This window comes from Doryrhamphus excisus, linkage group LG10, assembly GCF_037039965.1.
Source record: "Doryrhamphus excisus strain RoL-2023G ecotype Guam linkage group LG10, RoL_Dexc_Guam_v1.1, whole genome shotgun sequence".
Classification (NCBI taxonomy): Eukaryota; Metazoa; Chordata; class Actinopteri; order Syngnathiformes; family Syngnathidae; genus Doryrhamphus; species Doryrhamphus excisus.
The window spans coordinates 17,289,746-17,361,834 of record NC_136366.1 but is presented as its reverse complement, the minus strand read 5'-3'; the positions used below and the strand labels follow the sequence as shown (position 1 = coordinate 17,361,834).

Below are 72,089 nucleotides of genomic sequence, written 5' to 3'. Positions count from 1 at the left end.
ACTAACTGCTGTCATTTGGCATACACTACATGACAGCTGCCATGCTGGATTCAATCCACTCGATGGCACATTTATCTCTGTTCGGCCCATTAGACTGCACTGATACTTTTTATTTTGAGAAGGTACTGACATGCCTCTCCACTGTTGGCAAAGTCATTATCACACAATTTCTGTCCACTAGTTGGCACTAACACGTCTCATTTGGTCCACTACATGGTGCAGATGCTTCTTTTGGTCAGCTAATGGCACTGAAAAAGTCACTTTCTATTCATATGATATATTTCTTCCCTTCCTTTTTGTCACTAGTACTCATTGCGAGACATACAGGAGATGCCCCACCGTTTTATGAAACGCCAGTCAACACTCATCCAATATGAAAAGGAATTCACTGGATTTTCTACGCTGAAAAAGTCCTGGAATATGAAGACAGGAGAAGATTGTCATTCCTTTCTTCTGTCTTCCCATGAAAGACATCTTCTTCCTGGATGAAAGCTGTGCTAGCAGGCTTCCAAATGGACACATTAACCTTGAGGTTGGTCCACAATTAAACACACACACACATTGACTTAGTGACACATTAAGAAATAAATGAGTAATCACAATGCTATGATGTAACAATGCCACCTTGTGGATGTGTATAGCACACAATTGCTTGTGTACAGTTGTCCCTCATTTATAACGTAGAATTGGTTCCAGACCAACAATAAATTAATTTCTATGATAATGTAAATAAATGGATAGACCATAGAAAAACATGTTTATGACTTTCTAAATATGTTATTTAAACATCATTGGAGACCTGTTGACATGAAATAACACCTCAATAGTCACCTAACCAGTTAGCCTTGAATTTATTTGTTCTTAACTTAACTTCATGCAGTGTTAAAGGGCACCTATTATGCTTGGCCCTTTGTATTGTATAGAGTGATGAAAAATTATTATAACATATTGAAAACTTCATTTAAGCTGTCTATTGTCTTGTATTTGGGTGAACCATGTAAACATGTATTATAGTTAATATTTTAAGGTATGAACATTTGTATGAATCAGTTGTCTGTACATTTAATCAAAATTGGATCAACCCAATCAATATGATGATATGCTAAGAAGTTCTCTATGTATTTATATATAAATATAAGTAGTATGGACTTTCGCCAAGGCTGCCCTTTGTCACCGATTCTGTTCACAATTTTCATGGACAGAATTTCTAGGCGCAGCCAAGGTGTTGAGGGAGTCCAGTTCGGGGGCCTTAGAATCTCATCTCTGCTATTTGCAGATGATGTGGTTCTTATGGTTTCTTCGGGCTGCGACCTTCAGCGTTTACTGGGACGGTTTGCATCTGAGTGTGAAGCTTCTGGGATGAGACTCGGTACCTCCAAATCAGAGGCCATGGTTCTCAGTCGGAAAAGGGTGGAGTGCTCCCTCCGGGTTGGGAATGAGGTCCTGCCCCAGGTGGAGGAGTTTAAGTATCTCGGGGTCTGGGTGGCGTGTGAGGATGGGGAGCATGCTCCTCGGAGTGGGGCCTGCTCGGGGGGGCGGTGCTCTTCCGGGCGTTTGGGTGTCTGCTGCCACTGGTCCTATGCTCTGCTGCATCGCTGTCCCTGTCTTTGCCCATCCCCAGTCTTGCCTTATGGCTCGTCGGGGATGATTCTCCGGTACGTGGGTGGAGCGCTGCTGGTTCTGGGGGGGGGGGGTTGGCCCTCCCGGTGGATGGTGGGGTCCGTCGGTGGCCTTGCGCTGGTCTTTACTCCTCGGCTCTGGTGCTTGGCCTCCCCATGACTTGGAGCTATGGCTCTCCCTCACGGGGGTGAGCTGCCCGGCGGGTGTCGTCCGGCGCGGTGGAGCGCCTCACCACTCGCCTGCTCGCCCCCTCCGCTTGCTCATGTGCGGGCCTCCTCCCCTCACCCGCTCCTTTGTCTGCCACACTGCCGTAGCCCTGATGCCGTAGTCGAGGGGAGTCTGGAGGTGCTATGCCTTGGCGGTTGTTGGAATAATTGTACATAAAGTTATTCTATTTTTACTATATTCTTATGACCTATTTTTCTTATGACCTACAAACATTTCGTATCACTCACATAACAAAGTAAGATTAACGCTGTACATGTGCTTCATATCACTCACATAACAATGTAAGATTAACGCTGTGACGCCTGCACTTGGTGTACATCATGATTAAGGGAAAACAGAACATGACAGAACATTCCTCAGCAGATAGTTTTAACACCCTCGTGGGACATAGGCACGGGTCAGAAGTAGATATGACCTCAAGGTGTATGTGTGTGTGTATATGTATCACCAGAGAATCACATGTCAAGGATGAGGTGTCCACACATTATGGATAACATGTTGTACAAAGAAACTGGTTTCAACTGGAATAATCAAACCCCCCTTCCCTCAGAAAACTGATTGTAACCAGGGCCTTCCTTCAATAAAAAGGCAAGAGGGCAGGAACTGCTTCAGAGTGAGGTGGCGAATTGTTACTGAACGGTTCCTGATCACTCTCCTTGCAAGTAAAAAGAAACTCATCTCTCTGTGTCTTCCTTTGTACAGGCAGTGTTTTTTACAAGTGTCGGGGTTTTAAACCTGACATTTTATTGGTCCTTCGAGCCGGATTCCAAGACACCTGACGATCCCAGCGGGCAAGCGAGATCCAGGCAAGACTGTGGCCACAGCATCAAGACCCTTTCCGGGACTGGTCCCTCACTTGCGGGCTGGGATCCGAAGGTTGAAGGAAATCCAGAGACGCAGAGACTGTGAGTACAAATTTTGTTTAAAAGAAATGAAAGTGAGAAAAAGTAAAATAGAAGAAGAGTAAAATAGAAGAAAAAGAGAAAAAGTAAAATAGAAGACAAACCCTGCAGGTCAGACAGTTAAAATCCGTTGGCGGAGTAGACCCCCCTAGTTGAAACAGACTAGTTAAATTCTACATAGGATATGCGGAGTCCTCTGGGAAAATAAAGACGCGCGAAGTGTGAATGTGAATGTATGAATGAAAATACAATTACCACTAGGTAACTGTGTTTTATACCAAACCAACAAGAAGCAAATGGTGAGCCTTTGTGGATGCTTGTAGGCAAGAAAATTCCACCTGAAAAGGTTGAAGAGAATTTTACCACAAAAGGTTGTTGATCACCATCTTGTTGAAAATAACCCCAGTGTTAGAACACGACAGGTGTTAAGAACCACTGGGTCCAAATTTAGTTCAAAATGGGGAAGGGACAAAGTACAGAAAAACAAAAAGTCCTTGAAGAACTCTCCTGCAAGGACTGGAAGGTAGTTGAAAAAGAGGATAGTCTAGCAGTAGACCCCCTATATTATTGGATAAAATAGCACAAATTCAACGGAAAATTATCCACAGCATGTATTAGGGAGTTACAACAAAACATAAAAAAGAAATGTAAACAAAACGAGAAGAGAATGAAAAAGAAAGTGAGTTGTTTGGTCTTGTGGAAGGTCAGGTTATGACTGGCTTGGTAAGACAGGATAAGAAAAGCGAGAGATATATAAGATAGTAAGAGAAGTTTTACTTCATGAGTATCAGAAAGATGAAGAAAAAGTAATGAAGGAATAAAACCAGCAATAGAAGATTTGTTAAAAACTTAAGTCTTAGTAGAATGCGATAACCCACCATGTAACATCCCTATTTTCCCAGTGAGAAAAGTGCCACTCTCTGTGGGATGGAGAATGATATAGGACAAGCTGTAAATCAAACTGTGGTGGCGAGAGCACCTTGTGTGCCTGACCCACACACATTGTTAAATTCTTTACCAACAGATGTCACATAGTTCACCATAGTAGACATCAGTAAGGCATTCTTCTCCATTCCAATAGAGAAAGGAAGTTCAGGTTCGCATTTACGTTTGCAGAAAAGAGAAAAAAAAATAAATAAATAAATACATAAATAAATAATATATATATACATATACACGCTTACCACAAGAATATTGTGAACGCCCGACAATTTATTCACAAGCAATGATGGCCAGTATGTCCACGTTTGAACCCCCAAATGGAAGCCAGAAATTATTACATGTAGATGACATCCTACTAGCATCACCAGATAGGAAGTCATGCTAGGAAGACACAATAGCCTTATTGCACCATTTAGCGAAAGAAGGCCATAAAGTGAGTAAAGACAAACTACAATTTTGTAAGCAATCAGTGAAGTATTTAGGCCATCAGTTGACAGGACAAGGGCGAACCATTCTAACAGACAGAAAACAAGCAATCTTAAATGAAGCTAAACCACATTTAACACTTGAGCGATGCACCACGCTCAACCCAGCTACCCTTCTACCATTCCCTGAGGAAGGCCAACCACGTGATTGTTATGAGCTAACAACACAAACTGCAAAGTGTAGACCAGACTTATTAGATCAGACACTAACAAAAAGGGGTGATTTTGTAGATGCTTCCTCAAAGGAAAAATTATTTGGGAAAAACAATAACAGGCTATGCAGTCATAGCGCTTACAGAAGCATGCAAATTAATGAAAGGTCAAAAGGTGACAATTTATACTGATAGCCAATATGTATATTCAACAGTACATATCTTTGCACAATATTGGCAAAACAGAGGTATGATAACATAAACGGGAAAACCAGTAACTCATGCAGGATTATTAACAACTTTACTAGAAGCAGTGCAATTACCAAAACAAATTGCTGTATGTAAATGCACGACGCATACTAATAATTCAGATCCAATATTTTTAGGAAATATGTTCGCTGATAAAATGGTAAAACAAGCGACACTAAAGGAACTGAACCTTCTTAACACAGAAAAAATTACAAGTACACTTTGAGATCCTGGCAGACATGCAACAACAGAGTCCAAAGCAAGAAATTGACCACTGGCTAAGGAATAAAGCAATCCTGGACAAAAATGTTAATATGTCGACAGATAATAAAACAATCTTGCCAAAAAATTGCATAAGTGGGACGCTATTTTGAGCCATGGTTTTACACATGTCTCAACAGGAGGGATGTGCTGTGGCACAATAGTGTGCTATTAACACCCACTTTACTACGTAGGGATTTAATTCTTATTCAAAAAAATTTTGTAGAGCGTGTTTAACGTGTGCAAAACACAATGCCCAGGGCAGCTTGCGACCTCGGCGTGGCCAATTTCAAAGAACCACAATACTTATTTCAAGAAATACACATGGACTTCATTGAACTCAACAACAGTGAAGGGAAAAAATTCTGTTTAGTGATAATAGACTCATTTTCAAAATGGATAGAACTGTTTCCTACAAAACATCCAGATGCACTAACAGTAGCTAAAGCTCTATGCAAAGACATAATTCCACGCTATGGTATTCCAGAAAAAATTTACAGTGATAAACTATGACTAAATTATCCATCTCCATCTTAGTATTTACCCTAACTGTACCTATTTGCGTCATGATAATAGCATTGTGGTATCTGCTGTAGATTTGTAGCTCCTCAACGACCTTCAGAGGAAGTCCGGCTACAAAGGGGGCTGTAATTCTAGTTTGCAGTCGTCTCAAACCGGTGAAGATTGTCCACAACTCTGTTGCGTTATTAGGAGGGGTTGCAAGCCTGCTGGTAAGATGATCACTCAGACGCATAAAAATAAAAAAATAAAAAATAAAAATAATTAATTAGCAGCAGTAGGAGGACTGATCGGAGCAATAATAGTGATGTCACTGCCACTATGGAAAAAATAAAAATAAAAAAAATCTTAACATGCAGAAAAGAAGGGTGGGGACCCTTAAAACACCTTGGATAATTAGGTGGGCATACAACAACTCCAGATGTATGACCATAGCCCCAAATTCGACTACCGAACTCCAAATACCCATATCATCATTGAAAGGATTTTCAAATAGACATCAGGTGTCAGGGGAGACATATGCTAGTTATTGGTGGTATGTTACTGGACACGTGTTAGATTTAAGTTGGGACACATTGATTACCACCCAGGAAGGTGATTACTGGGCACCTGGTACCACATTAGAAGCCAGGCATTTCCATAATAAAATTATGTTAAAGAAACATGGGGCCATATTAAGTATGACGTTTGCTTTTAGCTCAGCTAAGCTCAACCCATATGACCGACCATTGGGCACTACTTTAAATACCCCGTGTTGGGGTTTCCTTTTATGGGCCTACTCTTCTGGGGTAGATCCCTACTTTCCTATAATTATTTGCAAAAATCAAAGTATGACCCCTGTTGAACTGCCAATCACAAATAACTACACACGTCACGCTGGAGTTAAAATAGCCGTAATTCGAAATACAGATGATTGGTTTCATGCCACTACGGGCATCTCACGACAAAGCAATAACTGGCTGCTGCTAGTGGAACAGGCAGCAAAAATGTCAAATCAAGGAGATTGTGTAGTATGTATAGGAGCCAGACCACTGTTACAAGTAGTGCCTTCAACTATGGGAATAGATTGTTTGATCGAAGTAATGAATAAAACCATTGCATAAGAAAAAAAAAAAAAAAAAAATTGTTCACAATGGGATAAGCTCTATCCTCTTACTTCCACTGAAAAACAAAAACAGTATTTTCTAAAAGGTAGCTATAGGAACCTTCTCATGCATAAACAGAACAGGTGTTGGAATCAAATTAGGAAGATTGAATGATACTGAGTGTCAATCAGTAGAGATGGTAGACATAACATTCAAACCCAGAATCAAATAGATCAGTGTCAGGGTGGGATAAAATGATCCCACCTACATAGACAGTATTGGAGTTCCGAGAGGAGTCCCTGATGAATACAAATTAGTCAACCAGATAGCAGCAGGTTTCGAATCATCAATTTGCTGGTGGTGCACAATTAACAAAAATGTAGACAAATCAACTACATCCACTATAACGTGCAGAAATTAGGAAACAACACTGAAAGAGGGTTCTCCGCCATCCATGAACAACTGTCAGCTACCTCCCTCATGGCTTTCCAAAACAGAATTGCTGTTGACATGCTCCTGGCGGAGAAGGGCGGAGTATGTGCCATCTTTGGTGATCAGTGCTGCACGTTCATTCCGAACAACACAGCAGCAGACGGGAGTCTCACCAAGGCCTTGGAAGGTCTAAGGTCCCTTAACAGCAAGATGAAAGACCATTCTGGAGTTGACACGTCAATGTGGGATGGTTTTGGAGACGTATTTGGCAAATATAAACAACTGATAATGTCAGTTTTAATGTTAATCGCTGTATTTGCAGCTATTCTCACCTTATGTGGATGTTGTTGCATTCCCTGCATTAGAGTTTTTGTGCACCAGGCTAATCACCACTGCTATCCAACCAATTAAGCAAGAGGTGTCAGAAATATATGCGCTCCTTACTCCAAAAGGGGAGCCCCAAGAAGACAGCTACGATGGAGACACCGAAACTAAAGAGATAAATGATGAAACATCATGGCATTTTTCGGACTTGCCAGGACTGAAAATCTAAAAAGAAGAGGTCAACGGAGGATGGGAGAATATATTGCAAAATGAATAAACAGGAGGGAAATGTTGGAATAATTGTACATAAAGTTATTCTATTTTTACTATATTCTTATGACCTATATTTACTATATTCTTATGACCTATTTTTCTTATGACCTACAAACATTTCGTATCACTCACATAACAAAGTAAGATTAACGCTGTACATGTGCTTCATATCACTCACATAACAATGTAAGATTAACGCTGTGACGCCTGCACTTGTGGTGTACATCATGATTAAGGGAAAACAGAACATGACAGAACATTCCTCAGCAGATAGTTTTAACACCCTCGTGGGACATAGGCACGGGTCAGAAGTAGATATGACCTCAAGGTGTATGTGTGTGTGTATATGTATCACCAGAGAATCACATGTCAAGGATGAGGTGTCCACACATTATGGATAACATGTTGTACAAAGAAACTGGTTTCAACTGGAATAATCAAACCCCCCTTCCCTCAGAAAACTGATTGTAACCAGGGCCTTCCTTCAATAAAAAGGCAAGAGGGCAGGAACTGCTTCAGAGTGAGGTGGCGAATTGTTACTGAACGGTTCCTGATCACTCTCCTTGCAAGTAAAAGAAACTCATCTCTCTGTGTCTTCTTTTGTACAGGCAGTGTTTTTTACAAGTGTCGGGGTTTTAAACCTGACAGCGGTCCGTACCTCCCTGGGCTCGGGGCCTGGTTGTGGGTCTGGGACCCCTGGGTCCCCCGCCCTGTGATGCCCCGGACGCCCCACCCGGGGACGTCCACAGTGTGTGCTTGCGTGTGTGTGTATTGAGTGGATGGGGTGTGCGCGTGTGTCTGAGATTATTTTATGTATTTATTGTTTTAAATACTTAGATAAATAATGATTAGTTTTATTATAATTATATATATATATATATATATGCGGGGGCGCCCCTGTGCCCACGGGTGTGTGGCCTTCGATGCCCTTCTGCCCTAGTGGGGTATGGTCTCCCGCTGGTCTCGGGGGTGCGGCTCTCCTCTGGCCTGCTGGCGCCCTGTTGCCGGTTGGGATTGCTCCTCCATGGCCTCTTGCTGGTCTCTTCGGGGAGTTGCTTCGGGGGCGGGTCTTGGGGAGTCGGCCCTGGCTTTTCCCACACCCACGGGGCCGGAGGATCTCTGGCGGTGGGGGCTTGACCTGGCTGCGCGGGGCGGGGTTTGCTGGGTGGTAGAAGGCAGTCTCTCTCCTTTTGTCATTCTCTACACAATCTACACAATCTTCTTGATTTGACTTTTTTGCTGCCTGTTCCACTAGCAGCAGCCAGTTATTACTTTGTTGTGAGATGCCCGTAGTGACCTGAAACCAATCATCTGTATTTCGAATTACGGCTATTTTAACTCCAGCGTGACGTGTGTAGTTATTTGTGATTGGCAGTTCAACAGGGGTCATAGTTTGATTTTTGCAAATAATTATAGGAAAGTAGGGATCTGCCCCAGAAGAGTAGGCCCATAAAAGGAAACCCCAACACGAGGTATTTAAAGTAGTGCCCAATGGTTGGTCATATGGGTTGAGCTTAGGTGAGCTAAAAGCAAACGTCATACTTAATATGGCCCCATGTTTCTTTAACATAGTTTTATTATGGAAATGCCTTGCTTCTAATGTGGTACCAGGTGCCCAGTAATCACCTTCCTGTGTGGTAATCAATGTGTCCCAACTTAAATCTAACACGTGTCCAGTAACATACCACCAATAACTAGCATATGTCTCCCCTGACACCTGATGTCTATTTGAAAATCCTTTCAACGATGATATGGGTATTTGGTAGTCGAATTTGGGGCTATGGTCATACATATGGAGTTGTTGTATGCCCACCTAATTATCCAAGGTGTTTGTTCGATCTGCGTTTGTGATCGGTTAGGGTCCCCACCCTTCTTTTCTGCATGTTAAGATTTTTATTTTTATTTTATTATTTTATTTTTTATTTTTTTCCTTTCTACTTTTATTTTTATGCGTCTGAGTGATCATCTTACCTGCAGGCTTGCAACCCCTCCTAATAACACAACAGAGTTGTGGACAATCTTCACCGGTTTGAGACGACTGCAAACTAGAATTACAGCCCCCTTTGTAGCCGGACTTCCTCTGAAGGTCGTTGAGGAGCTACAAATCTACAGCAGATACCACAATGCTATTATCATGATGCAAATAGGTACAGTTAGGGTAAATACTAAGATGGAGATGGATAATTTAGTCATAGTTTATCACTGTAATTTTTTTCTGGAATACCATAGCGTGGAATTATGTCTTTGCATAGAGCTTTAGCTACTGTTAGTGCATCTGGATGTTTTGTAGGAAACAGTTCTATCCATTTTGAAAATGAGTCTATTATCACTAAACAGAATCTTTTCCCTTCACTGTTGTTGAGTTCAATGAAGTCCATGTGTATTTCTTGAAATAAGTATTGTGGTTCTTTGAAATTGGCCACGCCGAGGTCGCAAGCTGCCCTGGGCATTGTGTTTTGCACACGCTAAACACGCTCTACAAAAATTTTTTGAATAAGAATTAAATCCCTACGTAGTAAAGTGGGTGTTAATAGCACACTATTGTGCCACAGCACATCCCTCCTGTTGAGACATGTGTAAAACCATGGCTCAAAATAGCGTCCCACTTATGCAAATTTTTTTTTTTTTTTTCCAAGATTGTTTTATTATTTGTCGACATATTAACATTTTTGTCCAGGGTTGCTTCATTCCTTAGCCAGTGGTCAATTTCTTGCTTTGGACTCTGTTGTTACATGTCTGCCAGGATCTCAAAGTGTACTTGTAATCATTTTTTTTTTCTGTGTTAAGATGGTTCAGTTCTTTTAGTGCCGCTTGTTTTACCATTTTATCAGCAAACATATTTCCTAAACATATTGGATCCGAATTATTAGTATGTGCCGTGCATTTACATACAGCAATTTGTTTTGGTAATTGCACTGCTTCTAGTAAGGTTGTTAATAATCCTGCATGAGTTACTGGTTTTCCCGTTGATGTTATCATACCTCTGTTTTGCCAATATTGTGCAAAGATATGTACTGTTGAATATACATATTGGCTATCAGTATAAATTGTCACCTTTTGACCTTTCATTAATGTGCATGCTTCTGTAAGCGCTATGACTGCATAGCCTGTTATTGTTTTTCCCAAAAAAGTAGGATGTCATCTACATATAATAGTTTCTGGCTTCCATTTGGGGGTTCAAACGTGGACATACTGGCCATCATTGCTTGTGAATAAATTGTCGGGCTTTCACAATATTCTTTTGGTAAGCGTGTGTACGTATATATATATATATATATATTTTTTTTTTCTTTTTACTGCAAATGTAAATGCGAACGTGAACTTTCTTTCTCTATTTGAATGGAGAAGAATGCCTGATGTCTACTACGGTGAACCATGTGACATCTGTTGGTAAAGAATTTAACAATGTGTGTGGGTCAGGCACACAAGGTGCTCTCGCCACCACAGTTTGATTTACAGCTTGTCCTGTATCATTCTCCCTCCCACAGAGAGTGGCACTTTTTTTTTTCACTGGGAAAATAGGGATGTTACATGGTGGGTTATCGCATTCTACTAAGACTTAAGTTTTTAACAAATCTTCTATTGCTGGTTTTATTCCTTCATATGAATTTAGTTTTATTAGGTGTACTTGTACTTATACTACTGGTTCATCATTTGGTTCTGGTTGTATTTGTTAAGACAAGCCTAGTCATGCTGAATATAGCTTTTGGATTTAGCGAATTCAGCAGCGTGTGTGGATCTGCAACACACAGAGATGTTTGGATTACTGCGTTGTTTACTGCTATTAAGTCCTGAACCATCCTCCACCCTGTTGATGGAGGTGCCTTTTTCAAAGGAAATATTGGTGTGTTTACTGGGGAGTCAGCACATTCTATTAGTACACCTGCCTTCTTTAGATCTTCAATCACTGGCTCTATTCCTGCCATTGCATCTGGTTTTAGAGGGTATTGTTTTATCCTGGGACGATGCTCTGTTTTGGGTCTAACTATGACAGGTGCTGCTCCTTTCGCTAATCCTACGTCTGTCATTTGAGGTGTACACTGCGGGGGTTGCTCTCCTAATTCTTCATTTGGTGCTGATGCTCCCACTGGCTGTTCCAATTGTTGCCTCAACACGTTGTAAGGACCTGAATATTCATTATCTTCCCTCCGATGAAACGTTACGGGTTTTTCTTTCTCTTCACTTTCTTTTTCTTTCTGCTGTCTTTCCTTCCCCTGTTTATTTTTTATTTTTTTATCCAGACTTGTGTCTGCTCATAATCTTTTCCTCCTCCCGTCTAAACTTACTCTGAACCTTCACAATATTATCCCAACTCTGCCCTTCACACACTTCCCACGTACCATCTGTCTATCTTTATTCTTATCCTGACTTACCAAGCCACTCATAACCTGACCTTCCACAAGACCAAACAACTCACTTTCTTTTTCATTCTCTTCTCGTTTTGCTTACATTTCTTTTTTATGTTTTGTTGTAACTCCCTAATACATGCCGTAGATAATTTTCCGTTGAATTTGTGCTATTTTATCCAATAATATAGGGGGTCTACTGCTAGACTATCCTCTTTTTCAACTACCTTCCAGTCCTTGCAGGAGAGTTCTTCAAGGACTTTTTGTTTTTCTTTACTTTGTCCCTTCCCCATTTTGAACTAAATTTGGACCCAGTGGTTCTTAACACCTGTCGTGTTCTAACACTGGGGTTATTTTCAACAAGATGGTGATCAACAACCTTTTGTGGTAAAATTCTCTTCAACCTTTTCAGGTGGAATTTTCTTGCCTACAAGCATCCACAAAGGCTCACCATTTGCTTCTTGTTGGTTTGGTATAAAACACAGTTACCTAGTGGTAATTGTATTTTCATTCATACATTCACATTCACACTTCGCGCGTCTTTATTTTTCCAGCCCAGAGGACTCCGCCATCCTATAGAGTTTAACTAGTCTGTTTCAACTAGGGGAGTCTACCCTCCACGGAATTTAACTGTCTGACCTGCAGGGTTTGTCTCTTCTTCTTCTATTTTACTTTTTCTCACTTTCATTTCTTTTAAACAAAATTTGTACTCACAGTGTCTGCGTCTCTGGATTTCCTTCAACCTTCGGATCCCAGCCCGCAAGAGAGGGACCAGTCCCGGAAAGGGTCTGAATGATGTGGCCACAGTCTTGCCTGGATCTCACTTGCCCGCTGGGATCGTCAGGTGTCTTGGAATCCGGCTCGAAGGACCAATTAAAATGTCAGGTTTAAAAATCCTGATGCTTGTAAAAAACACTGCCTGTACAAAGGAAGACACAGAGAGGTGAGTTTCTTTTTACTTGCAAGGAGAGATGATGGAGACTGCACAGTTACAATCCTCCTACCAACTCTGAAACAGCCTCCATTCTCCTCGCTATTTATTGAATCAGGAACGCCCTAGTTACACATGGTTTCACCTGCTAAGGGAAGGGGGGTCTAACTATTCCAGTTGAAACCGGTTCTTTTGCACAACATGTTATCCATAGTCTGTGGGTATCTCCTCTTTGGCATGTGATCTTCCGGAGACACTCACACACACACACACACACACACTCTTTGAGGTCACATCTACTTCTGACCCGTGCAGCTACGTCATCTCGAGAGTGTGATAAAACTATCTGCTGAGAGAATGTTCTGTCACGTTCTGTTTTCTCTAATCATGATATACACCAAAATGTACAAGCGACACAACATTAATCTTACTTTTGCCCCGTGAGTGATATGAAATGCTTGTAGGTCATAAGAAAATAGGTCATAAGAATATAGTAAAAATAGGTCATAAGAATATAGTAAAAATAGGTCATAAGAATATAGTAAAAATAGAATAACTTTATGTACAATTCTTCCAACAGGCGGGTTTCTTCTTTGTTGAGAAAAAAGACAAATCCCTTCGGCCATGCATAGACTACAGAGGCCTTAACGACATCTCCATAAAGAACCGGTATCCCCTGCCCCTCATTGCCACCGCCACTGAGCTCCTGGAAGGAGCTAAGATTTTCACCAAGCTGGATTTGCGTAATGCCTATCATCTTGTCAGGGTACGAGAGGGGGACGAATGGAAATCAGCCTTCAACACCCCAACTGGACATTATGAGTACTTGGTGATGCCCTTTGGACTGACCAATGCCCCAGCAGTGTTTCAGGGCCTTGTCAACGACGTTTTGAGGGACATGTTGAACATTTTTGTGTTTGTGTATCTTGATGACATTCTTATTTTTTCTCGTGATGAACCTACCCATGTGCAGCATGTCAGGAAGGTGCTGCAAAGGCTCCTTGACAACCACCTATTTGTGAAGGCAGAAAATGTAACTTTCACCAGTCTTCTGTATCGTTCTTAGGGTTTATTCTGCCCGAGGGGGAGGTGAGGATGGACCCGGGAAAAGTCTCGGCGGTGGCAGAGTGGCCCACTCCCAAGTCTCGTAAAGATGTTCAAAGATTTCTGGGATTTGCTAATTTTTATCGTAAATATATCAGAAATTTTAGCTCGGTAGCCTCTCCTCTCCATGCCCTCACCTCTCCGCACAAACCATTTCACTGGACTTCTGAGTGTGAGAAAGCTTTTGTGAAGCTTAAGGAGAGCTTCACCACAGCCCCGGTGCTGGCCATCCCTGATCCCCGTCTGCAGTTCGTGGTTGAAGTAGATGCATCAGATATTGGAGTCGGAGCCGTCCTGTCCCAGATCGGTACAAAAGACGGTAAACTGCATCCATGTGCTTTTCTGTCTAAAAAATTGTCTTCGGCAGAGTGCAATTACGACATTGGGGATCGCGAGTTATTGGCAGTCAAGACGGCTCTTGAAGAATGGAGACACTGGCTGGAGGGGTCTACGCTGCCGTTCCAGGTATGGACTGACCACAAAAATTTGGAATATCTCAAATCTGCCAAGAGATTAAATTCTCGACAGGCTAGGTGGTCATTGTTCTTCAGCCGTTTCAATTTTACCTTGTCATACCGTCCGGGTTCCAAGAACACCAAGCCGGATGCTTTGTCCCGTATTTTTTTTCGCAACATCCTACCTAACTCGTGTTTTGTCTCAGCCTTGCAGTGGGTAATAGAAGACAAGGTTAGGGAGGCAGGACTTGAAGTGCCTCGGCCCCCGAACTGCCCTCCAGATAAATTATTTGTTGTGGAAGCCATGAGGGGTCCGGTCATTCATTGGGCTCACACCAATAAGACCTCCTGTCACCCTGGGGTTAAAAAGACCATATTCGTAACCCAGCAACGCTTTTGGTGGCCCAACATGGCAAAGGATGTTTCGGAGTATGTCTCTGCCTGTCCTGTTTGTGCTGCGAACAAATCTTCATCACAGAAACCCGTGGGAGAACTCAGGTCCTTGTCTATTCCCCACCGGCCCTGGACCCATATATCGTTGGACTTTGTTTGTGGATTGCCCCCGTCAGAGGAGAAGACAGCCTAGTGCATCCACTGGTATGTCTCCGCATCATGTGGTATTTGGTCACAACCCTCCTTGTTCCCCTCTCTCAGCAAAGATTCCGTGGTTCCCTCCGCCTTGGCCTTGGTGGGCCGCATCAAGAGAGTTTGGCAGAGGGCCCGCAAGAACCTTCAAAGGCAGTCTGATATTTACAAGGTGGCGGCGGACCGTAAAAGAATTCCTGCTCCTGCCTATACGGTGGGCCAAAAAGTTTGGCTGTCCTCCAAGACCCTTCCCCTGAGAGTGGAGTCTAAGAAGCTTGCTCCTAGGTTCGTCGGCCCATTTCCAATTTCCAAAGTTATTAATCCTGTCTCAGTCCGTCTGAAACTACCTAGGTCCATGCGAACCCACCCATCCTTTCATGTGAGCCAGATAAAGCCTGCGAAAACCAGCACCCTGGTCCCACCAGCCAGCCACCCACCACCCGCCCGAATCATGGATGGAGGTCCGGTTTACACAGTCAGGAAACTTCTGGCTGCTCGACGGCGGGGTCGAGGTTGGCAGTATCTCGTCGACTGGGAGGGATATGGACCTGAGGAACGCCAATGGGTACCCTCCCGGTTCATTTTGGATCCCTCCCTCATCAAAGACTTTCATGTAGCTCACCCTGAGGTTCCTGGGCCGTCAGGAGCCGGCCATTGAGGGAGGGGTTCTGTCATGCCTGCCATTGCCTACCCCGCCTTTTCCTTGGAGACCCCGCCTCCTGCCTGATTGTGCTCAGGTGTCCCTCATCACCCAATTTCCGGCTGCTATATATTGCCTCTGATTCCTCCTGTCTGGTGCAAGTTCGTTGTACTCTCATGTCTCGTTCTAGCATTCCTTGTCATCGCCTCGCCTGGTTCTCGACCCTCGCCTGCCTTTCGACCTCTCCTACTGCCTGCCGCTCTTGGATACCTTTGCCTTATTGGACTGACTTCCTGTGTACCGACCCTCACCCGCGTGTAGAACCTTACCTCGTGCAGTGCCTGCCAATTCTGCCTTTGGGTCCTCCTTCCCACGTCCTGCCTTGACAAAATGAAGTTTTTTAGATAGATAGATAGATAGATAGATAGATAGATAGATAGATAGATAGACTCCCTTTATTGTCATTGCACAAAAACACAGTAGTGAAATTGCCAACGAAATGTCGTTGCCTGGCTCCCATATAATAACAGACACAAAAGAAGATAAGTAATAATGAACAATAATAATAATAATAATGTGGAGAATATATAGATAGAATAGACACCAAATATGAACAACATAATGTAAAGTGCAGTGTGAACAGTAAATTGCCCAAATAATTTAAATAATTTAAATAAATAATAATAATGTAAGTAAAGGTAGAGGGGCTTATTTGGCATTGAGCAGTCTGATGGCCAGGGGGAAGTAGCTGTCTTTCAATATGTTATAATACATTTTCATCACTCTATACAATACAAAGGGCCAAGCATAATAGGTCCCCTTTAACACTGCATGAAGTTAAGTTAAGAACAAATAAATTCAAGGCTAACTGGTTAGGTGACTATTGAGGTGTTATGTCATGTCAACAGGTCTCCGATGATGTTTAAATAACATATTTAGAAAGTCATAAACATGTTTTTCAATGGTCTATCCATTTATTAACATTATCATAGAAATTAATTTATTGTCGGTCTGGAACCAATTCTACGTTACAAATGAGGGACAACTGTGGTGGCATTGTTACATCATAGTATTGTGATTACTCATTTATTTCCTAATGTGTCACTAAGTCAATGTGTGTGTGTGTTTAATTGTGGACCAACCTCAAGGTTAATGTGTCCATTTGGAAGCCTGCTAGCACAGCTTTCATCCAGGAAGAAGATGTCTTTCATGGGAAGACAGAAGAAAGGAATGACAATCTTCTCCTGTCTTTATATTCCAGGACTTTTTCAGCGTAGAAAATCCAGTGAATTCCTTTTCATATTGGATGAGTGTTGACTGGCGTTTCATAAAACGGTGGGGCATCTCCTGTATGTCTCGCAATGAGTACTAGTGACAAAAAGGAAGGGAAGAAATATATCATATGAATAGAAAGTGACTTTTTCAGTGCCATTAGCTGACCAAAAGAAGCATCTGCACCATGTAGTGGACCAAATGAGACGTGTTAGTGCCAACTAGTGGACAGAAATTGTGTGATAATGACTTTGCCAACTGTGGAGAGGCATGTCAGTACCTTCTCAAAATAAAAAGTATCAGTGCAGTCTAATGGGCCGAACAGAGATAAATGTGCCATCTAGTGGATTGAATCCAGCATGGCAGCTGTCATGTAGTGTATGCCAAATGACAGCAGTTAGTGCCATCTAGTGGATAGAAAGAGGTATGTTAGTACCATCTATTGGGCACAAAAAAAATCAATGTTTGCAATCGAAGATTAGCATGAAGGTGGAATGTTTAATTGGTGAAGATGTGTTTAAAAATGTTTGCACACAAAAGTGTCAACATGTCAGCAATATTATGCGTGTGTGTGTGTTTATAATCCACCTACCTGATAGCAGATGATCTCCAGAGCGCTGCTGCTCCAAGCACAGGTGACAAACTGGTGTCATTAGCTCGTACGGCTGCAAGAAGTGGCGTGAACTCAACAGGAAGTTGAAGATGTCTGACCTCTGATGATGTGAAGGACACAGAACAGGATGCTGAAGACAAGTGAGATTGCAAGTGCATAAAAAAAACAAAACAATGACTGCTTGGAACTCACATCAGGGAAGAAATCCAAGTGATGGATCATTTCCTCAAGGGATTTCTTCGTAACTGGAATGATCACCTGCAAAAAAACCCCACAATAAACACACACGCTAATTCAACACATATGAAATCTCAGCTCATAATCAAGAAAATTACTACTAATAATATGAATTTCAAAGTTTTAGGGGTTTTATTTCTTACAGTATACTAACGTTCCATTAGCCGTTACACAGCCGTTCGTTCGATGCACTTTCCACCTGAGCGACGTTAAGTACACTTAACGACAAATATGTAAAACTGTATCGGAAGTTAAAACTGGGACGTTATTTAACAGAACAATTTTTCAAATCACACCGACCTTTCGAGTGATATAGCTGAATTAAGTTCGGTGAACCGTCAGAAATTAAAACGGTCTATTTTTTTTTACTTCTGTCACTCACGAGCCACACAAAAGTGATTTCAGCAGGTTATCCGTTGCTAGCAAGCAACCCGCCACTTGACTTCCAGAGGCCCTGTAAACCTGACCAATCATAGCGCAGAAGTGGGACCACGTTGTACCAAGCGGACCAATCGCAGCAGGGCAAGGGGATCAGGACAAGTAAATGTCTGCATTGATCAAATATTAGCAATGACATTCATAGCATTGCATGACAACTGCTACATTTTGTTTAACACTTCTTAAAACCACCTTCTTTTTTAGTTCTTCGTGATTTTAAATCAATTCATAATTTATCATTAAAATTTTGCCGCCTGTAGTTTTAATGAATTATTTAATGTAGAAATATTTTTAAAAGAAATTCCCATGAATATATGGGTTATTTCTCCTCTATAATGCTATTAGATAATGTTAAAGTTTAAACATGTACACAAACAACCATTTGATTGATAGATAACTAGATAATAATTCAAATAATTATAGTCATCATTTTTTATTTTTTATTTTTTTTACAGGGTATAGAAATGGATGGATGGATGGATGGATGGATGGATGGATGGCAGCAACTGAACAGTTTACGTACTCTGCTGCGATTGGTGCCCTTGATCCCACGTGAGACTTTTCACCTGGCCCTGATTGGTCAGGTTTATCGGGCCTCCAGAAATCAAGTTTACTGTGCTTGAAATATCAGGAGGGTAAACACCCAAGGGATCTGACAGCATCACGAACAACCTGCTTGAAGATTGATTTGTTTTGTCTGGATTTTTTGTGAAAAAATACATCGACAGGATACTTTCTAACGTCGTTGAACTGCATCATTGCGATGGTAAGTGCGATTTTCTAATTGTCTAATTGCATAAAGTTCCAGTTGTAACACAGTTTTGTGTATTTATTGTAAAAAGATAAAGATAAAATAACGTCAATCGGATGGAAAGTACATCGAACGAACAATTAATAAATAATTTTCATCTAACGGCTAACGGAACGTTGAGCTGCATCATTGGACAGGTACGCTGGAAAAAATAAAACGCACGGCTTAAAAGAAATACATCGTAAAACAATTTGCTGATATTAGATGTTCTGCTTTGTTGATTAGTTTGGTCATTTTTACAGGCTGGTAACGTGTGATTTGTGTGTAGTAACGTGTTAATTATAATATGAAATATAACGACTAGCACTTGTTTACTTACACGTTGACTTCGAGAATGAAAATAATATTTTGTTGTTTATTGTCTTGTTTGCAGGTGAACATGTTCAATTACAGGCAAATGGCAAACAATTTGGTTTCAGCATCTCTTGAGGCGCTGATCCAACACATGGATTACTACCCTGATGTGAGTTCCATCTTTCTGTCAATGCACTTGTCAGCCTCACTTGTCCTCACCATCCCCTTCTGTGTCCTTCACATCATTAGAAGCCGTACGCCTTCAACTTCCTGTTGACTTCACGTCTCTTCCTGCAGCCCTATGATCTAATGACACGAGTTTGCCACTTGTGTTTGGAGCAGGGCTCTGGAGATGACCTGCTAGATCAGGTCTGTAGATTACAACTGACAACAAGTTGTAATAACTGACAAGGTATTTATGCTTACATTTGATGTTTCTTCAGATACGTCTCTACGAAGAGGCGAAGAAGCTGGTGCAGCTGATGACTGAGTGGACTGAGGCCTTTCCACACGACTTCAGCGATGAGCGGATGATGCGTTCTCTCAGAGATATAACACATCATGTAGCTGGCGTGGACGAGGTTAGTGTCACATTTCCTCCGTACATCAAACACTAGATCAGTGTTTCTCCACCTTTCCTGAGCCACCTTTTTTTGGGGGGGGGTGAATCTTGCGGCACATCACTAACCCAAAATGTTACAAAATGTCGCCACGACCTCTCACGTGCATCACTAGTCTATTGTAGGAACGATGCATCAGCTTCGTGTTCCCACACGGACGAATATTACATTGCTCGGGCAGTCGTTACACCACGGACACTAGACAATTACATAATATTTGCAGAAAATTATTAATAAATGTTAATTAAAAAAAGTGATAATTCCTCACTAGTGCACCACGGCACAGTGGTTGAAAATTACCACACTAGATGACACTAACTATATTATATACTATATTATAGAGCTGTAAATCCCCATTCAATTCCATTGGACTGCACTGATGCTACTTTTTGTTCTGTCCACTAGAGGGCGCTAAACTCATTTTGTTCACTAGATGGTGCATATGCGTCTTTTGGTCAGCTAATGGCACTGACACACAGTTCACTCGTCATCACTTTCTATTCATATGATATATTTTTTCCCTTTCTTTTTGTCACTAGTACTCACTACGAGACATACAGCAGGCGACTGACCGTCTTCTGAAAAGCAAGTCAACGCTCATCCAATATGAAGAGGAATTCGCTGTGCTAAACTCCATGCTAGCCGAGCATCCTGCCTCACCGGAACCGGAGGAAAGAAGCGGCATACTGAGCATGTGCGATGACCCCATCATCTTCGCCCAGCAGCTCACACACATTGAAATAGTAAGCACTTACTTGGGACTCCATAGTATGATATTGTACACTAACCACACCTTTAGTCATATAGTAGATATGTGGTTGTGGTGTACAAATACAACTTTGAAATATTTTTCTTCATCACCATTTCACTTTTATTGCTGATTCTTTTTCTTCCAGGACAGGATGAGTTTGATCGGGCCGGAGGAGTTCACCCAATCATTTGCAGTGAAGAACCCTCAGGTAGATGTGCAGTGACAGTTATTATGTCTGTGTGTGTCTGGACTTAAAACATGACATGACCAATTTTCCCTACTTACTGACTTACAGGTGTTTGTGTGTTGGTCTTTTTTGTCTCTCATGTGCATGTTTTCAGTGTCAGGGCAGCAACCTTGAGGCTTATGTGAGGTGGTTCAACAGACTGAGCTCCCTTGTGGCTACTGAGATCTGTATGGTATGTTCACTGGTGTTTGCATTTAGTCAGCTTGTAAAGATTTCATGGCGCTCCATACGGGTTGTTTAGGAGTCTGTGACTTATTCGTGTTCTGGCATTGCAGCCGACCAAGAAGAAACACAGAGATGGAGTGGTCAAGTTCTTCATCGATGTGGCTCAGCAGTGTTTGGATATTGGAAACTTCAACTCCCTAATGGCCATCATTGGTGAGTATTTTTTTACCATGAACTCTGCTGCCTTTTGTTCCAGCTTTCGAGTTTTTCTTTTTTCTTTTTCTAGACCTGATAGTGAAGTATTGTTGTCTTACAAAAAAAGCACAGATGGATTCTTTTTGTGTGTGTCACTAAATCTGTGATTCTACCTTTCAGCGGGGATGAACATGAACTGTATTTCCAAGCTGAAAAAGACCTGGAATAAAGACAACACTCACAGGTTTAAAACCTTAGAGGTGAGAAAAATCACATGACCAAATACTAAATACCATCATGGAGGACACAGTACACTATCATTGCCTTATTCTTGGTTGTCTCAGAACCTGATGGACCCATCCTATAACTTCAAGAACTATCGCACTGCGCTCCATGACGCCACTGAGATGTCCAACACTGCTGACAGCACCCAGGAGAAGATTGTCATTCCTTTCTTCTGTCTTCTCATGAAGGACATCTTCTTCCTGGATGAAAGCTGTGCTAGCAGGCTTCCTAATGGACACATCAACCTCGAGGTTGGTACACAATTAAACACACACCTCAGTTTTCATCATTAATCTGTACTTTAACCAAATAAACCACACAAATGTAATAAATAAAATATGGATGAGTATAGTGTATGTAAGTGTAGGTAGCTATGATTAGATTTGACTCAAATGTGTTTTCTTTTTTTTCAGAAACTGGAGGATATTACAAAGCCGATCAGCCAGTTTCTGCTCTGGCGTCAGGCCATATGCCCATTCCACAGAGATGAGACAATCCTTCAGTTTCTCATCACCATGCCGATCATCACCGAAGACGGTAAATCAACCCGCTGTTATATCTTGTCTTGTTTTATACTTTATCATGTACATTATATGGATAAAAATGACTGCATGTGGATTAGGGATGAATGTATTCTTTTTTTATGAGACAATTAGTTAAAGTTATGTGTGGTGTTTTGTTTCTGCAGAGCTCCATCTGATCTCTGAAGGCATCGTGAAGGACAGCCGTCCATCTTTTTGGGGGTTCCTCACACAAAAATTAAAAAAAAAGAAAAAACAATAAACCATTCAAAACCATTCTTATATTCCTTTCTTTCTCTGAAGATCCTCTGTCCCATCAGTCCAGCATCATTCAGGATGCTCACTCACTTTTGTTCTGCTCAGCCATTGGGGCAGATAATTTTATTCATCTAAATGCTTTGGGGATGAGACTCTGAGGCCATGGTTTCAGTCCAAAAGGTCTTACTCAAACCAAAACGGATGCTAACCAAATAGATTTTTCTCATAAGAAATCATTCATTCATTCATTCATTTTCTACCGCTTATCCTCACCAGGGTGCTGGAGCCTATCCCAGCTGTCTTCGGGCAAGAGGCGGGGTACACCCTGGACTGGTCACCAACCAATCACAGGGCACATATAGACAAACAACCATTCACACTCACATTCATACCTATGGACAATTTGGAGTGGCCAATTAACCTAGCATGTTTTTGGAATGTGGGAGGAAACCGGAGTACCCGGAGAAAACCCACGCATGCACGGGGAGAACATGCAAACTCCACACAGAGATGGCCGAGGGTGGAATTGAACTCGGGTCTCCTAGCTGTGAGGTGCTAACCATTTGTCCGCCGTGCAACATTATTAGAACCCTCTAAATATTAAATAACACCCATATAATCACCTTTACATTTGTATTATCCAATATAGTAGCCATATAAACATGATAACAAACATGTTAGCAGTTCCGCATTAATTTTTTTATTTATTTATTGTACTCAACATGAAATTCCACTCTAAATACGCTCTGCAATATGACTCTTGAATATACAGTGCATCCGGAAAGTATTCACAGCGCTTCACTTTTTCTACATTTTGTCATGTTACAGCCTCATTCCAAACTGAATTAAATTAATCTCTTACCTCAAAATACTCCATTATGACAATGTGAAAAAAGGTTTTTTTGACATGTTTTGAATTTATTAAAAATAGAAAACAAAAAAACCACAGCCTTTGCCATGAAGCTCAAAATTGAGCTCAGGTGCATCTTTTTTCCACTGATCATCCTTGAGATCTTTCTACAGCTTAATTGGAGTCCACCTGCAGTAAATTCAGTTGATTGGACATGATTTGGAAATATAATAACTGTCTATATAAGATCCCACAGTTGACTGTGCATGTCAGAGCACAAACACCAAGCATGAAGTCAAAAGAACTGTCTGTAGACCTGCGAGACAGGATTGTCTTGAGGCACAAATCTGGGGAAGGATACAGAAACATTTCTGCTGCTTTGAAGGTCCCAATGAGCACAGTGGCCTCCATTATTCGTAAATGGAAGACGTTTGGAACCACCAGGACTCTTCCTAGAGCTGGCCGGCCTTCTAAACTGAGCGATCGGGGAAGAAGGGCCTTAGTCAGGGAGGTGACCAAGGCCCCGATGGTCACTCTGTCAGAGCTCCAGCGTTCCTCTGTGGAGAGAGGAGAGCCTTCCAGAAGGACAACCATCTCTGCAGCAATCCACCAATCAGGCCTGTATGGTAGAGTGGCCAGACGAAAGCCACTCCTTAGTAAAAGGAACATGGCAGCCCGTCTGGAATTTGCCAAAAAGCACCTGAATGACTCTCAGACCATGAGAAACAAAATTCTCTGGTCTGATGAGACAAAGATTGAACTCTTTGGTGTGAATGCCAGGCGCCATGTTTGGAGGAAACCAGGCACTGCTCATCACCAGGCCAATACCATCCCTACAGTGAAGCATGGTGGTGGCAGCATCATGCTGTGGGGATGTTTTTCAGCAGCAGGAACTGGCAGACTAGTCAGGATAGAAGGAAAAATGAATGCAGCAATATATAGAGATATCCTGGATGAAAACCTGCTCCAGAGCGCTCTTGACCTCAGTAGACTGGTCATGTACCTTGACCATATAGACAGTAGACATTAGCACACAGCCAAGATCTCAAAAGATTGGCTTCAGAACCACTCCGTGAATGTCCTGGAGTGGCCCAGCCAGAGTCCAGACTTGAATCCGATCGAACATCTCTGGAGAGATCTGAAAATGGCTGTGCACAGACGTCTCCCATCCAACCTGATGGAGCTTGAGACTTATTGCAAAGAAGAATGGGCAAAACTGCCTAAAGATAGGTGTGCTAAACTTGTGGGATCATATTCAAAAAGACTTGAGGCTGTAATTGCTGCCAAAGGTGGATCAACAAAGTATTAAGCAAAGGCTGTGAATACTTATGTAAATGTCATTTTTTTGTTTTCTATTTTTAATAAATTCAAAACATGTCAAAAAAAACCTTTTTTCACATTGTCATAATGGAGTATTTTGTGTAGAATTTTGAGGTAAGAGATCAATTTAATACAGTTTGGAATGAGGCTGTAACATGACAAAATGTAGAAAAAGTGAAGCGTTGTGAATACTTTCCGGATGCACTGTATCCCAGCTGTCTTCGGGCGAGAGGCGGGGTACACCCTGGACTGGTCGCCAGCCAATCACAGGGCACATATAGACAAACAACCATTCACACTCACATTCATACCTATGGACAATTTGGAGTTGCCAATTAACCTAGCATGTTTTTGGAATGTGCACGGGAGGAAACCAGAGTACCCAGAGAAAACCCACGCATGCACGGGGAGAACATGCAAACTCCACACAGAGATGGCCGAGGGTGGAATTGAACTCTCCTGCTCTTAGTAATATTTTTTCACCAAATCCCTTTTTGAACGATTTCCACGGCGTATATGTGCAGAATGTTCACTCAAATGTTACCTAACTTACACCAGGAGTGTCCAAACCTTTTCTAGAGAGGGCCACACACTGAAAAATGAAAAGATGCAAGGTCCACTTTAATACTAATGTAGATTTGCTATGAAGTGTTTTTTTTGCTTTTTCAAACTAACATCTCAGCTTTGATATATGTAGATAGTGTATTATTAGCATAAACTTTGGTCTTTGCTCTTTTTTTAATTTTCCAAATACTTTGTTCTCTTTGTCTATTTTATTGACTTTATTCCCATATAAGTCCCCCCCCACCTAATTTTCCTAAAATTACAACGTGTTTGTTTTTCATGATAATGCAATGTTTTTTTTAATCTGCATTTTTTTTCTTGTTAGAATATATTTTTTAATATTTTGACCTTAAAGCTGTTTTTTCCGTTTCTCAACTTTCTGCTTGTTTATTATTTTCAGTATTTGTTTTTTTTTTAATTGTTAAATTATATTTTCAGAATGTGCTGTGCATATGCTGTGCGTACTTTTGACACCCCTGATTTACGCTATAGTGATGGGTCGTTCGCGAACGAAACGGCTCTTGGAAACAATTCTTTGAAGTGAACGAGCTGTCTTCTTTTTTCTGTTAAAGTGGCAGGGAATTGTCCGAAATGTCTGGCTCTCTGTGGGTCGACACTAAGCACAAGTGGGAGGGAGGGGTTACCCACGCACAAGCAAGATGGAAAGGTGAGGGAAACGAGCAGGGGGAAACAAACCTTAACACACTTTGTGTTTCTGAATGCTAATCTTAACTAAAGACTGGCAGAAATCGGTTACCTGTAATGTATATTTAGCTGTGTGTTTTTTTGTTGCTTTTGTGTTATAAAATAGTTGTAAATACACACATAATACAATCAGATTGAATATTAGGAGCTTTGAACCGACTCCTTTACAAGACATGAAATTCCCATAAATGATAAGACCTGGGATCGCAACTGGATGTGACGTCACATGCAACCAGCCAATCGACTCCGCCTTTCGATAAATGTTACGACAGAAAGAAACTATTGCGTTGAGCGCTCATATTGGCCGTTTCTACCTAACGTAAACTTTTCATAGAAGCGTCCATATTGTAGAACTCCGCCCACCACCCCCACGCCCACCCAGTTTCATCCCTGTATGCTTCAAATACTTTAGTTTCCTTTACAAGTATCTGACGTTGAATGGTTTCCATAGGAAGCAGTACATCCACGCATGCGACATTCTCAAACTCCTGTATACATTTGTAAACTACAAATATGGCGAGCGTGGCGGCAAATCCGACCGGCCAATTGAGCACGTGCGGCGGCGACTCCCAGCTCAGCCCTGCCAGAATGAGCCGACTTCAGGAGAAGCAGGAGCTCAGGAACCTCAACGACCGTCTGGCCACCTACATCGACAAAGTCCGAAAACTCGAGTCTGAAAACGACACCCTTAATCTGATCATTAGCGAGAACGCAGAGGTGAGAAGCCGGGATTTCAGTGGACTGAGAGCCGTGTACGACACGGAGCTTGAAGATGTCAGGAAGAGTTTGGATGATTCCTCCCAACAACGCGCTTGGCTACAGATTGAGCTGGGACGACTCAAATCCGAGCAAGATCAGCTTTCACAGAGGTAAGACATAACAAGTTGTTTATATCTGAGGCACTACTCACAAAATAATCACATGTTATCATTTTATATTCATTTTAGACCGGTGTTTTCTTAGACAAATGGGCCAACGGTTTTACCAACTTAACCTGTGATGGGGGGAAACATGGCAGACGTGACGTGTGTTGGCAAAGTTAAAAGGTTTTCGTATGGGTACATTGTGCCTTCATGCCATGTCACAATAGACTCAAAGGTAAATATAAAGTTGTCTTTGAACTATTTGGAAGAGAGGCATGGCTTTGAAAACTAACAAGCTGTTTTTGTGTTATTCTGTTATTAATACACAGTGTGAGTACAACTGTGCTCACACAACTTTGTTTGGCACCATTTTGGGTTATTTTACAAATATGATCCATAACAATAGTGGAGACTTGACTCAGTGTACATCTTAAAATGTCTGTTCACTACTTAATTTTATCCGGGGGGGCACCACTGAATCAGGAGGGGCGCTTAATGTCAGGTGACTGATATCATATGGCATGATGTTGATAAGGTTGACCCAAACTCTCTTGGCGATTGACTGGAAGTCCACCATGGACGTAATGGGCACCCCTGCCTGCAACTGTGGTCAGGTTGGATTTATCTCCATGCTTATTGGCTGATCACTAATTGTGTTGCAGAGCTGTGTGCCTGTGAGGCATATCCGTAGTCTTTGTCGCTATCTGGTGGGCTGAAGATGTAACTACAGTTTTCAGTGTTTGTTTTTCTGGCATATTCAACTTGCTGCATATTTTCCAATGCATCCTCATCCCCTGAGGTGAGGTGGATGTGCATCACACTTTGCAAAAACCCTGCATGAAGCAATCAGGACATCTGACCAACCAAAGTTTGACTCCTCAAATAAACCTGTGACTTGTGTTTTGCGCAAAGATTTCCCCTGTTGCCAACAGATGACCATGAACTGCCTACTGGTGGCCGCCTGCAGCTTGAAATGTGCCGTCTGTGATCTTATGCCGTCTGTGATCTTACTTAGTCATGCACTGTGGCCTGTTTTCCCCCAGCTACCATAAGAGGGACTGTGAGGCAGCAGAAGCTCAGGCCCGGCTCAAAGACCTGGAAGCCCATTGTAATGCCCAAGATGCCATACTTGCTACAGCCTTGTCTGCCAAGAATGGCCTGGAGGCCACCATGTCTGGGCTGCAAGAAAAAATGCATCAGGTTAAAAACATTTATTCTTTCTTTCTTTATCATTTACCTCGACTAAATATCAATGATACAATGGTCCAGATATGTTTTGTCTAAATTGAGCTTGGGACAATGTGTGGGAACTTTTCTGTCAGTTGGATTTGGCTCTCAACCAGTCCAAGGATCGCCTTCATGAGGAGATGCTCCTTCGCGTCGATTTGGAAAACAGATACCAGAGTGTGACAGAGGAGATGGACTTTTGTAAGCGCATACACAAGGAGGTGAGGGTTTGTTTGACATACAGTGGTGTGACCCCTTCCTGATTTCTGTTCCATGTTTGTCACACTTAAACAAATTTAAATATTGGTTGATAACAACACTAAAGCTTTAGGGCGAACCACGGCGTTCTACTGGCGAACCACGAGCTCCAACCTTCAACAAGAAGATGAAACTAAGTGATGATGATGAGACTCCAGCAAACCACAGTGAGAGCCATTGTACACAAATTCCCAAGAGTAGCCGGCCAACTGACAGCCAACAACTGACACCAAGAGCACAGCAACAACTCATCCAAGAGGTCACAAAAGACCCCACAGCGTCATCCAAAGAACGGCTTGCATGGCAGAGTTCCAAGACAAAAAACACTGCTGAACAAAACAAAGATTAAGGCTCATCTCAATTTTGCCAGAAAACGTCTTGATGATCCCCAAGACCTCTGGGAAAATACTCTGAGGTCTGACGAGAAAAAAGTAGAACTTTTTGGGAGGTATGTGTCCCATTACATTTGACATAAAAGTAACACCACATTTCAGAAAAAGAACATTGTACCAACAGTAAAATATGGTGGTGGTAGTGTGATGGTAAGGGACTGTTTTGCTGCGTCAGGACCTGGAAGATGTGCTGTGATAAATGGAACCATTAGTTCTGCTGTCTACCAAAGAAAATCCTCAAGCTGAATTAACTTATGTTCTTCAGCAGGACAATGATCCAAAACACACCAGCAAGTCCACCTCAAATAAACCAAAATGACTTTGGAGTGGCCTAGTCAAAGTCCAGACCTGAATCCTATTGAGATGCTGTGGCATGACCTTAAAAAGGCGGAATGGTGGGAAAGCCTCCAATGTGGCTGAATGACAACATTCCTCCACAGCGCTGGAAGAGACTCATTGCAAGTTATCACAAACACTTGATAGCAGTTGTTGCTGCTAAGGGTGGCCCAAGCATTTCTTAGGTTTAGGGTGCAATTACTTTTTCACACAGGGCCATGTAGGTTTGCATTTTTTCTCCATTAATAAGTTTCATTTAAAAACTGCATTTTTTTGTTCAGTTGTGTTGTCATTGAGGAACATTTAAATTTGTTTGATGCTCTGAAACATATAATTGTGACAAACATGCATGCATAAAATATAAAAAATGTCACTTAACCATTTAGTTGACATTAGTAACTTAACAATTTCAACCACAAAAGACAACTGGCAACTTAACTGAAGACACTTTGTTGTTACAGGAAGTGAAGGAGGTACAACAGCGCTACGAGGCACGTATAGTGGAGGTGGATTCTGGGCGGAAGGAGGAGTACGAGTATAAACTGACTCAGGCCCTGGCGGACATGAGAGCTCAGAATGAGGAGCGGTTCAAGAGCTACAAAGACGACGTGGCGAGCACTTACATTGCCCAAGTATGGACACACTGCAGGGTCCCACTTGTGATACACATTGAGTCGTAGTGTGACATGTTCACTAAATAGATAATGTGTGATGTTTATTGAAATACCGTAAATCCACCCCATACACCGTGGAAGCGATTATTTTTCACCATGCTTGAAATATGTGAGTGCATGGAGTGTTTATACGAAACAAGTGCTGCATCTTACCGAGCTAACAACCCCAGGCAAAGAAATGACCTGCCGTTACAAACCATGCATACAGATAAAAAGCAACACTCACGATTAGCAAACCAGCAACTTCCTGCCTGTCAGGAAGAAACCACCCCTTTGTAGTTCCTCTTTCAGCATGAAAATAAGAACCAAACCGATTTGATGAGATTCTTTGTATGTCTAAAGATGGATGACTTGCGTTGTCAGTCTGAGATGAGCGGCACCTCAGCCAGGATGGCCCGAGAGGAACTGAGAGAGTCCACACAAAGGATTGAGAGCCTTACTTCCCAGTTGGCAGGGCTGCAGAAGGAGGTGGAGTAACATTCTCATATTTGACCAGTTTGTTCTTGAAGGTTGATTGTGAGGAAGGTGTGGTATGTTAAAAGGATGATGTGTTAAGACAGCGTCATTTGGACCACAACAATTCTGCGTCCATATATTTGTAGTTCATGCTAATATTTTGATTCCCCCCCCCCCTACTTTGCCACCACTGTCTGACCCCCACTCCTTCAGAGTCGCGGCTTGCGTGATCGCATCTTAGACCTTGAAGCAGCGCTGGTTCAGGAGAAAAACACAAGCCGCAAACTCCTGGCCGCAAAAGACAGCGAAGTGGCAGAGATCCAGGCGAAGATGCAGCAACAGTTGGATGAATACGAACAGCTCCTGGATGTTAAATTTGCCCTGGACATGGAGATCAATGCATACCGCAAACTTCTCGAGGGAGAAGAACAAAGGTGACAATCTGAAGACCAGCAAAAGCAATGGCTTAGCTTCTGTTGTGACCCCCCCCCATACCCCCAACCACCACCGCTTTGTATTGCAGATTGAAGCTCTCCCCCAGCCCTTCCTCTCGTGTCTCCGTGTCTCGAGTCTCTTCCAACAGTCGCAGTGTTCAGACAACCCAGGCAAAGAGGAAGCGCGTTGATGTTGAGGAGCAGGAAGCTAGCAGCTCTGTGTCGGTCGATCACTCCTCCTCAGCCACAGGGCCCGTAATTATTGACGAAATTGACACTGATGGCAAGTTTATAAGCTTCCATAACTCTGGTCATGAGGTGAGAGTCAGTGTTAAGAGAAATTGAGTATCCATGTTCATCATAGAATAGATTGATAGACTGTCGACTAAGGGTCTTTTTATGTCTTAGGACCAGGCCATGGTAGGCTACGAAATGATTAAAACCATTGGAAGTGTAGCAGCCACCTACAAGTTCACACCCAGATATATTATGAAGGCTGGGCAGAAAGTCACGGTAAGAAGGGTTGGCTGTATTTACTCGAGGAGCGTACTATCCTATAGGAGCGTACTATCCTATAGGACAGGACTATCCTATAGGAGCGTACTATCCTATAGGACAGGACTATCCTATAGGACAGGACTATCCTATAGGACAGGACTATCCTATAGGAGCGTATTATCTTATAGGACAGGACTATCCTATAGGAGCGTACTATCCTATAGGACAGGACTATCCTATAGGAGCGTACTATCCTATAGGAGCGTATTATCTTATAGGACAGGACTATCCTATAGGAGCGTATTATCTTATAGGACAGGACTATCCTATAGGAGCGTACTATCCTATAGGACAGGACTATCCTATAGGAGCGTACTATCCTATAGGAGCGTATTATCCTATAGGACAGGACTATCCTATAGGAGCGTATTATCCTATAGGACAGGACTATCCTATAGGAGCGTATTATCTTATAGGACAGGACTATCCTATAGGAGCGTACTATCCTATAGGACAGGACTATCCTATAGGACAGGACTATCCAATAGGAGTGTACTATCCTATAGGACGGGACTATCCTCTTTTACAGGTTTGGGCTTCTGATGCTGGTGTGAGCTCCAAACCTCCGACCGATCTGGTTTGGAAAAAACATTGCTCCTGGGGTTCAGGCGAGGATGTCCATGTGGTTTTGATCAACTCAAAGGGCGAGGTGAGTCCATCTTATTTCACAAACAGAACTGAAGTGACGATACCACAAGATGAAATTGCTAGTTTACAGTTAAGCCTTTGTCACAAACCAGCGTGCATCTTTTTAGTCTGTTTGTTTTTCTTCATGGGGAGGACGGACGGACGTCAAAGCACATCACTTGCACGGTTGTTCAGGTGTAGCAGAGTCGCTCTGTATTGCTCGTGTATTTGTCTTTAGATGTCAAACCCAAACATATCCAGTCTACAGCAAAAAAAAGATGTATGAACTGAATTCAGTGTTGCAGGATGGCACATCAGACAATGTCCTGATTGAATTTGTGTGTTTCTAGGAGGTGGCTAGGAGAAGCACGACATACAAGACAGCAATGGATAAAGGGAATAATGGTAAGGAAGATAGTAATGAAGGCGTTAAGGAACACTTGGACCACCAGCAAGTGAGTACGCAACATACGCTTTTGTTAGACTAGACCAGGGGTCGGCAACCTTTACTATTTTACCCCCTTGCTCACTAAAGAAAAATAGACTGGAGCCGCAAAACACAATTTAAAAACATCTTATAAATCTATCTAGATAAAAATATATTTTTGTTATTATTTAACAAGTTTTAACGGCGGAATACAATAAATAGAGGTGCAGTGTGAATGTGTGATGGATGCCAACACATACTGTAATGATAGTATCATCTTGGTTAAACCTCAATACCTGACGCCTGAAGAAAAGTGCAGAGAATTGCTAGTCTCCAAAGATTTTGACTGCCAGATTTAGAGGGAATTTTGGGGTATCAAAGTAGTTGAGAGGAGAAAAAGCAGAGTTGATCAAGTATCAAGTACAGGCTTTCGAAACTCATTACAAAGATGCGTATTTTCCACATTCAGGTGTTAAAGAAATAACTTGAGCATTGCAAAGGGAGCCACAACAAAGAGCCACATGCGGCTCTGGGGCCGTGGGTTGTTGACCCCTGGGCTAGACAATTTTATCTTTATCTTTATCTTCACAGCAGTTGTAACGGCCATTCTTGAGTGCCAAAAAATGAGCCTCTTTTTAAAGCTTCAGCTGTCACCCTCACAAACCTGTTTTTCTTTTATTTATTTTTTAACACATGATAAAGCATTTGGATCAAAACGTTTTTAAAACAGTAGTATAAATGCCTGACCTGGTTTTGTGCAGGCTGACCCCCTGAGTGCCAAGCGAGGCTGCTCCATTATGTGAGCCCTCTCAGCCAATCAGCTTCTGGGATCGACCACCAGTCGTCTGCCAACGGAAACTCTGTTTCTATTACGACGCAATACTGTTTGAATCTTTTACTTACACATGCAAAATTACTTCTTATTCAGTTGCCCAAATATATTTGAGGATTGGAGCTTTTGTCTTATTTTTTTTGTGTATTTTTAAATTAAATATAATAATAATAATATAATATTTTAAAAACAACTATTTGCTTTAGGGCAGTGGTTCCCAAACTTTTTAATGGGTTGATTTTTCTCTTTCTGCTCCATTCTCGTAATTGAGGGTTGGGCGCTAATTGTTTTTTATTTGCGTACCCCTCATGACAATTGGCGTGCCCCCCACCACATTTAGTTCAAATTACTTGTAGGTATCCAAAAAATAAATTAATGTTATCAGTCGTAAACACGATCATATTTTAAGGAAGTCAGGGTCCTGCGTAAGTTTGTCTCTTAATTCATTAAAAATTGTGTGTATTATGTAACCTTATAATACCTGCCACTAGATGGCACTAGAAGTCAAAGCAAATGGCCTCCAGGATCAGCAGTCCCCCAAATTTTTCAGCCAAATGTCCCTTTTGGACTTTACAATTTGGAGGAAAAAGAGGTTAGATTTTGCACAGTTTTTCTAAAAATATTATTCTAATATAATTTCACGGTGGATAAGTGGTTTTGATGACACCAAAAGGTACCTTTGGCTGATAACGACCCATAAAATAAATGATTATCATAATTTAATAGAATTGATTATCTTAACCACCGTACGTGGAATGTGCTCAGGTCCACCCAGAATAACTGACAATGTGAAGGTCAACGGTAGTCTTGTTAGCATGCAGTTCTAATGTAGCCAATGGGGCTGTTCTTATCTGGACAGAATCCATAAATGAATGAAGTTACTGTTTTGGGTACTAAATGTCATCACATGAGTGCCTGCAAAATGGAAGTGGAATAAATAAATGGAATAAACAGTAAGCAGTTTTGTGTGCATTCTTTTTGTAAACATGTTTGGGATGGGATGATCTTGGTATGGCAGGTCACCTCTCTGGTGGGGAAAAGGAGCCTGAGCTGGTGCTGGAGGAAGTTCCAGCTAGATAGTCTGACTCATCACCTCCATGGCAAGGACAAGGGCTCTGGAAGCAGAGCCCTCCTGTTGAGAGGTGCTGGACTTTATTCCACTCTGCTGTTACCAGCGGTGAGAGGTTGTAGGCACAGGATAGTTTCCCTCCGCTTTTGGGTGGGGTGTGGGTCCTGACGGTTGTTGCTGCTTATGTCCCAAACACCAGTGAGGAGTCCTTAGAGCAGGGGTCTCAAACTCAATTTACTTGGGGGCCACTGGAGCTCGAGTCTGGGTGAGACTGGGCCGCATCAGGTTTTCCAAAAAAAAACAAAAAAAAACGCATTTATTAAAAACAAAAAAATTTTAAAAACTTCACCTTGGTTCCAATTTTCGAAGAGAAAAACTCTGATAAAACATTCTACTGTTCTCAAATATCTTACTTTTTATTTTTCTACACAAAATAAGATGAAAAATAAATAAACAAATAAAAAATAAAGCAAATCAATCAGTAATAAATAAATAAATATAATAATAATAAAATGGCAAATAATAAAAACTTAAGAAACCACATATAGTTGGTGGTAGACAAATTATTTTTTTCAGATTAAAATTAAAGCATTATTAGAGCCCTGTAGACATGACAAAACACGACTATAGTCACATTTATACTCTTTTTATTTACAACATATTGCGCAACTGCAGGATGTTGAGACACATGCTAACTCGCAAACTAGAGAGCTAGCGACCTAAACGGTAGCCTTCAAGTTATTTCCTTTAAACTTAAATAGCCAAAAACTTACCACTTCCACACGGATAGGGAGGATAACTATTAACAGTTATTTAACCTTTAACATGAACATTAATCAAACGTAATAATTTTTTCTGGGTACATGATACCATACAGCATCCATATCAAACTTGCACGGGCCGCACGAACATTAAACTTTCATATCAAGGTGAGGGCCTCAAACTAGTGTCCTGCGGGCCGCGTGTTTGAGACCCCTGCCCTAGAGGGAGTACTGGAGAGTGGTCTCTTATGGGATTCCCTTGTAGTGCTGGGGGACATCAACACTGACGTTGACAGCGACTGAGACCTGGAAGGACTGAGCGGGAAATGGCAGTGCTTATTATTGGAGCTCGTCACAGATTGTCCATAATGAAGACCGTGTTCAAGCATATATATAGCATGACACTTGGCACCAGGACAACCCGGTCCACAGTTCCATGATTGACAGACTTGCGGCCACATGTTTTGGAGACTCGAGAGAGGCAAGGAGCTGTCAACATCACCACCACCTGGTCCATTTTAAACTTTTTCATAATATACTTAATTTTCATAATATTTAAAGGGCACCTAAAATACTCCTCTTCAAGCTGTGGACTCCTATAAATCACCTACACACAATAACCTGCACAGAAAGCTTTCTAGATCTTCCAGACTCTGCGCCTATTCCTGCAGTGCTATGGGTTTGCTACCTTCTGCTGACATGGCCTGTGTTTTTTAGTCCTTCGGCTGAGCCCACTCCACTGTGATTGGTGACAGTCGCGAACACACACCTTGTGCCTGGGCATGCCCATCAAAGGAAGTCCGGGTTCCGTTGACATCAGTGGAAAAGTCATCCAAAGCTTCTTTCAGGGCTCACTTCAAATGCACAAACCTCATAATCTGGCATCATTTAACACGAGAATACAACATAACCTTTATAGGTCCCCTTTAAAATGTATTCTCATATTAGATCTGTGGATCTGTTTTTTGCTGAAAACCGATATTGTCCGACTCTCAATTTAAGATACCAATATCAGCCAATACCAATATGTGTAACATGACATACTACCTCCTGGGGTGCAATCAGCACAATGTTACATACAATATTTTTGAAATCTGATACCAATATCACATATTTTTCATCATGTTATGACTTAAAAAAGCTAGCTTTCCTATTTCAACTTTATGCCACTAAAATATTTTTTTCTCCTAATATAAGTTTATTCTTGGAAACAAGAAATAATCTAATAGTCCAACTATTACATTATTTTTTTTGTTTAGATAGCAAAATTATCCCCCCATTTCTGTTTTCCCCCAATTATTTCAACTTTCTTTTTGTAAATTTTAGAATTATAAATGTATTTATTGTTTTCTTAGTTTGTCAAGATATTGTGACTTAAATATATATTTTTTAAACTTATTAATTTCAACTACATGCGACTAAAATGACAAAAATGTTATGGCATTATTCTTGTAATTTTTTCTTGTAGTATTTTCTTTTCATTCTTGTAAAATTATTGCAGATTAAAAAAAATGTTCCCCTCAGTTGAGACCCCCGATGATGGATGATATATTGATATTGTATTAAAGTGATACTTTATTTTAACATGCAAAAACACCTTTCAATGTTGCTTGCTATAATGTCAAATATTAAAATTTGTTGTTAAAAACCTTTAACTTAAAACTGAATTTATTTACTATAGTAAATCTAATATAGTATCTAGAGATTTCAGCATACACTATAGAACATAAAAAATGTTTAGAAAATAACTTTCACCATCATGAGAAACTCCACAACCCCCTGAACTGGTTTTTCTTGTGTGACTGGTTTCAAGTACCTGAAAGTGTGTGATAGGTTGAGAAACTGCTATAGCTTATCAGTCCTACAGTATTTGATACTTAGTACTTAGTCATGGGTGCAAGAGGCCAAATGGATAGTTGCAATTGCATACCAAGATACACTCCTTGAAGTATTAATAAGCACATTGTTACTTAAGATAAGTGGCAGTTTCCCTTCAGTGGGTCGCATCATTGTGACAAAGCTATCTTGTAAAGCGTCTAATATCCCAAAATACATTTTAAAAGTTGTGTGATTCTTTAATGTAATGGGTACATATTATTACAAATATAAATGACAAAGATACATATTTATATGACAAAGATTACATGACAAATCTGACACACGCTGTACATGGCGTTTCTTCACTTGCATAACTTCCGGGAGTGACACTGACAAGTTGTCTTTATCCTAAAGGTAAAACCGGATGTTTTGGTTTTTTTTAATAAAAGGGTTCAATGATACCCGTAGAAGTTTGATAAACGCTATTAAAATGTATATATTCACCAGTACATTCAAAATGGTTGTCGCAGTTATTAACAATATGTGATTTCTACTCCCGGACTGGTTAGCGATACTTTTATTTTGAAACCAACATTTCCGGTAAAGCTGCTGCCATTGGGCCTTGACAAGTTGTAGCCGAGTGACGTCACTGACAGTTTGTTTGTCACGTTGAGCATGTAGTATTATGTAGTAGTATGTGTTAGCGCGTGGTGAGAAGCGACCCATCTCCTTCCTGCCAGCAGATACGATGCTGTGCTTGGGCTCTTTGGTCGTGGCTGTTTGTTCTCTCCATGTTTTGCAAAGACTTTGTTTTCCGTACTTTTGGAAAGATGTATTCTTCCTGTGGAACGTGATTCGGTATGGTTTGAGGCTGGAGATGTTCAAGCTCACTTCCAGAGTGTGCACCGTCCTGGACAGGTTCATCCAGCAGGCTCAACGCATCCCCGACAAGCCTTTTATGATCTACGAAGGACGCATCCTCACCTATAAGGACGTTGAGCAGCGCAGCAACAAGTTCGCTAATGTTTTCCTCCACAAACTCAACGTGAGGAAAGGAGACTGCGTCGCCTTGCTGATGAGCAACGAGCCCGACTTCATCTGCGTGTGGTTCGGGTTGGCGAAGCTCGGCTGCTCGGTGGCTTTTCTCAACACGAACATCAAGTCGAGATCTCTGCTCCATTGCTTCAACTGCTGTGGGGCCAAAACCATCATAGTTGGTGCAGGTAAAGAAGTCCTCTTCCGTCTTATGGCACGTGCTTGGCGCTTCAAATGACGTTGACGTTCTTTGGAATTTTCCCCATCACTAGTAATTCTTGGCATCTTGTTGGGTCATTCTTTGACAAGATTAATTAATTAATATCGCGTCAATTGGTTCCAGGATTAATATTAGTAAACATGTTTTATCAGATTGAATTAATCACATATGTGATTTTATATATTTCAAAATTTTTAACATACTGTGGTGCTCAAGGTTCATGGAAGACTATTTTAAGAGCAGTATAAAAAAAAAAGCTTGCATTTAACACACACACCCATCACACCCCATTAGACTCCACCGGGTGACCTGTCGGCTTAACAATTTCAGTCATGGTGTGACAACAAGAAAACCCAAAAACATCACAACATACCAACGCAGCACACCAATAAAAACAGACCAGGCATTCTCACTGGTTGAGCGGAGAAACAACGTACAACTATGCGACTTCAAACTACAAACTGAAGCGCTAAACACGTGGACAAGATTGTTGGTACCCCTCAGTTAAAGAAAGAAAATCCCACAATTCTCACTGAAATCAATTGAAACTTACAAAAGTATCAATAAATAAAAAAAATGGAGAATTAAACAATCAAAATCAGCCATCACTTTTGAATTGTTGATTAACATAATAATTAAAAAAAACAAATTAATGAAACAGGCCTGGACGAAAAATGATGGTACCATAACTTAATATTTTGTTGCACAACATTTTAAGGAAATCACTGCAATTAAACGATATCTGTAAGTGTCAATGAGCCTTCTGCACCTGTCAACAGGTATTTTGGCCCACTCCTCGGGAGCAAACTGCTCCAGTTGTCTCAGGTTAGATGGGTGTCTTCTCCAGATGTTTCAGCTCCTTCCACAGATGTTCAATGGGATTCAGATCTGGGCTCATAGAGGGCCACTTCAGAATAGTCCAACGCTTTTCTCTTAAACATCCTTCCTTGTTTTACATGCATAAACAATTCTAAATGCATACAAATGATGAACGAAAGGGCTAAATGAACATTGAATGTTACTCTAACTGTGATTGGCTGGTGACCAGTCCAGGGTGTACCCCGCCTCTCCACCAAAGTCAGTTGGGATAGGCTCCAGCATACACCAGCGACCCTAGTGAGCATAAGCGGCATAGAAATGGGACATTTCGGACATTAGGGATGTCCGATATTGTTTTTGTTTTTTTTTATGAAAACCGATATACGGATATTGTCCAACTCTCAAATTCTGATTTCTGACAGATGACATATCTCCTGTGGTGGAATGAACACATGTGTGTTGTATACAGCATTTTTTTAAAATATCTGTTTTCATGAGTTGTGGTCTTCACCTGATCGGAATAGTTTTAGCAAAATCTGTAGACATTTCCTCATGCTTGGTACGTCCCGATAATGTGATCTCCCTGAAACAGTATCACATTTATCCACCACCACAGGATGTCTCTTTTGACACGGTTGCTACAAACAAGACGCCATTCACTACCTCAATTACTAGTTTCCAGCTGACAGTGTTGCTAAATTGGCAACACTGATCCCTTCCGCTACATCTTCTTATTCTCTGGCAGACCAATCACCAGTCACTGTATGGGAAACACTGACATACGTAGGTTTAAGAAGCATATCATGAATAAATGACTGCTATTTTGTGGTTGACTATGGATTTTTTTTTTAGTAAAAATTGCATATTTAAGCATTTTTATGTATAGAAATACAAATATTAGAGGTGTCATGAGATCGGGTCTATGAGCACAATATGATTTGAGATTTTAACTTTACTTTTATGAAAAGACAATGACAAAATATAAAAAATATGACAATACATTGCAATTCACTAATATCATGTGTCAAGTGTCAATGAGCCTTCTGCACCTGTCAACAGGTATTTTGGCCCACTCCTCGGGAGCAAACTGCTCCAGTTGTCTCAGGTTAGATGGGTGTCTTCTCCAGATGTTTCAGCTCCTTCCACAGATGTTCAATGGGATTTCGATCTGGGATCATAGAGGGCCACTTCAGAATAGTCCAACGCTTTTCTCTTAGCCATTCTTGGGTGCTTTTGGCTGTGTTTTGGATCGTTGTCCTGTTGAAAGACCCATGACCTGCGACTGAGACCAAGCTTTCTGACATGAGGCAGCACATTTCTCTCCAGAATGCCTTGACAGACTGGAGATTTGATTGTTCCTTGCACAAATTCAAGACACCCTGTGCCAGATGCAGCAAAGCAGCCCCAAAACATAACTGAGCCTCCTCCATGTTTCACAGTAGGGACAGTGTTCTTGTCTTTGTAGGCTTGATTTTTCAGTCTATGAACATTCAGTTAATGTGCCCTACCAAAAAGCTCCAGTTTTGACTCATCTGTCTATAGAACATTCTCCCAGAAGCTCTGTGGCTTGTCAACATGCATTTTCGCAAATTTCAGTCTCGCTTTTTTATGATTTGCTTTCAACAGTGGTGTCCTCCTCGGTCGTCTCCCATGAAGTCCACTTTGACTCAAACTACGACCAATGGATGCGATCTGACACTGATGTACCCTGGCCTTGGAGTTCACCTTTAATTTCTTTGGAGTTGTTCTGGGCTCTTTGGATACAATTCCAACTATCCATCTCATCAATATGTCGTCCATTTTCCTCTTGCGGCCACGTCCAGGGAGGTTGGCTACTGTCCCGCGGACCTTAGACTTCTGAATAATATTTCCTATTCTTGTCACAGGAACTTCAAGCTGCTTAGAGATGGTCTTATAGCCTTTACCTTTCAGATGTTGGTCTATACTTTTCTTTCGAATGTCCTGGGACAATTCTTGCCTTCGCTTTCTGTTGTCCATGTTCAGTGTGGTACGCACCTCGTCACCAAACAGCACAGTGACTATTTGTCACCTTTTAAATAGGCAGACTGACTGATTATGAGTTTGAAGACACCTATGATGTCAATTAAAGGACACACGTGAGATAATCCTGTGACTCTGGTCAAATTGTTTTCAATCTTTTGAAGAGGTGCCATCATTTTTGTCCAGGTCTGTTTCATTAGTTTATTTTTTTAATATAAACTAATATATAGCTCTCCCACGTCTCTGTCACACCGAGCATCACACCCAGACTCACTCACTCGTGACGTCGCACCGTCACCTTCCAAGACCCGCCCTATTAAAGGCCCAGATGAACAAAGTCACAGATATTACACTGTACTCCCCTTTAATAAGCCCTTCCCCTGGGGGGTCAACAACAAACTCCCTGAACCAAGGCGGCCTCCGTCTCCGGGGCCGGCTCTGACTTGACACATGTCCGTCCTCAGGTGATGCCAGCAGCTGAACAGGAACAACAGCGGTGGGATCCGGGGAACTGGGATCCACCGCATGTTCCGAACCAGCCAGTGAAGCAGGCCCCACCTCGAACCGGGGAACGTCCCGGCCCCTGTACGGTGCCAACCTGTCCCGGTGCAGGACAACTCTTCTGCCTCTAGGGAGAACGGCAACTCTATAAACTACTTCCCCCACCCGCTCAAGCACCCTGCATGGTGCATCCCAATGACTGTCCAGTTTTGGGCAACATCCTCTAAACCCAAACTAGCTCACCCGGCAGGAAGTCACGTCCCTTGCTGCTCACGTCATGGTTCCTCTTCTGCCTCATATCAGCCACCTCCAGCCGGTCCTGCAACTTCCGGGCATACTCAGGTCTTGGGCGGTCCTCTGGGCTGTCTGGTGACCTCCCAAACGCCAACTCCACCAGTGTCCAGATCCCCCGGCCCAACATCAACAAGGACGAGGTTCAACTTGTAGAACTCTGGACAGCTGAGCGGTAGGCCATCAGCACCAGCGGAATGTGCCGGTCCCAGTCAGGCTGATGGTTAGAGGTGAGGTTGGCCAGCTGCTGCTGCATGGTGCGATTAAACCGCTCCACTCGGCCATCACTTTGCGGGTGCACTGGTCGCTCACATCTGCCACCCACGCCACAAAGGATGCTGAGACGCCCCCCCTTGCCTTTCATCCGTGCTGTCTCACCGGTACCTGTTCACTGTTCTGTCTGCTTGAGGTTGGCTCTATAACGGTCCCCACTGAAACGACGTCAGACCTCACACAGACCTTGTGGCTGAAGAACCAGTATCCATGCAGGGTACATCTCCAATCTGCACACGAACATGACAGGGGTCGCCCACCTCCGTCCAGCCCACTGTCACAACAGCTGCACCGTTGTTTAGCCCATACACAGCCTCTTCTGGTGGCTGCAGTTCCCGGTTAACACCAGAAAGGGCCCGTGCCATCCACGGGCCCCCTCCCGTTTCCCCGCTAGTCTTTCAACTTGGGGCAGCGACGCAGCAGGTGGCCTAGATGACCACACCCCCAGCAGATCACGGGGCGTGTGTGTCGATCACCTTCTTCCTCGTGGTGGGCCATTACTCAGACCAGTTCCTCCATCCACGCTGGCCTTTGTTCAGCCTTTTCCACCAAATTTGCAGCTGCAACCGGGTGGGCCAGTGACTGCAGCGCCCCCTTGGCTGCAATCTCCCTCTCCATGGCGAGCGTGAGGGCCTCATCCAGGGTTGTGGGGTGGGCGAGCTGGACATGCAGGCACAGCTCATCTGGTCTTAATGCCTGGATGAACTGGTCCCGAATCAACTCCTTCTGGATCAAGCCTGGCATCCCAGCATAGGCGCGCCGACCCAGGGTCCTGTCGTCATGGGCAAAGGAGCGGCTCACCTGGCTGTTGATCGCGGCGCTTGAACTCACAGCGTGTCATGTCTTTCAGGTCAAACACCCCAAAGCGCCTCTGCATTGCGCCAACCAGCTTGCCGTAACCAAGCCTCTCTTCCGGGCTCAGCAGCAGCAAGCAGGACGTTGCTTCATCTGTCGGTGATGATGCCAACAGCCGCGCCTTCAACCTCTCAGGCCAACCTGATGCATCTGCCACCAGCTCAAACTGAGCTTTATAGGCCTCCCAACTCCCCCTACTGGAGAATTTCAGTCCTTTCATGAGGTCCCACGTGTACTTATGGGCGCCGCCATGTTTGCTCCCTGGGCGGCCGCGCCCTCGTTTTGGCGCATGCATATTGATTGCGGATCATGGCATCCGTGCTCTGCCAACTTTGCCTCAGACATGCCAACCACAAGCTCATCCGCCTCCTCTTTTACCGTCGCTTGAGCGTCGAACACGTCTGGCAGGTTTATCACGCACTGACCAACTTCCTCCTTCACTTTACTTTGAGTGCCAAAATTGCCACAACAGCGGTCATGCAGCGGGTTGAGACCGAAGCTTCTGACACCAATGTAATGCCTGGTTGTGGTAAAGATGAGACACTCGCGTCGCTGATGCACTTCAGTCGCTTTATTGATAGCGGTAAACTGCTCACTCACACCCGGACTGCTGTAGGCCACAACCCACAGCAACACACGCACCCTCTCAACTCCTTGCTAGCTCCCCCACGTCTCTCTCACACCTAGCACCCAGACTCACTCGTGACGTCGCACTGTCGCCTTCCAAGCCCCAGAGTATGGCCATGGAAATAATTCTGCACATTGACACGGCCCAAAATCTGCTTTTGCTACCTCAAAATGAAGACACAAAAATAACTCCCAAGTCTCTCTCTCAACGCCGTCAATCGCCCACGACACTGAGCCAACAAGCCACAAGTCCGACTCTGACGAAGAGGCACAAAAGTAGGGGTGGCCAAAGTGCGGATTGGGGGCTATCCGTGGACCGTGGCTCATTTTGTCATTGCATCACTGCAGAAATTAAATAAAATAAAAAAACAGCAAAAATAGTCAAACTAGAACAAAAGATGCAATGAGAAGAAAACAAAATGTTGACCCCAACAGCCAACCCAATGAAAATGAACGTGATTATTATGTTCCATGCTTTGGTTTCAGCACCTTGGCGCTTTTATTCCATAGAACAACGACCTGAACGGAGTGATTCAGTGATTTTACATCAGGTCATTTACATAGTACAGTGTCATGGTAGAAATGATATTAGTGAATTGCAATGTATTGTCATATTTTTTATAGTTAAGTAGAAGTAAAGTTAAAATCTCAAATCATCTTTTTCACATTGACCCGATCTTGTGACACCTCTAGTATTTGTATTTCTATACATAAAAATGCTTAAATATGCATTTTTTTTTACTAAAATAAAAAATCCATAGTCAACCACAAAATAGCAGTCTTTTATTCATGATATGCTTCTTAAACCTACGTATGTCAGTGTTTCCCATACAGTGACTGGTGATTGGTCTGCCATAGAATAAGAAGATGTAGCGGAAGGGATCAGTGTTGCCAATTTAGCAACACTGTCAGCTGGAAACGAGTAATTGAGGTAGTGAATGGCGTCTTGTTTGTAGCAACCGTGTCAAAAGAGACATCCTGTGGTGGTGGATAAATGTGATACTGTTTCAGGGAGATCACATTATCGGGACGTACCAAGCATGAGGAAATGTCTACAGATTTTGCTAAAACTATTCCGATCAGGTCAAGACCAAAACTCATGAAAACAGATATTTAAAAAAATGCTGTATACAACACACATGTGTTCATTCCACCACAGGAGATATGTCATCTGTCAGAAATCAGAAATTGAGAATCGGACAATATCCGTATATCGGTTTTCATAAAAAAAAAAAAACAATATCGGACATCCCTAATGTCCGAAATGTCCCATTTTCTATGCCGCTTATGCTCACTAGGGTCGCTGGTGTATGCTGGAGCCTATCCCAACTGACTTTGGTGGAGAGGCGGGGTACACCCTGGACTGGTCACCAGCCAATCACAGTTAGAGTAACATTCAATGTTCATTTAGCCCTTTCGTTCATCATTTGTATGCATTTAGAATTGTTTATGCATGTAAAACAAGGAAGGGTGTTTCTCATAAAAAATATACTAAGAGTACAGATGGAATCACATACAATAATAATAATACGACAAGACACTCGTAATGTACACAAACAGAGGCAAAATTGTGGTGTACATCTTTGAGACTATCAAGGCATTCTGGAGAGAAATGTGCTGCCTCGTGTCAGAAAGCTTGGTCTCAGTCGCAGGTCATGGGTCTTTCAACAGGACAACGATCCAAAACACAGCCAAAAGCACCCAAGAATGACTAAGAGAAAAGCGTTGGACTATTCTGAAGTGGCCCTCTATGATCCCAGATCTGAATCCCATTGAACATCTGTGGAAGGAGCTGAAACATCTGGAGAAGACACCCATCTAACCTGAGACAACTGGAGCAGTTTGCTCCCGAGGAGTGGGCCAAAATACCTGTTGACAGGTGCAGAAGGCTCATTGACACTTACACAAATCCTTTAATTGCAGTGATCTCCTCAAAAGGTTGTGCAACAAAATATTAAGTTATGTTACCATCATTTTTGTCCAGGCCTGTTTCATTAATATGTTAATCAACAATTGTTTAATTCTCAACATTTTGTATTTATTGTTACTTTTGTAAGTTTCAAGTGATTTCAGTGAGAATTCTGGGATTTTCTTTCTTTAACTGAGGGGTACCAACAATTCTGTCCACGTGTGTATGTCCAATAATAATATGGAATTGGCACAGACTGGGACTATGTGGGGAAAAAAAAAACATCCTCAAAAATGTGGATCTGCATGTTTGGTCAGTGTCTAAACTAAACTGAAGTGGGGCCTCGGTTGAACTGGTCTGCTGATGTCCTGCTTCCACGAGGAGAATTGTGTTAAGAGGAATTACCATGCTCCAACCATGTGACCATTACCCAACCAAACAAGCATGATGTTGGTTATGAAAAGCGTCCTCACTGCTACCTAACAGAGAATATGATGTCACTTTATTATATACACAGACTGACAGGGACCTCTGGCATGGCATCAAACCCATATGGCGGTATACAGTGCAACCTATAGCGATGTACAGTATATCTCAAACTGTTAACATCTGTTAATGTTGCAGATGCCATAGAGCAGGGGTGTCCAAAGTGCGATCCGGGGTCATTGGCGGCTCACGTTTTTTTTTCTTTTTTTTCTTGGCCTGCAACACATTCTAAAGTATCATTTAACAAGAAAAATAAAAATAAAGCCCAATGGCAACATTAAAAAAAAATGGAAAAATCAGTCGTAACTGCACAAAAATAACGATGTGAAAAGTCATAGTTTAAATCATGGCGTAATATTATGAGGAAAAAATAACGTCAGTCGCCGCATAAATCTGAAATATTTAAAAAAAAAACATAATTATTATGTGTTTTTGGAAATAAGTAAAAATTAGGTTGCAGAAAAATTATAGATTGTTACAAGAATAAAGTCAAAATATAATGGTGAAAAAAATAGTTAATAAAGTTTATCAATAAATAAAGTTGACAGTTAAAATATTAAGAGAAAAAACAAGGTAATTCTTTGAAATGTAATAATATTACGGGAATAAAGTCAAAAAATCATGGGAATAAAATCATAATATTACGAAAAAGGAAATTTACGAATGTTGGTTCAGAACCAAGTTGAAATATTTTGAAAAAAACAGCAAAAATGGAAAAAAGACTGAAGTTCATACTAATAATAGGCTTTTTTTGAGATGCAGGTTTTTCTTGAAATATGCATACATAACGTGATTCGTTAGGAACAGGTACAGAGGTCATCTTACCTGTGGATATGGTGCAACTGGGGATGGGGGAGGGGGTTTTAAGGTTTGATGGGTATTTAATCTTGGGTTCGGGCAGGGAAATATGTGTTTGTGTTAATGTTTTATGGAGAGTTGTAGTAGCAGTGGGTTCACATAAGATGATAGTTTTGAAATCCAGTTTTAAGAGTTTCATGATTAGATGTGTTTTTTAGACCAACCTACAAACAAAAGTGGGACATTCTGTGCAGATTGAGAGTCCTATAAAAGGAGCTGCTGGAGGACAGTGATGTGTGGTGGTGTTGCTGCAGTACTTTGCTCAGTGATGTGAGTGAAAACATTTTTTCTTTTTGCTGTTTTTGGGAAGTCAAGTTATTTTTTCCAATTATTTTTGTTTGTATTTTAGTGTTTTTCATAAGTTTATCTTCCATGTTAAATAAATGTGCTTAGCCTGGGCAAACTGCAAGTCTGCCTCATGACTTTTTTGCGGCCTTCGGGCACCACATTACTACACTTTGCTTTTCCATTATCATGGTTCCACGATCGGTTCGAATTTCAGGGTCTTTTTTTGGTTCAACTCAAGCTCCAAAAGCTTGCTGGGCTCAGTGGGCGAACCGTTAATTCTTAACAAGGTCTGCGAATTACCTCTATTATTATTACATTGCATTGCATCTCGAATGAAAATGAATCAAAAAATGTTTGCAGTTTTGTGGTTTACTATGGCCCGTTACTCGTCAAAAAATAATGAAATACATGTTGTACTGTATGTAGTACTCAATTGCCACCAGGTGAACAAAACATTGACTATTCATTCCATTGCCATCACACTGCATGTTGTTAGCATGACTTGTTGAAGTTGTCCTCCTATTCCATGTGGAAGTGGTAAGTTTTTAGTTTCTTACTTTGTCTTCCCCACTCCATTTGAAACACTTTTGTTAAGTCAAAATAAACAAATTGGAGGCTAACTAGTTAGCTCGCTAGCATGCTATGCAGCCATGGTCATGTCTTGTGTTCCTGCAGTGATCCTTTAACAATGTGGTGTAAATAAAGAATAATAGGAGTGTAAAGATGACTATGGGGTGTCATTTCATGTTATTTCAGGGCTTTAATAATGGTTAAACAGGTTTTCTTTGCTCTAACTATGAAATGTATTAATACTGGAATCTACTAAATTCACTTACCACGGTCGGGCGATAAACAAGTGACCACTCTACCACTTAAAAGCCTCTGCTGGTGGACAGTGATAATTACAGTGGAACCTTGGTTAACGCACGCCCTGGTTTGCATGTTTTTGGGTTAAAACCAAAACCTTGCCTCGGTTTGCATATATTTTGTTGTTGATAATACACTGCATGAGTCTTAATGTATTTTTATCATAAAACATCCTTGTACTCTGACGCCACAAGTATCAATATTGTTAACACAAAACAGTTATAGCTTTACACTCATAGTTTTAGATCCAGAAACTATTCCAAATGCAAATAAATGATGAATGAAAGGGTGAAATTCATATTAGACTTGATTGAGGCCAAAGACACGATGTGGCAGCAAGTGTGCAACTTTCTTTGCCTCCATTTTGGGTCATTTTGCAGTAAACACTATTGAAATGAAAGGTTGGAAGATAAAAATATAGATATTATTATAACTGTGACATGGATGTTTTTTTTTCCCCCAGATGTAGCGTGTCTTGATGGCATCATAAGCACCCTCGTGGAGGACAACATCCAGGTGTGGACCATGAAGAGCCAGTGTGGGAACACGCAGGTGGACAACCTGTCGGCTCACATAGATGCTGCATCCGACAAACCTGTACCAGCAATGTTACGAGCTGTCACTTCCCTCAAATCCCCGACCCTTTACATCTTCACCTCTGGAACGACTGGTGAGTAGCGAGGTCATACAGTCATAGGCCACCACAGATTGCAAAGTTTCAGTGGTTTCTAACCCATAAGGCATGTTGGGAAGGGTTCAGAATTAGTATCTGTCTATGTTTTGATTCCCTTCTCAGGGCTTCCTAAGGCAGCAGTGATCACTCACCTCCAAAGCTTGAAAGCAGCAGGAGGGTTCTGGGCGTTTGGAGTGACTGAAAAGGACATCATGTACATCCCTCTGCCTCTTTACCACAGTGCAGCTTCACTGATCGGCATTGGTGGAACCATCGAGCTTGGTAAGTTTGCACGGTTCGCAGTATGGGTAGAACGTGGAAAAACCCTTTGCTGAGGTGTCTGTATGATTTGATGAAGATCTTTGTGGTGTAGTGTCAACTGAGCAGATGATGAAATATTTGTTTTTTTTCCATTTTACTCAAATTTGGAGTAACAACTGTTAATTGGTTCCAGACCCGACCGCAATAAGTGATTTTCCGCCAAGTAGGGTTCAATATTAATAAATGGGATATTTGCGTAATTTCAGTATAGAAACTTTATTTTACCATTTTTAGAGCCCCCCAGATATGAAATAACACCCCCGTGTTCAATTTTTACCCTTTTGTGTACTCAACTGTTCCCTGCAGTCATGGACACAAAATACGGCCATAACATTAACCTTCCTCTTGTGGTAGGGTCGGCATCGACCTGTTTTACATTTTAATGCATACAAAGAATCACATAACATTTGTTTATTGCATTAAGGCTTTTTGACTTTGTCAGAAAACTCTATTTCAACAAAATAAAACAAATTTTTTTTTTACTAAATTTAAAAATGGCCTGGTTGAAATTATGACCACTGTATTATTAGGGTCGGTTTGGACCCGGTTATAATAATATGATTAAAAAGCAATATTTTGAGCCACAACTGAAATCATAAGTGTACAATTAGCCAACACAATGACAACCAGCTCCTCTTCTCATCATGTAAGCTTCAGGGGATTCTCATTTTGACCGCTTTTCCAGTATACCAGCAGAAAAACAAGGTCCAGACATGTGAGGTGAATTCACTCATTTGACTGATGGCTGATTTCACTTTTACAATTTGGATCATGGAAAAAATGGCAAGAAGTACAGTGAACCAAGATCTGGACCAAATTTTTGGTGGCCATTACGGAGAGGACAGACCAGCATAGCCATTGAGATGAGCAGGAGGACAACGTGGAGTATGATCCAGAAGACACAGATGATGCGAGTCAGATGAAGAGGTTGCTGGTGGTGAAGCTGTTCTATATCCCTCAGTAATAACCAGGTAACAAAAGAACCTTCAATTTATTAATATGATTCTTTTGAGGTTCATTTTACCATTTTTGGAAATAGAAATGGAGGGGTATAGTGACAAAAAAGGCCTACATGCCCACACCAAAAGTATTAAAACCAACATTTTCATGGATGAGGAAGCCTAAAAAGGTAACCAAGACATGAGAAGCAAATTTGCTGGTAACTTATTGTTTTTAGTGTATTTTATATGATTTAATACATGGATCAAAACCGACCCTTTAACATAAGAGGTGATACCAGAAGAGGAAGGTTAAACATTAGCAAGCTAGCGAGCCAAAATTAAGAAAGTAAGAAGGATAAAGGAGGCAATAATTTACCACTTTCACACAAAATGGGAGGGGAACTTCTTTTGGTCATGTTGGACATGATATGGCTGACTATATAGACTGTATGACTGCATAGGAAATACTGTATTTAATGTCTCTTGGCAAAAAAATAGTATACTTGGAAGTTCATTTTTCAAGTATAAAAGTACACTACAGACCATGTATTAGAATGTATACTAATAATTCTTCTGACTAAATTTGAACATTTTAAGTTTATAGAAAGCATACTTTAAGTATACTACAAACCATGTACTCTTAGTGTACTAGAAAGTATACTAGTTTAATACTTCTTCGGATTAAATTGGAACATTTTAAGTTTATAAAACGTATACTCTAATATACTTAAAGTATACCACAAGTACACTTTTCTATATACTGCCACTGTACTAGTTATATACGTTGAGTCCCTATTTGTACTATATAATAATATACGTTAACTACACTTATAAACTTTGGTTAGTTTACTAGCTTACAGTACTACTTAAATTTTGTGATACAAAGTGATAAAGCAAACTTGCATATCCTTGTGAAATGCAAGCTCGACTCAACTTCAACTAAGATCCTCCTTTGTCAAAGAAAATCCCTTTGGAACCAAAAACGAAAAACTCGATAGAAACAAAATCTGTACTTTTATGACGTCTTTTCATTGACTTGCTTATGTTGTTGCATTTCTTTATGATTCATATCACATCTTGCATTGGGGGGTCTGGGAGTTTGGCCTGGGGATGGGCTGTGAGTGAAAAACACAAAGACCAAAACATGACCATATACTAATCTACTTCTCATGCAGTTATCATGGTCATTTCTTTGGATTTGGGAAAATACCGTATTTTCCGGACTATAAGTCGCACAAAGCCAAAAATGCATAATTAGGTGGAAAAAAAAACAGACATAAATTGCACATGGGGTTGCACGGGGGACGAGTGGTTAGCGCGGAGGCCTCACAGCTAGCAGACCCTAGTTCAATTCCACCCTCGGCTATCTCTGTGTGGAGTTTGCATGTTCTCCCCGTGCATGCGTGGGTTTTCTCCGGGTACTCCGGTTTCCTCCCACATTCCAAAAACATGCTAGGTTAATTGGCGACTCCAAATTGTCCATAGGTATGAATGTGAGTGTGAATGGTTGTTTGTCTATATGTGCCCTGTGATTGTACCCCGCCTGAAGACAGCTGGGATAGGCTCCAGCACCCCCCGCAACCCTCGTGAGGATAAATGGTATAGAAAATGAATGAATGAATGCAGTCGCACTGAAGTATAAGTCCCATTTTTTGTGGCTAATTTATTTTACAAACTACTTGACCAAAAGAAGACATTACATCATCTTGGAAGGCAAGTTCTAACATTAATAAAGGAATAGAGAACAGGCTGAATAGGTGTAAGATATGCTATCCTACACAATGGTAATTCATCTACATGAAAAATAAACATGAACAGAAAAGGTGTCCAGTGTTTATGTATCATAACAAACAGTAAGTACAAAAGTACACTGTTTAGTTTTCTTCATGGCAGTAAGAGTAGCCTCTGCTTTAACAAGTTTCTCACTTACTCCAAACTTTCTCTCTGCTGCTTGATTACTGTTTTCAGCCACAAATTTCAGTTTGTAGTCTGCAGAATACGTATCTCTTCCACGTGGTCCCTTTCAGGAAAGATAAGATAACACAAAGTGACAAAACAGGCTCAAGTGCATTGTTTACAGTCAAGTTTTACAGGTTGAAATGAGGTCATGTTAAGTACGTTTTAATAAGAAACCTCGTTTTTGCGTTTTAGTTTGTTTATTTTTACAGCTGCCCATATGCATGTACTCTTGCATCATAAGCTTTGAATGGTTTTATTTTTTTTTTATTTTTTTTTTATTTTCCTGGTTCACCACCACACCCCCTGTGTCCACTGGCCAACGTGTATCTACCAAACATTGGAACTCTCTGATGACCCGCTTTTTACTTGGCTAAGATATTTTGAACTGGAACCAAAGACTGAAGACCATTGTGAAGAGTTATTGCATCCTTGTTGTTGTTGTGGTGCGGCCCAGTGGCAGGCTGGCACACACTGTGATGTAAACCATTATTTTAATGAATATTAACGTGCCATATTGTACACTAACCCGGAAAATGTAATAAAACCAAGGCAAAATCTTGCAGATGTACACTGAAAAAAATGCTAACTGTATGTTAACTGAGGTTCGACTATTAGTGCCACATAAACAACCATGCCTCCACTTTCTTTCTCTCGCCTCTGCAATTTCTGATATTGTGGTTATTTTGGTTCAATAAAGTGGCTCATATCAGATGTGTGTGTACATCAGGGCTCCATCTAGTTCAAGATTCAAACTAACCTGCCACTAAGTCAGGCTATATGTTGTTTTCCGTGTTGCTATTCGTCTGTGACTTTATCCTTCAATGCTTTCTTCATTTTTGTCCACCATGTCGGCATTCATCCGTGCATTCTATTAAAATATGCTGGTGTGGGCAATCTCTTGAATGCGATACACAGTATGTTGCTTCACAACATTGAATAAATAGTACCCTTGTCCTCCAAAGAATCATTTATCTTGAATTGATGCCAAAGTCATTGACACCGGCTGGTGGTGGTCAATGTCCAGTTGATCCGAAAAAACATGGAGAGGTCATTGGCATCTAACTAAAGTGTGGACACCCCTTCCATTTCCTGTTCTCAAATATCTTACTTTTAATTTTTCTACACAAAATAAGATGAAAAATAAATAAACAAATCAAGAATAAAGAAAATCAATCAATCAGTAATACATAAATAAATATAATAATAACAATAAAACGGCAAATAATAAAAAAATAAGAAACCACATATAGTTGGTGGGTAGACAAATTATTTTTTTCAGATTAAAATGAACAAAGCATTATTAGAGCCATGTAGACATGACAAAACACGACTATAGTCACATTTATACTCTTTTTATTTACAACATATTGCGCAACTGCAGGGTCTCGAGACACATGCTAACTCGCAAACTTGAGAGCTAGTGACCTAGACGGTAGCCTTGAAGTTATTTCCTTTAAACTTAAATAGCCAAAAACTTACCACTTCCACACGGATAGGGAGGATAACTATTAACAGTTATTTAACCTTTAACATGAACATTAATCAAACGTAATAATTTTTTCTGGGTTCATGATACCATACAGCATCCATATCAAACTTGCGTGGGCCGCACGAACATTAAACTTTCATATCAAGGCGGGGGCCTCAAACTAGTGTCCTGCGGGCCACATTTGGCCCGCGGGCCGCATGTTTGAGACCCCTTCTCTAAGGGAAACTCATGAGCTGGATGAAATCAAGACACAAAAAACCAACGTGTTTCTGTATCATTGTTTGTAACATTGTTATTGTAACGTTGTATTCAATTCATTGTCTGCTCATCACAGGTGCCACCTGCGTTCTGAAGAAGAAGTTCTCAGCATCACAGTTCTGGAGTGACTGTCGAAAGTACAATGTGACAGTGTTCCAGTATATTGGTGAACTGTGCAGATACCTCTGCAACCAGCCACAGGTAAAAACAACATACTGGTATCTGCAGTTCATCACTCTGTTTCCCAAAAATGTTTTTTATCATACTGCTGCCATACATAAAGAAACGATGAAGCGGTGACTTTGACACGCCCCTTGGCAAGTTTTATAAACCGAAACCATCATGGCTGTGACGTCACGTCTAGAATACGACATAGACAGTGCCAAAATAAAAGACTGGTTAGCCCTGGAATGAAAACCCATAATGAATATAAGAGTCGGAGAATAGATCTAGTTAAAAAAACAAAATCTGGATTTACTAACAGAAACTGACAAATGGACTGCAATATGCTAGAAATACCAGTAACTGCAAACCACGGGTCCGGAACACTATATTACAGTAAAGTCTCGTTATATCGATATCGGTTAAAACGAATTACTACTTATTACGATACTATTTTCATTTCCCGGCAAATTTCTAGTCTTTTATGATATAATTAGCTCCGTTAGTACGATACCCGGTTATTATGATAATCCGGTTACTACGATGCCCTTTTCATCTCCCGCCAGCCAATTTGGTCTGCTTATATCGATACAAAAGCAGCTTAAATCAATCTTTGCTTAAGGATTTCAATACCAAAAAAGAACACGGCGAACGGCTGCTTCCAGTCAACTTTATTTTTCACACTTCCACCACCAGAGTGCAGCACACACAGCGGAAAACACCCGTCCCTCGCGCCTGCCCCTCCGGGTGGCAACACCTTCCCTATCGATAGTTCCGGGGTGAATTATGTCCCGGTAACCGGTAATCACTACAGCGTAAGTTTATTTTTATTTACTGTAGTACAAAATGTATTGTAGTACAAAAGCATGCTAGATACGCAATCCATGAACTCAAGGAGAAAATTACATGCCATATCAAAGATCCGCCCACTTTTAATGCAGTTCGGCGCAGGATCGGATATATGGATAGTCCGGCTATATCGGTATTTTTTCCGACTCCCGAGAATATCGATATGACGAGACTTTACTGTATTTCCTATTTCTGTCTTATTTTGTGTTATTGTCTCTACTATATAGTGTAAAGGTGATTATAGGGGTCTTATTTAATGTATAGAGGGCTCTAATAATGTTAAAAACATATGTTAAAGGTCATAAACAGGTCTTCTATGCACCAACTATGAAATTACCCTTTTTAAATGAGTCCTACTTTGTAGAAATTCACTTACCACGGTCTGTATGGAACCAATTAACCTTGATAAACGAGGGATTAAGTTCCCGCTTACATTAAAACTTGACTGACATCATAATCGAGGAACAGAACTTGTTTGTAACCTGTAAACAACATCTATTTAAGACATTTTAATGCCAACAAAAAAGGCAGAAGAATGATCACTGTACAGGTTACTGACATATTTTGTACTCCATAATAATTACATAACCAAATTTGCCTTTTCGTAGGACAACTTCATATTTTGTCGAAGCTCAGCGTATTTTCTGCACTGCTAATCAGCCAACATCTGTGACAGTTTGCTACTTCACAATCGCTCATTAGTGAATCACCCAGTGCCCTGCCAAGCAAAAGGAAAGTCTTTGTTTTAGTGTTTTCCTCCTCCCACAGTGAACACATTGACATGCACACACACATAATATGATGGCAGAGCCCTTTTTTTATGGATGCAGGACTGAAAGTCGTCTTTGTTCACTGTCCTTGTGTTATTTGGTTGAGTGGGAGCAAACTTGGCCATGGCACTAGCATCATTTGTACTGGGATTGATTAGCGGTAATTGGAAAACGGTGAAACAAGGGTGTTTTCTTTTTCAGAAGTGCACGCTTACTTGTTGATCGGCTTAGTCGCCGTAATGGTGACAGAAAGGCCCGCCCGCTTTCTGACCACGTTTTAAATGTCATGAAGAGAGTAGGAATAAACCCATTTCCTGAATGTGCGGAACTAACCCGCTATGGGGCCAAAGAAAAGTGACGTTAAATATGAATTTATCCATTCCAGTCATCATTCTGCAAAATATATTTTTTGTTCATGTTTTTTTTGGAATACTATTGAGACACTGACAATATCTAGTATTTATTTATTGACTGGGGCGGCACGGCGGTCTAGTGGTTAGCGCGCAGACCTCACAGCTAGGAGACCAGGGTTCAATTCCATCCTCAGCCATCTCTGTGTGGAGTTTGCATGTTCTCCCCGTGCATGCGTGGGTTTTCTCCGGGTACTCCGGTTTCCTCCCACATTCCAAAAACATGCTAGGTTAATTGGCGACTCCAAATTGTCCATAGGTATGAATGTGAGTGTGAATGGTTGTTTATCTATATGTGCCCTGTGATTGGCTGGCCACCAGTCCAGGGTGTACCCCGCCTCTCGCCCAAAGACAGCTGGGATAGGCTCCAGCTCCCCCTCGTGAGGAAAAAGCGGTAGAAAATGAATGAATGAATGACTGCAGAGACTGAACTTAAAAGAGAAACCAGTTAAATTTAAAAAAAACGGAGAGCAGTGAAGCATACAAGCGTAATCGTCCAATTGCATGCTGAGTACAACAAATTCCTACATGTTGGCAGGTCTGCACTAATATTGCACTATAATTTATGCCTCCACTCACCGCCCGACTTTTTCCGGTTAGAAACCCCTTGGAGCCTTGGTTTGCACTTTTAGCTGAAATGTTTTGTTAACATGTTTTGTTTCCAAATGATATTTCACTTGGAAACATCTACAGGTACAGAATAACAAGTTTTTACTTTTACTCTTCAGACAGAGATGGACAAAGTTCACACCGTGCGGATGGGAGTTGGGAATGGGCTGCGTCAGGATGTCTGGAAGGAGTTCCAGACACGCTACGGCGACATTAAGATGTGCGAGGTGTACGGATCCACTGAGGGGAACCTGTGTTTCATGAACCACATTGGAAAGATTGGCACAGTGGGACGTTCCAACTTCTTCTACAGGGTCAGTGGATGGTCATTCACTTTGCTGCAGATCCAGATAAAGGAATTTCACATTTAAATTGTACTACACTCCTGTTGGATCTTAAGGAGGTCCTAAGTAGAACTTCAAAATGTAGAAAGAATAAATGGGACTGAGACAAAAAATTATGTGAAGATCCAAAGTTTAAGACCATAGACGTCCAAAAAGACCTGAACCGGCATGCTTGATGCCAGTGTTTCCAAGGGGCGAGTGGGAATGTTGCTCCAGATGGTGAAGATGGCTCCCCAATTGGATTTAGATCAGGGGAACACACAGGATGGTCCTGTGGTTATTCCTCTGGAAGAAGTCCTTTATCAGGTGGGCATTGTGAACCGCAGCGTTGTCCTGTTGAAAAAGCCCCTGCAACATCTCCAAATAGACATCTGCCGTTTGACACCCCTGCACAACCAGAAGCTCCATTGTTCTATTGAAGGAAAACATCTCAGGTGGGCTCTCCTTGTCATGCCAGTAACGTTGGAAGCCATCAGGATCATCAAGGTTAAATTTTTCCTCATCAGAGGATAAAACTTTCTTCCACCTTTCAAAGTTTTGTGGCATTGAAGGAGACATTTTTGTTCCTTAAACCCTTCTCCCATAGAGAAGGGTTATTGGTTACTGATCTTAAAACTCTGATCAGGAGTGTACCTATGCTCCCTACCCTAAAAATAGACGGATTACACCATAAGGAGCAGGTGTTATCACCACTAATGCTTAGCCAGGGAGGTTAAAAGGATGTATTTAGCTGTAAGCCCTCTGACTGCAGCTATTCTTAGGCTGCTCTTCCCGGGGTCTTAAGTCACTACAACACAGGATTTTCTGTTAGGGTTAGGGTTTTTACGAGATAAAACACAAAAAAATTGTGAGGTTTTTTTCTGTTATCCTTGTTGGGTTTGTATGGGTAAGTAGCCCTATGATACCTGATTTTATGAGGAAAAACTTACTAGAGGGGGGAATTTGCTAGAGTTTGGACTGGAGCTTCAAGTGGTGCAGGGTCGTCAAACGGTGGAGGGGTTATGTGTTCTTCTTCCTGTCACACATTAAAGCGCCTTATCCTGTTTAACTGCACTCAGCAAAATAATGATCTCAGAAAAGGAGCTTCCAAGAACTACAAACGAATACACCCTCACCACTCGTGCAAACATGAACTTTGGTTTACAGAGAGAAGATATGATGTGAGGGCACTAGCATGAATTTGCTCGAGGTTATGTATCCAACAAGTATGAACACTAGCGCATCATAATGTCATCAAACCTCACACACAGCAGTGGCCTTTGGGAACAAAGTGGAGGTGAAAGAAGAAACGGAAACATTCATTCACCAAATCAGTTGGTCATAAGATTGAATACAATTTTGGTGAACATTTTTGATGTCACCTCAGAAACATGCTCACTATACTAACAGAGATCCCATAATCAGTATATATGTGACAGCATCAGAGAACCTTATACAGTAAAGTCTCGTTATATCGATATTCTCAGGAGTCGGAAAAAATACCGATATAACCGGACTATCCATATATCCGATCCTGCGCCGAACTGCATTAAAAGTGGGCGGATCTTTGATATGGCATGTAATTTTCTCCTTGAGTTCATGGATTGCGTATCTAGCATGCTTTTGTACTACAATACATTTTGTACTACAGTAAATAAAAATAAACTTACGCTGTAGTGATTACCAGTTACCGGGACATAATTCACCCCGGAACTATCGATAGGGAAGGTGTTGCCACCCGGAGGGGTAGGCGCGAGGGACGGGTGTTTTCCGCTGTGTGTGCTGCACTCTGGTGGTGGAAGTGTGAAAAATAAAGTTGACTGGAAGCAGCCGTTCGCCGTGTTCTTTTTTGGTATTGAAATCCTTAAGCAAAGATTGATTTAAGCTGCTTTTGTATCGATATAAGCAGACCAAATTGGCTGGCGGGAGATGAAAAGGGCATCGTAGTAACCGGATTATCATAATAACCGGGTATCGTACTAACGGAGCTAATTATATCATAAAAGACTAGAAATTTGCCGGGAAATGAAAATAGTATCGTAATAAGTAGTAATTCGTTTTAACCGATATCGATATAACGAGACTTTACTGTACGTAAGTTTTTCTATGTCTCCCAGCACACACTGTGGTGGACTGCTGAACAAAGTAGGAATGACGGTTCTGCGATTTGGCCTTTTAAACTCTACTTAGAACCTCCTTAAGAGCCAACATTGCAAAATGTACGCTCTTGCAATTTTCAACTGATCTTCAAATATTGATCAGGAGTGTCCTATTGTCTTTTGCACAGCTTCTCTTCAAGTATGACCTGGTTAAGTACGACGTGAAGAAAGACGAGCCGATGAAAGATCGGTTTGGTTTCTGTCAGCGAGTGAAGAAGGGTAAGAGTGTTCCCAAGATATAAAAAGAAGGATTATTCACTGAAGGCTGCCTTCATCTACACTGCACACAGAAAGTCAGGGATATTAGGCTTCCAGTATGAATCTAAGACCTCACCTAACAATTGGTCAACGGTATCTCACCATTGCCATTCAGTTCCTTGTTTGACAGAAATTGTGTAAAAAGCAGTGAAACATTCAACAGTTGGAGATGCAGTCAAATTAAGATTTTAGATTCATCTGGAAGCTTAAAGGGCCCCTGACAGGATCCATCAACTTTGCTTAAATATGTTATAAATAGTTTGTAATTCTATATTGTTCAATTTTTTAAATCGAACTGTAAATTCGCCAAAAAAAATACTTATAATTGATGGCGTCACCCGTGACTAGCGAGCTCTCGCAGTTCAACCTCGTTTCCGGAAGTGACGTCAGCAAAGTAACACAAGCCAAACAACACTTGTGTAACACAAGCCAAAGCAGAGTAAACAAACACTTCTCAAGGTCGACTTGGTTCACTATGTTTTTCATCCAAATAATAGTCATGCCAAAACATTGTGTTGCTGCTGGATGTTCACACTATCCGAGTAATACTGTTTATGCTAAGGTTTAAGACAAGAATGGAGGAAGTGCAGAGAACAGATGGACGTTCTTTGCAGTGATCATTTCACTTATGACTTCATCGAAGGAACACATTTGGCTTGTGGTATATTCTGCCAGATGGCATTGAACATTTATCTAGATATACAATCGAACAGGCTATTTAAGCCCTTTTATGCTCATTAAGCAGCCGATGATAAGAAACTCCAGAATAATTTACCCCTACCATTCTATGTTTTGAAGGCAACCAAACTTTAGCTCCATGTCTTAAGGCTGAAGTCCATGTCCGCCCCGCACAGAACAAAAGTTCCTCCTGCACTAAAAGTGCTACATAGTGTCTGCATGTTCCCAAATCCGTACTGAGGCGGTATTCATCCCCAAATATGAGGCTGAGCTGATCGGTTGAGGGGATCTGGGATCTGGGATCTGGGATCTGGGATCTGCGATCTGCGTTTTGAAACAAGCATCGGCTGATATCGATCGGTGGCCGATGGATCAGAGCGCCCCTACGAACAATATATAAAATATTTAAGCAGTTAAGTTGATGAATCATGTTAGGGACCCTTTGGGTATGCAATAAAACACAATACTCATGACTTTGACTTGTATCACATTATGCATTTTCTTTTATTTCTCAGGTGAGACGGGGCTTTTACTCTCGAAAGTAGGCCCCCGCAGCCCTTTCTTTGGCTATGCTGGAAGCAAGCAGCTGACTGAGAACAAGCTGATCAGAAATGTGTTTGTGAAGGGAGATGTCTTCTTGAACACAGGTGACCTTATGGCTGAAGACCACGAGGGCTTCATCGGTTTCAAAGACAGAATAGGAGACACCTTTAGGTATGGTTGAATTATCTTTATTGAGGGTATAGGTTATATGTTCTTAAAGATGAAGCTTCACATTGGAGATGCTTGATATTGGCTTCCTTTATGATATCTGATATCCTGATACCGTCCAGCACTTCCTTTCCGATACAAGTATCAGCTAATACCAATGTATGCAGCACTTTTTCACTTAAACTAATGTTAAACATCTGTTGTGGGAAAACGTTTCATTCAAACGTTTCAACTCGTACTGGTACATGTTGGTATATTTCTGGTGTACACCTTTTCAGTGTTAACTTCCTGTGTGATTGGTTTGGTGTTCTGTTTTTTTCCTCTAAATTAAGTAGGTCCGGCTTAAACATGCGGTATTTCTTGACTGTTCTATATCCTGTATTTTTATTTTATTTTTTTTTTTATTTTATTCAGGTGGAAAGGTGAAAATGTAGCAACCACAGAGGTGGCAGAGACTCTTGGTTTACTGGACTTTGTTCAGGAAGTCAACATCTACGGGGTGGAAATACCGGGTACAGTTCCAACATTCACCCTTATATTGATATAGTATGTGAATGGTTGTTTATACAGGATGAAATGATAGGATATCCATTGTCAGTTAATTTTACAAACTTAGGTACTAAATCTAACAGGTACTGAAGCCATAAATCAAATCAAATCAACTTTATTTGTATAGCACTTTTCCTGCAAAGACATGCAACACAAAGTACTTTACAGAGTTAAAAACAATTACTATAATTAAAAGGAAAACAAATACTAAGAAAGCCCCTCCCTCCCACCCTCCATACGAGAAGCACACACACACACCCACCCACACATACACACAATCACACAATCACACACAGTAGGGAGACATGGCATGGCACTGAGGATCAAGGAAACGCCGCCTTTGGGGCCGTCCACACTGGGAGGAGCCGCAGGCCGTGCCATTGGGGGACCAGCACCCGGGTCTCCTGACTCCGACAGACGGGCGGACCCCCACATTAAAGGGGGGGGTTCCTCCCTTTAGCCGGCCGGGTCGAAGGGACCCAAGGATGGCACCCCCTCAGCAGACCCGACACAGCCCCCAGTGTGGAGGACCACCCCTTAGGATACACTGGAGTTATAAGCTAAAGACTAAAAGCATAAAGCCTTAACTCCCCCTGACTTTTGCCGATTGGCAAAGTATTTGTTCGACAATACTCAGCAATACTCAGAACCATGGACACATGCATACAAGGTTACATTGAAGCAGCGTTCATTTTGACAGCAGTTTTCCATTGAAGTTTAGTCGTAGGGTTTGATTGTTTTGCTTTGTTTGATTGTTTTGACATAGTTGCCAGTTGCCTTAATTGATTTAGTTTTAGTCAACCAAATTTCACAACATTTTAGTCAGCTAAAATATAAAGTATAAAGGATAATGTCTTTAAGAACAATCTGACTCATGGTGTACTCTTACATAGAATGCTAAAATTATCACACAGCAACTTAACATCAGCTCAGCTCACCAGCAATGGCTGCCACTGGCCAATCCCATAATCATATTATGGGATATGATTGTATATTTTGGAATATTAATGTATATTTGTTAGTTCTCTTTGGAGTGTTAAGTTGCTGTGTGATGATTTTAGCCTTCTAAAATGACTCCGTGAGTCAGACCGTTGAGTATATTGAGTGCTGACCTCCTGACATTTCCAATGGTTTGGCAAGCTTGTTAGCAGTTCCTTGGCTCCTGCTAAAGAAAGAGCTCCCTTTTTCTCACTGATCTGGGAGCAGTGCGATATTTAAACGATTAGTAGTAGTTCTGAGGCACAGGGGATGTCACAAGATGAACTAGATTTACATGAGTTCTTTTGGGTAAAATGGATCTTTTTATATACATTTTGGATAGAGTTTCTGGAACAAATTTATGACGCTACCAGTGTTCGACTGTACAAGGTTTAAGAGAGGACAGCAAAAATGCAACCAACAAGTCAACAATAACAAGTTTATTTATTTAACAAGATAGTCAGAGAGGATTATTTACAGTACATGTTTATGCTGCAGAGTGATGATCTTAACGCTCGATGTTGTTTTTCATAGGACATGAAGGAAGAGCAGGAATGGCCGCCATGATTTTACGACCAGACCTCAAGTTTGACGGGAACAAACTTTTTGAGCATGTGGTGCGGGATTTACCCACATATGCTCAACCCCTCTTTGTAAGGCTTCAGGTAAGATATTTGCATATTCAGCACTCATGATTTTGATCCAAACACGTGGAAACTCCCTGGGATAGAACTCTGTTCTACCGTGTTGAAAGTAGATTTGTTGTCAGTCTAGGTATTTTATGTACCGTTGTTGTGTTTGTCTCCTCAGGAAGTCATGGAAATGACGAGCACTTTTAAGCAACAGAAGTTTCAGCTGGTTCAGAGCGGCTTCAACCCCTCAGCGATATCAGATCCTCTTTATGTGTTGGACCATCAGCAGCACAGCTATATCCCTTTAACAGACACTACGTACCAGAGTATACTCTGCGGCAAACGCAAGCTATAGCGCCCTCTGCTGGGGGTTAATGGCACACATCCAAGCACGTGACATCATGAAGTAGCTTGGCTTCGCCTTGTTTTTCACATGGTTAACAACTGCAATCAAACAGTGATTTTGTTCTTGGTGAACAGCTATAAACTAACCATTGTCACAATGAAGAACAGTTATTTGTACACCAATACAATAAATACAAATACTTTTTTGTAGTAAGAGTTAATTTCATGAAGAAACAAACACACCCAATTTATTGAATATATTATAATTACATGTTTGCGCTATTTGTGGTTTACATTTTCTATCTAAATACAATCAGAATTTCTAATATTGTTACAGTCAAGCAACATTTAAATTTATTTCCACTACAATTATAACAATGTATAGTAAATTCAGACATGAATGCACTGTAATGGACTTATTATGATAAATTATTTTGGTAACCTTCACATTCACAACTGAAGCTTTTGTTGTGAAATATCTGGAACTTTAAAAAAATATATTTGTATTGTGTCACATCCATTTGTTTTCTCATTCTGATGTTGCAATGTGTGCCTTGTTGTGCGTTTGTGTTTATATTGTTACATTTCGGGGCCGACTCTAAATAAATGAGTTGCCCCCCCCCCCCCCCCCCCCCCACCACCAAATAAAAATGTAAGTGAAAACAAGTGAAGCTCCACTCATCTCTCATCTCTGAGTCATTGCTGCACACGTATGTCTTCACAACCCAGACCCCCCCCCTCCCCGCCCCTCAGTAAACATCCAATCACTGTTAGTATGCAAATTAGCCAGGAGCAGCTGTGGTGTCAGGTTTCAAGACAGAGCAGACTTTGAGGAAATAGAGAAATGTATCAATAAACATCATAAAACTCAGCTTGTTTACGTTTATTATTTATACCTGTATAAGTCATTTTCTTATCATTGGAAAAACCATACATAGTATAAAAATACATAGTATGCACCACCTTACAGTTTTTCTCGATTGTTTAAACACATTTTCTGAAAGGATGCCTCATATTCTCAGAACTCTACACACAAATCCAAAAATCACTCACACATTTCTGAAAACCCCTCAATTCTCCTGCAAAATGAAACTTTACATCCAAAACATCTTCATTCTTCTCAAAATGGTGTTTTGTCTCCAAAATGAGGCACACAAACCACTATATGAACAACATTTATGTGAACCAGTTGAACACTGATGTGCTCAGTGTAAAACACTGGGATTACATCATATTCATCATGACTCGGGCCTTTTTGTGTTCAGTGTGACACAAAATATTTTAGAATTGTTTTTTGTTTTTTTGGTATTTTTTTTTTATTCAGAACACAAAATTACACAGAAATATATATATTTTTTTCACAGAAAAACAATGTACAAAGTGTTCATCACAGCCAACACAAAGTTCCACATACAGTGGTCTGCATATAAATGTATACAGCTTCAGTTAAAGAAATAATAATCATAATAAAGAAAAAATCAATAAATAACAAAGCAAAAGACTATCCTGCATCACGTCTTCTGTTTGGGTCAGGCCACAGCACCTCATCTACATCACATGCAAGGTTTTCTCTGGCCAAGCAGCGGGGGAAATATCGCCTAGCATGGCCAATCCAGCCATGGAAAGCATCTGCTGGAATCTCTCCACATGCATCTTCCATAGCTTGGAGAAGGGGATTGTGTGTTTGTGGATTTCTGACCCTTTGCCCAGCCTCCCTCATTGTTAGACCGCTAATCGTAAAAATGTGTGCCAGGTGTTTACCCATGTGATGAGTCCGTGTGAATAATAGGAATATTCATTTGACTGTTTTGAGTGGCATTGTGTTCTTTGTGAAAACAAGAAGTTTACTTCATGAAAATTGTGCCAAAACTCAGAGAATTGTGTGTAGTGTTTTGAAAAAAGTGTGTTGTAGATCTGCAGTCTAAAGTGTAAAGCAGGAATTGTGCTTATAGTTTAGCAGACTTCATGGAGTTGGTGCATTGGTTATACAGTAAAGTCTCGTTATATCGATATTGTCGGGAGTCGGAAAAAATATCGATATAACCGGACTGTCGATATATCCGATCCTGCGCCGAACTGCATTAAAAGTGGGCAATAATGCACTCGACATTGTTCTATAGTATAGAACAATGACGAGCAGCTTAAATCAATCTTTGCTTAAGGATTTCAATACCAAAAAGAACACGGCGAACGGCTGCTTCCAGTCAACTTTATTTTTCACACTTCCACCACCAGAGCGCAGCACACACACCGATTCCCGCACTTCCTGGTTCACAGGTCATGCTCAACCCGCCCCACATAGCTGGCCAAACACATGCCTGCAACAGAAGAACCAACTGTGTTTGTGGTTTCTCTCGTGTGTATAGAATCTATACACATGAGAGAAACCACGAACGCCAGCATGTACATATGAAAAACAGTGATTATTGCAAGCGATAAAAAGATATCTGAATACAACACAATTAAATACATGTATTTGTACGCTTGTGTCTTCGTTGGAATAGGTGTGTATGGGGTTTTCAGAAATGTGTGAGTGATTTTTGGATTTGTGTGTAGAGTTCTGAGAATATGAGGCATCAGAAAATGTGTTTAAACAATCGAGAAAAACTGTAATCTTCCTATAATTGTTGGTTGAAAGTAGGGCACTTTGGCTGCTCGGTGCTGTTGCACAGTGGCGCCACAGGGGGGCGTTGCGGCTTGGTTGTTGGGAAAGCCACACATAGCGGTGAAGAAGAAATAAATAAACTGCTGTGTTGGAGAAACGACCAACTGTCCCCACTCTTTCATGTGTTTCAGGTTGGTGAAAAAAGTGTTTTTAAGTACACCATGATATGTAGTATAGTCATGTAGAGTGACTTTCGATGTCTCTGTAATGTATATTAGTTGTTTATGTGAGAAAAGAAAGTCAGTGTATATACATACATGTGTATATTCGCTAATGCTAACAGGCCTAGCGATGAGAACCGAAGCCTGGCCGCCTTTAGCACCCATTTTAGGTGCAAGTGAATTAGAAGAATGGGTGAAGGAACAAAATTGATGTATATTTCAGTGTATATTTTTCTTATATATATATATTATCTTAATATGGCTATTTCCTGTCAAGTAGCAGAGCATGCTTGAATGGCTTGATGGCTGTAGTTGCGTATAAGAAGAAATAAATAAACTGCTGTTTCATGTGTTTCAGATCGAGAACATTTGCCAGTGAGCAATAAAAATATAACTGTGTATTTCCCTAAATTCCCTAATTTCCACTTATCTCTCATCTCTGAGTCAGTGCTGCATATGTTTTCACAACCCAGACCCCCCCCCTTCCCGCCCCTCAGTAAACATCCAATCACTGTTAGTATGCAAATTAGCCAGGAGCAGCTGTGGTGTCAGGTTTCAAGACAGAGCAGACTTTGAGGAAATAGAGAAATGTATCAATAACCATCATAAACTCTGCTTGTTTACGTTTATCATTTATACCTGTATACGTCATTTTCTTATCATTGGAAGAATCATACATAGTATATATATACATAGTATGCACCATAGTATGCACCATTTCTGACTGCCCCCCTATATGTGGAACCCGAGAACCCCTGGTACAGTGCAGAGTGGAGGTCCAACACCAGAAGTAGAGGCTGGTGACAAATGTGTAATTTGTAGGACTGTAAAAGTAAACGTGTTAATGACACGTTAACGGAAGTTCCCTTTAACTCTTTGATGCGCGATTAACATGCACTCCTCCTGTTTGACCCTTGGCCCCCACCGTAGTTTGATTGCAGCACGGTAACTCTGTAGCCATAAGCTGGTTTAAGCTATCTATGTGACACCCTTACTTTGGTACCCCCCCCCCCCAACCGGGAAGGCCGGAAGTGTGTGTTAGGCAGCTTGTTAGAAATGAATGAAGAGACAAGCTACAAAAATAAACGTGTCTCCTGCATTCCTCTAGACGGTAAAGTGGGAACTTAAGACCGTTAACAAAAGTTAGCCAACCTGCTAACTTGAGATTAGCTTAACTGCTAAAGTGCGGCTAGGACGTGCACGGAGCTCCACGTGTCTGTTCGTGAGTGACCCAGAGACCAGAAGGAGGTGGAAGCGTGAGGAAGACCCGCTTGACTACACATCCTCTTGTTGGGAAAGGCCCTTCTCCAGTAATGTGAGAATTGAACTGCCGCCACTCTTGGCTGAAGCTGACGGCGAAAGTTTCTCCTGCTGGTCACGCAAATATGAAGTGGCCGTGAAGGCGCTAGTGGCAGGTACTGGCAGCGATTATGATGATGAACTAGCCCGCATTCTCCCTACAAGACTATCCAAAGGTGCTTTCCTGCTGTGGGATAGTTTACCTGCTGCTGTCCAGGCAGATTATCCCACCCTGAAGACACAGTTGCTGGAAGCTTTTTGACAGAGACATTTCCTGGACAATTTCAGAGCGAACCTGGCTGCTCGACGCCAGGGCCCTGGGAAAGTCTGGATGTGTATGCGGCTGAGATAGGGAAGTTAGTGGATGAGGCCTTCCCTTATTATGGTGAAGCCGCCAGAAAGGAAGAAAAATTTTGGCGATTCCTAGCTGGACTTGACCCATGCCTCAAATCAAAATGTCAGGAGCAGGGAGCTACTGACTTGGCTGAAGCCTTGACCATTGCAGGTCACTGTGATGTAGCCCGGGAGACTCTGAGAAGTGATTACCCCTGTTTCCCTGTCAGCCTACCTGCCGGCAGGGGTGCCACCACTCAGGTGCAGGTCATTTCTGAAGAGGCTCGCTGGCAGTGAACTATGGAGGCGCTTGCAGAAGACATGAAGGAAATGAGGAAAGACATCAGAAGGCTCTCGGATGAGAATGAACGGCTCAAGTATCTTGGACAGAGCAGCGGAGTCTCTTCCCCCAGCCCGGGGCAATGTCGATGCCGGTGTGTGGGCAAGGGTTGCCAGTCCCTGCGGCACTGGTCGGAGCCACGAGGACGTTCGCCCACTTCAGGGTGGCAGGCCCGACGTGAGGACCAGTATACTGAACCAAAACGCTGCTCTCCATGTCTTTACAATGCCCGCACCGCTTCTCACGAGGGTCAATTACAGACCAAGAAGACCAACTTCGACAACAAAGCCACAAGACGACAAGAAGTGAGGTTCCTGTCCCCGAGCCGCCAAGACCTCACCAACCTGCCGGAAAACAGGATGTAGCTGGTATCGTGGCCCAGACACCAGCTACCACATTGCGGGGCCCTGCCCAGAGTCATGTTGCTGCATGTTCCCCACCCACCGAGCAACGCTCCTCGTATGTGCGCGGGATCATTGAAGATACTGAACTTAATATTCTGACATCTGAATCATTTATTTAGTGCCGAGTTACGCCAGTCTGTTCCAGCGCCCCTTAAGCACAGATGTTATTGCCGCTAGGGCCGTAAATGGACAATTACTGGACACAATAGGGACTGTTATAGCTACATTATGCTTAGGTAACCAGGCATGGCAGCATACTTTTCATGTACTCCGCAAATCCACTCAGTCTGCCATTCTTGGCCTGGACTTTCTGAAGGGCGCACCACATGCTGTTAGATTTTTCCCATGGGAGACTGCAGCTGTGGGGCATGGATGTTAACCTGCTGAGCAATAAGGACTTGATTCCGGTATGATGTAATGTGTCCCTCACATCTACTCTAACACTGCCTGCATTGAGTGAGATGCTAGTCCCGGTGCGCATGTCTCCCGCCGGTCCGGTTGACCACCTTCCTGAGTTTATCGGCTATATTGAACCTAACCCCCAGAGTAGGAAAGAGTGAGTGTGTAGTAGCCCACACACTTAATGTGGTACTACTACATGTGGTGCTACTATGGCTCGATTGCTGAACCCCACCAACCAAGCCCTGACACTGAGGGAGGGAACCCACCTTAGGGAGTTCCTCTCCGTGAATGAGGGGGACCTTCTGACACCTCCAGCTTCCCCTACTACAGGGATGTCCCCCATATCCGCAGCGGAAATGTTACAGGTGTGCTTGAAAGACTCTGTCTGTCACGCTGCACAGTGACATGTGCTTTTACCTTGTTTTTCTGTTTGGGGGTACGTCCGGTTTCTGTTGTTATTTGGACTCTTACTGCTCTCTTTGTGCATCTGCAGATGTGGACCTCCCTTGAGTTGGGCGGAGCTACCTGACGGGCGCAGCTGTTGCCAATCGTCCTCATTTCCGGTCTCCTTCTTAAGGCACTGAGCTGCGGCAGGAGGGTGCTGGATTATTCCTTTGTGGACGTGACAGACCAGCTCCTAGCTGTGGCCCTCTTGAGCCCCCTCTTTTGTGCTCCGTCGCCTTTTGTTAATTGCATTTCGCTCACTTGGACAATTAAAGCTGTAAAACCTTACCTGAGCCTGCAGTGTCCTGCATCCTGGGATCCGACCTCTCCGCCACGCGGCCAAGTCGTGACAGTCTCCTGCTATTGCTTTGCAAATGGGACAGTTGAGGGCCTTGCTAGATGAATATAGCAACATCTTTAACACCTCTAAAGCAGTATCCGGTAAATGCACCCTTGTCAAACATTGCATCAACACAGGCGATCACCCACCTTTGAGACAGCGAGCCTACCGGACGTCTCCTGAAAAGAGGGAGGAGATGGACAGACAAGTGGCTGCATTGCTGGAAGATGGAGTAATTGAGGAGAGCTGCAGCCCATGGGCCTCCCCTGTCGTTCTGGTAAAGAAAAAGAATGAGGAGTGGAGGTTCTGCATTGATTATAGACGTCTGGACAGCATCACAGTGAGGGACTGCCATCCCCTGCCCCGGGTGGATGACACCCTGGACGCACTGGCAGGGTCCTGTTGGTTCAGTACCTTGGATTTTTCAAATGGATATTGGCAGATCGAGGTGGCCGAGGAAGACCGACGGAAGACGGCTTTCACTACCGACCGAGGCCTGTATCAGTGGCGGTCCATGTCCATAGGCCTCACCTGCAACGTTCCAGTGTATGATGGAGCTGGTCCTCCAGGGGCTCCCGTGGCAGGTGTGCATGGTTTATCTGGACGATGTGTTAATATTCAACCCAACTTTTGATGAGCACATGGCCAGCCTGCGAGAGGTGTTCTCCCACATCCAAGCAGCAGGCCTCAAGCTCAATCCTCGGAAATGTCACCTTGGGCCTTTCGGCCTGTGATCGTACTACAGGTAATTTGTGAAAGACTTGGCTCAGAAGGCTGATCCCTTGCATCATCTAACATGTAAAGATGTTTCTTTTGAATGGACTGCTGATTGTCGTGCCGCCTTTGAGTATTTGGAATCTGTGCTCTCATGCGCCCCAATAGTGGCCATGCCAGATTATGCTGCTCCCTTTAAAGTGTACACCGATGCCTCAAACGAAGCTGTAGGGGCGGTGTTAGCTCAGGATAAGGGGGGGGGCTGAATAGAGTAGTGTTTTATGCTAGCCAGTCACTTACCAACACCCAGCGACGTTGGTCCACATTTGACAAGGAGTTATGGGCTATAATGTGGGCTGTTCGTCAGTTTCGGCATTATATTGGGGCGTCTGCTTTCACTATACTAACTGACCACAAACCTCTTCTCGGCCTAAGGGGCATGGCCATTGACAAAGATCCAACAGGGAAAAGGGCCCAGTGGATCTTGGAGCTGGATCCCTTTAACTGGGTGATGCAGTACAAGCGGGGGCCATGCCACACAAACGCTGATGCCCTCTCGATGCGCCCCAACAGGGACACCCACGGTATCCCTGTTCAAATTAACATTTTTGACACTCTCTCCACTGTCGGTGACAGGTTCCCATTATGTGTGGTTCCTCAGCCTGCTGAGCCAGGCACCAGGGAGCAGCCCCTGCACGCTCTTTTAAACGGACACAAAAGCCCTGATCCTACGGCAGCAGGAAGATCCCGACATTGGTGTTGTGTTGAACTGGATCGAGGCTGGGAGCTCCCGTCCACCTAGGGGGCAGCTAAGAGGCTTTGGACTGAGTTCCCAAGGTTGTCACTGGTGAATGGGCTTTTATGCCGAACGGTGAACTCCTCCCCTTTGGAGGAGGCTCAACATCAGGTGATCGTCCCTGCAACTGTGGTTCCTGAAATTCTGTCTCATCTTCATAGGGGGGTCACTTTCAGCCCATTTCTCAGCAGAAAGAGTGTGGGAGCAGGCTAGTGAACATTGTTACTGGCCTTCTATGCTCAGAGATATTCGCCAGTGGTGCGACCATTGTGTGCCGTGTCAGACTCGCAAAGCCCCAGTACCAAAACTCATTGCTCCAATGGGGGGAGTACAGGCTGCTAGGCCATTCCAATGGGTTGCAACGGACATTTTAGAGCTTCCATTGACATCTAAAGGAAGTAGATATGTTCTGGTAACCGAGAACTATTTCTCCAAGTTGGTCAACTTGTATCCTCTCCCTAATCAAACTGCTCAGTCCGTTGTTCAATGTCTGTTTGAGGACTATGTGTTGGCACATGGCATCCCAGAGATAGTACATAGCGATCAGGGCAGACAGTTTGAGGCGGAAGTTGTACAAAGACTGTGTGGACTACTACACATTAAAAAAAACTCGGACAACACCATATAACCCCAAATCCGACGGTATGGTTGAGCGTTTCAACTGTACTCTGATTGACAGGCTAGCTAAATCCTTGCTGGCTTGCAGTGGTGAATGGGATGACTATTTGAAACAGGTGGCTTTTGCTGACAACACGTCGGTTCACGCGAGCACTGGGTACACTCCCTACTACCTCACACATGGTCGTGACCGGGTGCCTCACTGCTGCAACGGTTGCTCACAAGAGGCAGAAACTGTATCATGACGCTAAGGCCCGTCATAAGCTGTACATTGTGGGGGATTTAGTGCGGCTGTATAACCCTAGGGAGGACCGGATGAAGCTGGCTCCTTATTGGAGGGTCCCCTTTAAGATCAAGGGGGTCCTGGAGTCTGAGGGGGTGTCAGGCCTCACATATTGCATCAGTGACCCTCTCTCTGAGGACGGATGGGCACAGGTGCTTCACTACGACAGGCTGGAACCATATGCCAGTGGCCAAGTAAATCCTACCCTATCTGGTACTTTTACAATCAGTAACTGTTGCATTTGTTCACTTCCTGCCTTTCTGATATAATTTAAGTTTTTTTAATGTATTATTTTGTATTTTTATTGATTTTTTTTTGTCACGTACCGAAGTACGAGGTGATATGAGCATCCAATGACATAATGTGTACCATAGTAAGTGTCAATATGGTGATATATATAGCACATCATGACTGGTTCAAGACTCTTCATCCTTGTATTTAGCAAACATCAACTGCTTGTATTGTTTCTTGAATTGGCTCATCGTTGTGCATTGTTTGAGGTCCTTACTCAATCCATTCCATAGTTTGATTCCACATACTGAAATGCTATGGATTTTTAACGTAGTCCTAGCATAGAAGTGTTTCAAATGTAGTTCTTCCCTGAGATCATATTTCTCCTCTCTTGTAGAGAAGTATTGGATGACATTTTTAGCTAATTGGTTGTTTTTAGCCTTATGCATTATTTTAGCTGTTTGAAGATGAACTATATCAGCAAGTTGAAGTATTTGTGATTTGTGTGTTCTCTGTAGGCAGCATTATGAATTATCCTTACTGA

General features: G+C 42.0%; 3 protein-coding genes across 4 annotated transcripts in view; all 3 read left to right on the top strand.

Moving 5' to 3' along the window:
• LOC131112014 (ras-GEF domain-containing family member 1B-B-like) overlaps positions 1-22,398 on the top strand; it is a 24,032-nt gene extending 1,634 nt beyond the window's left edge. Inside the window, exons 4-21 of the mRNA XM_078794341.1 lie at positions 13,382-13,492; positions 13,816-13,896; positions 14,035-14,172; positions 14,221-14,318; positions 14,787-14,893; positions 14,963-15,107; positions 19,278-19,367; positions 19,448-19,567; positions 19,642-19,779; positions 20,358-20,561; positions 20,715-20,777; positions 20,911-20,988; positions 21,092-21,194; positions 21,357-21,436; positions 21,521-21,712; positions 21,875-21,998; positions 22,150-22,188; positions 22,286-22,398. Coding sequence (XP_078650467.1) covers positions 13,382-13,492; positions 13,816-13,896; positions 14,035-14,172; positions 14,221-14,318; positions 14,787-14,893; positions 14,963-15,107; positions 19,278-19,367; positions 19,448-19,567; positions 19,642-19,779; positions 20,358-20,561; positions 20,715-20,777; positions 20,911-20,988; positions 21,092-21,194; positions 21,357-21,436; positions 21,521-21,712; positions 21,875-21,998; positions 22,150-22,188; positions 22,286-22,398 — 2,024 coding nt within the window. The remainder of the gene's footprint in view (positions 1-13,381; positions 13,493-13,815; positions 13,897-14,034; positions 14,173-14,220; positions 14,319-14,786; positions 14,894-14,962; positions 15,108-19,277; positions 19,368-19,447; positions 19,568-19,641; positions 19,780-20,357; positions 20,562-20,714; positions 20,778-20,910; positions 20,989-21,091; positions 21,195-21,356; positions 21,437-21,520; positions 21,713-21,874; positions 21,999-22,149; positions 22,189-22,285) is intronic.
• Positions 22,399-26,039: 3,641 nt separating this feature from the next.
• Positions 26,040-33,733, top strand: lmnb1 (lamin B1). Of its 2 annotated transcripts, none has more exons than XM_058059677.2 (11): positions 26,040-26,548; positions 27,586-27,742; positions 27,865-27,990; positions 29,217-29,387; positions 29,772-29,897; positions 30,099-30,319; positions 30,409-30,637; positions 30,728-30,832; positions 31,407-31,526; positions 31,855-31,909; positions 32,693-33,733. In XM_058059677.2, the coding sequence occupies exons 1-11, from the start codon at positions 26,193-26,195 to the stop codon at positions 32,695-32,697; spliced, it is 1,671 nt and encodes a 556-aa protein (XP_057915660.2). In that variant the 5' UTR covers positions 26,040-26,192; the 3' UTR covers positions 32,698-33,733. The 2 variants fall into 2 exon arrangements, with proteins under 2 accessions (XP_057915660.2, XP_057915650.2); XM_058059667.2 differs by having other exon boundaries at positions 26,041-26,548; positions 31,855-31,959; positions 32,693-32,943.
• A 3,335-nt stretch (positions 33,734-37,068) lies between these two features.
• Positions 37,069-63,147, top strand: slc27a6 (solute carrier family 27 member 6). The gene is made up of 10 exons (XM_058059641.2): positions 37,069-37,634; positions 47,905-48,111; positions 48,238-48,396; positions 53,159-53,283; positions 56,002-56,196; positions 58,493-58,583; positions 59,816-60,014; positions 60,426-60,523; positions 62,073-62,203; positions 62,349-63,147. The coding sequence occupies exons 1-10, from the start codon at positions 37,160-37,162 to the stop codon at positions 62,523-62,525; spliced, it is 1,857 nt and encodes a 618-aa protein (XP_057915624.2). The 5' UTR covers positions 37,069-37,159; the 3' UTR covers positions 62,526-63,147.
• The last annotated feature ends 8,942 nt before the right edge of the window (positions 63,148-72,089 follow it).

Bases quoted from the DNA above. Each gene is read 5' to 3' on its own strand.
- lmnb1 (XM_058059667.2), top strand. From the start codon at position 26,193: ATGGCGAGCGTGGCGGCAAATCCGACCGGCCAATTGAGCACGTGCGGC. The intron at 30,320-30,408 runs GTGACAATCTGA...TTTGTATTGCAG, and splicing joins CTCGAGGGAGAAGAACAAAG to ATTGAAGCTCTCCCCCAGCC. The intron at 30,833-31,406 runs GTAAGAAGGGTT...CCTCTTTTACAG, and splicing joins AGGCTGGGCAGAAAGTCACG to GTTTGGGCTTCTGATGCTGG.
- slc27a6 (XM_058059641.2), top strand. From the start codon at position 37,160: ATGCTGTGCTTGGGCTCTTTGGTCGTGGCTGTTTGTTCTCTCCATGTT. The intron at 48,112-48,237 runs GTGAGTAGCGAG...TTCCCTTCTCAG, and splicing joins CTTCACCTCTGGAACGACTG to GGCTTCCTAAGGCAGCAGTG. The intron at 58,584-59,815 runs GTAAGAGTGTTC...TTTATTTCTCAG, and splicing joins CTGTCAGCGAGTGAAGAAGG to GTGAGACGGGGCTTTTACTC.